General features: G+C 59.4%; 1 protein-coding gene across 1 annotated transcript; it reads right to left on the reverse strand.

Annotated features, from left to right (window-relative positions):
* Nucleotides 1–23,786: 23,786 nt before the first annotated feature.
* Nucleotides 23,787–51,287, reverse strand: EXOC3L2 (exocyst complex component 3 like 2). The gene is given in 13 exon segments (XM_043501697.1): nucleotides 23,787–24,908; nucleotides 29,856–29,977; nucleotides 30,632–30,787; nucleotides 31,303–31,425; nucleotides 32,551–32,686; nucleotides 33,141–33,251; nucleotides 34,448–34,548; nucleotides 35,497–35,607; nucleotides 36,002–36,116; nucleotides 36,418–36,959; nucleotides 36,961–37,052; nucleotides 39,978–40,666; nucleotides 51,173–51,287. Coding segments are annotated over 12 exon segments (2,583 nt in total). The 5' UTR covers nucleotides 40,648–40,666; nucleotides 51,173–51,287; the 3' UTR covers nucleotides 23,787–24,604.
* Between the last annotated feature and the right edge of the window lie 9,661 nt (nucleotides 51,288–60,948).

Raw genomic sequence — 60,948 nt, forward strand, 5'->3', positions numbered from 1 at the left:
GCACTGATGTCAGTGGCTGCGCAAGGAGATCAGCAGCAGGGAACAGGGCCCCCCTGCAGTCACATCATACCCTAGAACAGCAGGATCTTCCCCGGTGCCACGTGCCCTGCCTTACACAGCACGCCACCCAGGGGGAAACTCCGCCTGCAGCAGCGGGCCACATCCGCAGCGGAGGGAATCAGCAGAGCTCTATCACCTGCAGTAGCCTGGAAAATATCCCCTCTCCCCTCCCCCCCAACACACAAGCACACACACACACACACACTGAGATGTTCCCATGTGAGGCTCATGCTGGCCCATACAAGGGAACTAGTCACTGAACTGAACTCTCCTGGTTGCCTAGCACACATGATCACAATCCAGTTTCATTGGCCATGTGCAAACAGAATAACGTCCCAACCAGGGATGCAGAAACTTGATGCTGCCCAAGGGCCAACTTTGCAAAAGCTGAGATACAAGCAGCATGGGAGTAAAAATGTAAACTTTAAGATCTGAATAATCATTGGGAGGTTGTTTTAGATGCCCCAACAGTACACAGTTCCACAACTATGAAAGAAGACTTCTTTGGTTAAAAAATCAAGAGGAGGGGTGGAAGCAACAACAACAAAAATACAAACACAATGTATCACAAGTGGAAAGTGGGGAAGCTGAAAGCACTGAGTTCAAATGAGCAGTAAGGATATGCAGACAACTGATAAGGGAAGCTATAGGTATCTATGGATATGCCCAGTGGGGCTAGCAATGGGATAGGTCCAGTACTAGCAAGAGTGGAAAAACTATCAATCATGATGCAGAAAAGGCAGAAGTGTTCAATAAACATTTCAGTTCTGTATTTGTAAGGAAGTTGAATGATGTATCCCCATCTTACAGTGACAAGGAGACAGGAGGATGTTAACCAGCAGCTATTAAATTTGTTAAATTTAAAGTGAAACATGTTTAAATCAGCAGGACCAGATAACTTGCATCCAAGAGTATTAAAAGAATTGGCTGAGGTGCTCTATGAACTGTTAGTATTGATTTCTAACAAAGTTTGGAATTTTGGGGAAGTTCCAGAGATCCAGAAAAAAGCCATGGTTGTGCCAGTATTTAAAAAATGTAAATGGGATGTTCAGGGTAACTATAGGCTGGTTAATATGACATTGATCCTGCCTAAAATCATGGGAACACTGGTACAGGAGTGCGTTTTAATACAGACCATGACAGTAGCACCATTATAGGTAAGATTGAAACTAGTTTACTGTTTAACAGCTCTTTGTCTAAGTGCACTAAAAGTTGGCAACCGTACTGGGGCTCTAAGCCAGAGAGTTCGTGGGCAGCCTGACATTAGAGTTAGTGAGTGGCTGAAGGTGGCATGCTATGGCCAGTGAACCTGCCCAGCACACTGGCACTGTGTGAATCCTGCCCTTCACAGCTCTCTGAGGATCTGTGTTGTGCACACTAGTTGCTCTCTGCCGCTCTTCTGCAGGGGCTCATTCTAGAAGTTTTGGTCTGAGAGCAAAGTGCCTGGGTTAAGAGACGACATTTCAAAATGCTCTCCAGCATCCCCCAGATTTTGCATTACACGTTTGGCCAAGGCAAACAGCATTAATTAGAGGGGGTATGAAAGATTCTAGGAAGCAGAAGCCTTCAGGGGCTGTAATTATGCCGTGTGCTCCTTCCTCATTTCCTGAACAACGGGACTGAATATGATCAAAGAAAACCAAGTAGCTGCGATTCATCAAAGTTGGCATGATCACAGGGGTTGCCGAGCAACAGGAAATGCACCCAGAATAGAGAGCCCTATTGTAACGACTGACGCAAGGTCAACGTTGACTAATGTGGCACCCGGTACTGTCCTCAGCCCAAATATAGAAACCATCCAAAATCCACTCAGCACACAAAGGGCCAGCTTCCTCCAGGACAAAATTGACTTCCTCCAGAAATGCTGCGACATTAGCTATCTCCCACAGAACACCAGCCTCGCCACCATGGGTGTCACCTCCTGACACACCAACATCCCTCACAGTGACGGCATCGCTGACTACTCAAATATCTACGAGACACTGGACAGCCCTCAGCTGCCCACCCCAAACACATCACCAACCTCATCCCTTTCATCCTCACCCAGAACAGTTATTATTCAACAACCAACCCTTTGTCCAAACCATGGGAACAGCCATGGGCACTAGGATAGTTCCCCAATATGCCAACCTCTTCAGGGGGACCCATGGAGAAGAATTTCTGGACAAATGCTCCACAAAAGTCAATTATATACCTGCGATACATCCATGATATTTTCATCCTCTGGACAGACAACCTAAACTCCCTCATAGGTTTCCACCACAACTTCAGCAGCCACCACCCCATCCCCGTCCTTTAAACTCTCTCTAGAATGCTCCCACACCAGCATCAACCCTCCTAAACACCACAATCCGCTTCAGCAATGGAGCCCTACAGCCAACTATACACAGGAAACCCACGGATCCCCACACGTACCTTCACAGATCCTGTAACAACTCCAAACACCAAGAAATCTGTTAGCTACAGCCAGGCTTTCAGATACCACAGAATATGCTGCGAAGAGAGTCCAGGATACACACCTTAACACACCTAAAACCACCTTCATCAAACAAGGACACTCCACCAGGGAAGTAATCACACCATGGAGAAGGCAGAAATAAATCCTGCTCTGACAGTACACCCCTAGTTTTCACCCACACTGGCACCCATATGGGGTATCATTAAATAATTACAACCTATACTCGATGGGGACCCCACCCTGAAAGAAATCTTCCCCGTACCCCCTCTTCTGGCCTTCAGACAACCCCCCCAGCCTCTCCAAGCTCATCATCAGGAGCAAGCTCCCCACAGAGCAGGACCCGCCAACTCAAAACAGTGCCAGACCCTGCCAGAACATCAGATGCAAAACCTGCAGCCATATTTCCACCGCTACAAAGATCCCCACAACACACCTTTCCAGATCCATGGATCCTACACACGTCTATCACAACAAGTGCACTAAACACCCCAACAGTTACTATGCGGGTGAAACCAGACGGTCACTGCGCTCTCGAATGAACTCACACAGGAAAATGATAAAAGTCAAAAACACCCTTGGCTGTAGGTGAACGCTTTTCACCAAATGATCACTCCATAGCTGACATAGTCCTCATCCTCCTGCACAACACCGCCAGAAGACGAGCCTGGGACCTCAAATTCATAACTTTGCTACACATTAAAAATCGTGGTCTCAATAAAGACCTGGATTTATGGCTTATTAAAACAACCTGTAACCCACTAACCCCCTTTTTGTCCTCTGACTGCAGAGGCACTAACATAACAGGCCACTTCCCCTTGAAATGGGCTAACCACTTACGCTGAAGGCTAAGATTTTGTCAGGGGTGTTTTTAGTACAAGTCAGGGACAGGTCACGGCAATAATGAAAAATGAAAAATTCACAGGTGCCCGTGACCTGTCCCTGACTTGTACTAAAAATACCCACATCAAAATGGGGAGCCTGAGCAGCTGTGGGCAGGCTGGCAGCTCCAGGGGCCTCTCTGCTGGTGGGTCCGAGCTGTGGGGGTTCCCCCTGTCACGGCAGGGAATGGCGGGAGTCCCCTGTGCTACCCGCGTGGCGGGGAGCGGCAGGGATCTTCCTTGCCACTGGGGTGGCCGGGAGCGGTAGGAGTCTGTCTTGCTGCCCATGGCAACCAGGAGCTCTGGGGGTCCCTGCTGCCCATGGCGGCTGGGAGCTGACGGGGGCTTCCACTGCCTCGGACCCTGCAGCTCATGGCTGGCGCTGGCTGAAGTCATGGAGGTCTTTGGAAGTCACGGGTTCCATGACTTCCGTGACTACATCACGGCCTTGTTTAAGCTAAACAATCTGTTCCACCGTGTATGCTGCTCTTTGCGGCTCCAGAGCTTGTCTCTCCTGCTGACAGATGTTGGTCCCATAAAAGATATTCCCTCCCCCACCTTGGCTCCGAGCCTGAACAGCAACATACATTTTTCACGACAAATAAACACGGACTAATGTGCAGCTTTCGGCACTAATTCGTGCAATTGCCGCAAACCGGGGGCTCATGCTTCAGGCCCCCCTCGAAGTGCTGGGAAAGAGGGGGTGTCATGGACTCACAGGTCGTGCCCACTCTCAGCCCTGTAAGGTCCCTGGGGGGGAACCCCCTTCAATGCAACAGCCCTTCTCGCGGGTCCACTCTCTCTCGGGGTTAAGCCCCTCCATTTCCTGGAACTGCACCTCTCTGAGCCTTAGCATGCCTGTCTCTCGCCGTGGGCCCCCTCAGGGAGTCCACTTGCTTTGAACCTCCAGGGCCTCCACTCCCAGAGGGAATAATGCCCCCCTGATCTCTAGACCGGAGTGACTCTCAGCCAGCGTAAAACAGGAGGGTTTATTGAGCATCTGAACCCAGCACAGGAAACTCTCGGGCCCTCAGGCCTGGCCTCCCTCCGCACAGCACATCCAAGTCCCTCCTGCATCCAGGTGGACTCTGCCTGCTCTCTCCCTCCAGTCCCGAGCCCCCCTGCTTCCCAGCTATGCGTCTGATATCACCTGCCCACAGCCCCGCCTTTGTCCATTGTCTTCTCTCCAGGTAAACAGGGTCACCTGAGCCTCCTCTCCTCTCAGCCTCTGCTCTCAGATGTTCTTAGAATCATAGAAGATCAGGGTTGGAAGGGACCTCAGGAGGCATCTAGTCCAAGCCCCTGCTCAAAGCAGGACCAACCCCAACTAAATCATCCCAGCCAGGGCTTAGTCAAGCCTGACCTTAAAAACCTCTAAGGAAGGAGATTCCCACCACCTCCCTAGCTAACCCATTCCACTGCTTCACCACCCTCCCAGTGAAAAAGTTTTTCCTAATATCCAACTTAAATGTCCCCCACTGCAACCTGAGACCATTGCTCCTTGTTCTGTCATCTGCCACCACTGAGAACATTCTAGATCCATCCTCTTTGGAACCCCCTTCAGGTAGTTGAAAGCAGCTATCAATCCCGCCCTCACTCCTCTCTTCTGCAGACTAAACAATCCCAGTTCCCTCAGCCTCTCTTCATAAGTCATGTGCTCCAGCCTGCTCTGGCTGGAACCAGCTGGTCAGGTCACCAGGGTCCTCTCTTTGCAGCCCATTGTCCTCCCACTGGCCAGAACTGGCTATGGCGTCCAAGCTGGGCCTCCCTGTCACCAGGTCACCGGTCGCTGGGGTCTCCATTCTTCAGGCCATTGGCTGGGGTCCCAAGTTCCGTCGCTGGTCCTCTGGAACAACAAACTCCCTCTCCCATCACCTCGTCAAACCAGTAACACCCAGGGAAATTGCATCCCACCCACCTCAGCATGCAAATCATTGAAAAAACCAAAAAACCACTTCATCCCAAGGGGTCCAGAGGAAATGTTAGACTTTTCAAAACAGACAGACCAATCCTGGTGCCGGGCGACTGGCGGAGCAGGTGGTGGAATGGCACTGGGAGGTTCCCAGGAAGCCCCAATCATCCTCCGCTCTCAACCGCCACCTCCTCTGAAAACCAAGGAAATGCAGGGCCTAAAATCTTTATTAATGCCGCGTTCGGGTCATCCAGCTCCGCCTTGGGCCCTGCCAGGGCACTGAACACAGTTAGAGCCCAGCAAAAAGCCGGGAAGAAAGAGCTAAGATTTGCAGCCACACTGCTCTGGTACCTAAGCTCTGCCCCCTACCGCAGATAGATGTCACAGCCCTCTGCCCTTCCCATGGGGCCCAGCTCAGGTAAAGGCCTTGTTTCAGGTGGGTTCAGGGAGTAACAGTCAGCTCCACCCAGCCTGGGCTCGACCATGCCAGCTGCTCTGCGTGGCTCTGCTAGATATTCCCCACCCCCGTGGGAGCATAACCTGGAAGATGGCGTGGATTGCACCCTCAGCAAGTTTGCAGCTGACACTAAACTGGAAGGAGTGGTAGATGCGCTGGAGGGTAGGGATAGGATACAGTGGGACCTAGACAAATTAGAGGATTGGGCCAAAAAAAATCCGATGAGGTTCAACAAGGACAAGTGCAGAGTCCTGCACTTAGGATAGAAGAAACCCATGCACCGCTACAGACTAGGGATCGAGTGGCAAGGCAGCCGTTCTGCTGAAAAGGACCTAGGGGTTACAGTGGACAAGAAACTGGGTATGAGTCAACAGTGTGCCTTTGTTGCCAAGAAGGCTAACGGCATTTTGGGCTGTATAAGTAGGAGCATTGCCAGCAGATCGAGGGACGTGATCTTTCCCCTCTATTCGGCATTGGTGAGGCCTCATCTGGAGTACTGTGTCCAGTTTTGGGCCCCACACTACAAGAAGGATGTGGAAAAATTGGAAAGAGTCCAGCGGAGGGCAACAAAAATGATTAGGGGGCTGGAGCATGTGACTTATGAGAAGAGGCTGAGGAAACTGGGCTTATTTAGTCTGCAGAAGAGAAGAATGAGGGGGGATTTGATAGCAGCCTGCAACTGCCTGAAAGGGGGTTCCAAAGAGGATGGATCTAGACTGTTCTCGGTGGTAGCAGATGACAGAACAAGGAGCAATGGTCTCAAGTTGCAGTGGGGGAGGTCTAGGTTGGATATTGAGACACTATTTCAGTAGGAGGGTGGTGAGGCACTGGAATGGGTTACCGAGGGAGGTGGTGGAATCTCCATCCTTAGAGGTTTTTAAGGTCAGGCTTGATAAAGCCCTGGCTGGGGTGATCTAGTTGGGGATTGGTCCTGCTTTGAGCAGGAGGTTGGACTAGATGCCTCCTGAGGTCCCTTCCAACCCTGATATTCTATGATTCTATGAACATCACCTGCCTGGCCCTGGCAAGGCTCCCAGCCAGGCTGGCAGTAAAGCTCCATGCCTAGAACAGCTCATTGTGCTTCTCTCCCTACACATCCCGCGGAGCTCAGCCCAGAGAGACTGGGAGCACGGGGGGGCGGGGGGAGGGCGGGGGGCTGGAGCCACCAACAGGAGGCGATCCTAGGACAGAGAGGCATTAATGCCATTGTGCCAGGCACGGGCAAGGCCTGTGCTGGGAGCCTGTGCACAGGTCTGGTCACCCATGCTCAGGAAAGACGCATCCAGCCCAGCCCAGGTGCTGAGGCGAGCTAGCAGGCTGCTCAGGGGAAGGCAGGGCCTGCCTTCCGAGAAGGGACCGCAAGGTTGATAGCCCGGCAAAAGGAAGGCTGAGAGGGGATGTGATGGCTCCCTGTAAATACAGCAGCTGGGGGGCTAAGCAGTGGGGAGGGAGGAGAGCTACCAGTGCTGGGGGTCCGAGTGGGGGAGGGGATGGGCCTGGGTTCCGGGCTCGGGAGCCAAGGTCCGGGAATGGGGGCCAGGCGCAGGAGGGGGTTTGAAGCCTGTGGGAGACATCCAGGAGGGGACGCCTGGCCCCAGCTGGGCTCCCTGCTTAGACCAGAACCAGCCTCAGCTTCCCAGATCAGCCCCACGCGAGCCCCTCACTCCTTCCTCCCAGGGCACAAGCCCTTGTCTGCCCCGGACAGAGCTCAGCCTCTCCAGCAATGCCAGGGTGTGGTGGTCGGGGGGGCTTTCCCAGCCTGGCCCCAATCACCAAATCCTGGAGCCAGGGACCCAATCCAGGCAGGGGCCATGGGGCAAGCCCAGCGCAGAGCATCTAGTGGGGTGGGGGCCCTGCCCCTGCCCCCAGAGCTCAGTGCTGAGGGTCTCACTCTCCAGCTGCCTGTCCTGCTCCCTCCCTCCAGCCATCTGTCCTCATTCCACCATGCATCCATCCGTCTGTCCCGCTCCATCCATCTGCCTGCCCATCTCTCTCGCTCTCTGGCCACGGGTGTTTTGAGGTTCTCTGTGACAGGCCGCTGGCCAGGTGGCTGGTCCCCCAGTTGCCACAGTGACCGTGTCTCTGCTGTTGCTAGGACAACGAAGGCTCATCCCCGTCTTTGCTGCTCAGGGCCCCCTGTGTGCCTGCAGCAATGCATCCGGTGTTGCCCATTTGGGAGCCTGGCCCTGGGGCCAGAGGCAGGGGCAGTGCCCGGTGAGATGGCCACACATCGGCTGGGCAGCCCATGGCCCATTCTCACTCTGGGGCCCACTCTGAGGGGCCCTTCCCTGATACTGGCCATGGCTGCCAAAGGGAACACTAAACCCGCAGGGTTAGAACGGAGGTAGGGGACAAAGATTCCGGCATTTCAAGGACCAGGGACTCCCTGGCTGAGACCCCAGGATGTCAGCCTGAGACTGGGTTGCATGACTCTCGCTTGGGGGTCTGAGCACCTAGTGTCACAGAGTCCCCGAGCGATGCTCTGGAACTGCTCCCTACGAAGTCAGGCAGGACTCTGGGGGAAGTCTCCTTTCTGTGAGCAGACTGTCTGCAGGACACACAGCTCACCCGGCTTCCACCTTCCTGGGTCTGACCTCGGAGCATTCAGCATCCTCTGCTCCTCCATGCACTTCCCACAGCGAGTCCACCCAGGCGGGGTCCTATGGGGGCCAGAGGGTCCTGCCCCCCAACTCCGCAGTCAGACATGACTCTCAGCCAGCCAGTAAAACAGAGGTTTATTAGACGACAGGAACATGGTCTAACACAGAGCTTGTAGGTGCAGAGAGCAGGACCCCTCAGCCGGGTCCATTTTGGGGGCAGTGAGCCAGACAACCACGTCTGCACTTCACTCCATCTCCCCAGCCAGCCCCAAACTGACTCACCCTCCAGCCCCTCCTCCTCTGGGCTTTGTCCCTTTCCCGGGCCAGGAGGGCACCTGATTCCTTTGTTCTCCAACCCTTTAGCTCTCCCCTTGCCTGGAAACAGGGTGTTGGCCAACCTGTGTCCAGACCATTGCACACACCTGCCCTCTAGGGCTCTGCAATGATCATATACCCTTATCCCACCTAGAGATTTAAGAACTGCATAGGGGAAACTGAGGCAACCCCACACTATTCAGAGGAAACATTAAGAACAGTCCCGCTTTGTCACATCTCTCCCCGCTTTGAGACCGAACTGAGCGGGGTCACTTTAGCCGGTGACCTGGGGAAGTTCGAAGCCACCAACGTTCCCATGGATGCCCCAGCATCTCTCCCATTCCTCGATGGGAGTTACACCAGGCCCTTCCAGTTTTACGCCCCTCCAGTTTCATGCCCTCCCTTCGGTTGGGGGTGGTCGATAGCACTCACATGCCGCATATGGGAAGTTTATGCGGCCTGTGCCCTTTTGCCACCCAAAACCCCCTGGGGTCAAACTGGGATCGGGTCTTCTCCTAGCACTCCAGTCTGGAGGGCTACAATTTGGGCTCTCTTGGTTAAGAGCCCCCATCTTGACCTGGGCCACATACTGTTCACTTACAGAACTAGCATGGAGACATCCCTTTCTCAACCACCTTGTCTCCCCAACAAGCTGGCCAAACACAGCCACTTAGTTATAGGACTGTTTAACTTTCTTAACAGCTTTCACTTCATCTGAGACCTTCTCAAAGCTATCCACACTGGATCTTTCAACAGGAAAGTCAGTGGATCCATTCACAACAGAAAATTTCTGCCTGTTAGGAACTGAAACTTTCTTGATTAAATCACTTTCACACCCTTCAGCTGCAGTAAACTGCTTGCAAAGACTCCATGAGGATTCCTTTCCCCAGGGGTTTTTCTATGCAACAATTCACCCTTCACAGAAATTCTGCCCTTACCCTCTTCACCTAGGGCTTGCTCTAGAGGAACACTTTCCTGAGCAACAACAGACTCTTTCTGGGTCTCACTTACATCCAGAATCACCTCTGGCCCATCAGGCGGATTCCTACACAATCCCCTTTCAGGCAAACTGACAGACTCCCTAGATAAAAGGTTAGAAGCCTTCCCCTTCCCTTTGCCACACACAAGTTCAGGAATCTTTTCCTTCTTCCTACAGGTTTCCACACCCTCAGTAGGTAACACAATCAAATCACCTTTATGCTCTCCTTGTGCCCTGGCTAGGATCTCACTCTAGGATTAGATAGAGTTACCCTTTCCCAACAACACACTAGCAACAGGCAAAATACAAGCACCAGAATTGTCTGGTCTCTGGGATTTTACATAGACACTAACTGGATGCGACCTAGTTACAGGGCCATTCTCCCCAGGAGACACAAACTTAGGACCATTCCCTTCCTGGGCTTTAGCTGAAACCAGAACCAACTCTGAGACAACTGCACTATTCTCACCATCACAGGCTGAAAGGCCCCTTCTGTCCGCTCCACTGACAAAGAAGAGCTGGAGACACTTTCTCCTTTCCCAGACACACAGCTTGGGGTCTCATTCCCCTGCTCCCAGCACACAAGGCTGTTCACAGACAACTGCTTGGAGACGGGGTAGCTCCCTCCACAGGCGAGTCAATACCCCTGACAGACACTGGCACATTTCCTTCACTGTCACAATTCTCCACCCAGCTAACAGGTAAGGTGCAGGGACACTCATCTTCCACTCTCCTCGCCTTCCCACCCTGCTGACTAGACACATCAGCTCACAAGGCTGCCTAGGCTCATCCAGACTTTCCTTACCAAGCACCTTGCCACTCCCAACAGGTACCCTGCCCTGCCTGTGTCTCCCCCAACTCAGCTGGGATCTCAGCTCCCACTGTGCTCAGCGCTGCCCTTGCTGTCCAGTGGGGGTAGGCAGTGAGCTCGCTGCTTTCCTCACTGCATCAGAGCCAGCAGGAGCCCCCTTTCCGGTGTGCAAGGGGGTGGGGAGCATCTCTCTGTCCCACCCAGCCTCAGGGGTCTGGTTACTGGCAGGCAGGTAGCCTGAGTCTAGCAGTTCCTCCCCGCTGCCAGCCAGGTCATCTACATTTTCACTGACCATTTCCCTCTCCGCCATTGGTTCCCTGGATTCAAATTCAAACCCTTGGCCGTTACAGGAGCAGGGCCTGGATCCTGTCCCAAAGAGACACAGTCACCCCACAACAGGGTCTCACAGCTGATATCCTAGAGAACCCCAACGACCAGCCAGCTCCACCCCTCCTGGGTCTGCACAGGGATCTGGGACATAGGCAGGGCGAGGGGCTTCATCCCTGGGACCCTCACCCAGCTCACACAGCCCCCCAGCATCTGAGGCTGCACCACCAGGGGCCTGACAACAGTTCTCTCTGTCCCAGAATCTCACACCCCAGGAATGTCTCCCCATTGACCATCACCTTCCGCTCCCACTGGAGGTCCGAGGGGTCTGATCCCAGGAAACTCCACACAGACATATAGGTTGGGACCAGGAGTGGGAGCCTGTCCAACTCCCCACCCATCTGGCTGACAGTGGGGAGGGGGGTCAGGTTACAGGCTCTCAGGTATCCCATCCGCAGGGAGTGAAACTCCCCTGCCACATTCCCAGGTCAACACTCCCCCCTCCCTGCTGCGTCACATCTCTCCCCCCTTCAAGACTGAACTGAGCGGGGTCACTCTAACCAGTGACCTAGGGAAGTTCAGGGCCCCCTCTCCGGGACAACGCATCCGCTATCATGTTGGTGGCGTCTATGGCCCTGGGACCCAGCAAGGGAGCTAGACACTGGGGCTTTTCTGCAGGGTCCTCCTGGTTCAAATCACCAGCCTGCTCAAAGGCAGTGAGATGGGCATCCACATTCCCCCCCCCCCTAACCAGGGGCAGCAATTTAGTCTCGAGGTTCCCTGCGGAGCTGGCATCCCGGGGTCTATCCCCGCTCACCCCTGGGAGGTCCCCTATGCCTCTCCGCTCCACCATCGCCAGTTCACACTGCTGCTGTTTCTGCAGCTCTTTCTCGGGCTCTCGCTGTCTCTCACATTCCTCTTGCTCTCTCAGACTCAGCTCCAATCCCGTCCGTCTCCGATCCCCGGATGGGGAACCCGATCGTGAAGACCCCCGTCTGGTCGGGGACAGGAGTCTTGGGGATGCCTGGCTACTACTCCAGCTGCTCCCAGATCCTGCTATAGGCCCATTTGGGTCAGGAATCTGTTCCTTAGAGCGATCATCCTCCTCCAGTTGCACGATTAACTGTGGTTTGATGAACTTTCCAATGCTCCACCCTCTCTTTTTGCACAGGGTTACAATGTCCTTCTTGAGGAGATGGTGACAGGCCCTCACTCCGCTGATCCCAAGTTGTTGTGGACTCACAGGCCTGTGTGCTCTCAGCTCCCCACAGTCTCCAGGGAGAACCCCTGGTGTGCCAGCCCTTCTCGAGGTCACCACCTCTCTCCCAGGGTCGAGCTGCAGACTCCTCTGCTCCTGGGACCGCTCGCTGCAATCCCCAGGGGGACCCCATTACTGCACAATCCTTCTCTCTCCCAGGGCCAAGCTGAAGGCTCCTCCACCCCTGAGACTGCTCACCGCAGTCCCCAGGGGGACCCCATTACTGCACAGTCCTTCTTGCTGGTCACACACTCTCAAGGGTTAACCGCCCCCCGAAACCGCTCCTCTTTGAGCCTTCAGCAGCTCTGGTCCTTGTCAATTCCCCTTCGTTTTACTGCTCCCCAGTCACTTACTGCAGGAAGCGCCATCCACAGGGTGCAGTACATCCCACCTCTGCCACCAGTTATCATGGAGTCCCCGGGCGATGCTCTGGAACTGCTCCCTATGAAGCCAGGCAGGACTATGGGGAAGTCTCCTTTCTGTGAGCAGACTGTCTGCAGGACACACAGCTCACCCGGCTTCCACCTTCCTGGGTCTGACCTCGGAGCATCCAGCATCCTCTGACCCTCCGTGCGCTTCCCACAGCGAGTCCGCCCAGGCAGGGTCCTGGGGGGCCAGAGGGTCCTGCCCCCCAACTCCGCAGTCAGACATGACTCTCAGCCAGCCAGTAAAACAGAAGGTTTATTAGATGACAGGAACATGGTCTAAAACAGAGCTTGTAGGTACAGAGAACAGGACCCCTCAGCCAGGTTCATTTTGGGGGGCAGTGAGCCAGACAACCACATCTGCACTTCACTCCATGTCCCCAGCCAGCCCCAAACTGAAAATCTCTCCAGCCCCTCCTCCTCTGGGCTTTGTCCCTTTCCCAGGCCAGGAGGTCACCTGAGTCCCTTGTTCTCCAACCTTTTAGCTAAAAGAAAAGGAGTACTTGTGGCACCTTAGAGACTAACAAATTTATTTGAGCATAAGCTTTCGTGAGCTACAGCTCACTTCATCAGATGCATCCGATGAAGTGAGCTGTAGCTCACGAAAGCTTATGCTCAAATAAATTTGTTAGTCTCTAAGGTGCCACGAGTACTCCTTTTCTTTTGCGAATACAGACTAACACGGCTGCTACTCTGAAACCCTTTAGCTCTCACCTTGCAGGGGGGAAGGGCCCAGGCCATGAGTTGCCAGCAAACAGGGTCTTGGCCCTTCTCTGTGTCCAGACCTCTGTACACACCTGCCCTCTAGGGCTCTGCAAGGATCACGCCCCCTTATCCCACCACCTAGATACTTAAGAACTGCCTAGGGGAAACTGAGGCACCCGCACACTATTCAGAGGAAACATTAAGAACAGTCCCGCTTCATCACACCGAGGTCGGGAGGGAGAGGCAGAGTTCGGGGGAGCCCAGGGCTGAGCTAGCAGGGGGTTCGGGTCGGGAGTGAGGGGCACCTGCACAGCTTGGGGGAAACCCAGGGCTGGGTTAGCAGAGAGTTGCATGTCGGGAGTGAGGGCATGCGGCAGAGGTTGGGGGGTTCCATAACTGGGTTTAGCTCAGGGCTGTGGGTCAGGAGTGAGGGGCACCTTCAGAGCTGGGTGGGGATTCCTTGTACCCCTTTTGCTAACACACCCTGTACCCCGACATGGCCGGTGCCCACTCTGCCACGTCAGACTCACATCCGGTGATGGGCTTCCTGTCTGTCTCTCTTGTTTTCCTGCTTGCCGCTTGCCCTGTCTCCTCGTCCTGCCCGACGTCGATAGGAGACAGGCCTGTGTCTGATTCACCCGAGCACGGCAGAACCCTGGGGATGCACACGGGGCGCTGCCCTGGCAGGTTAAAAATAACACCTGGCAGGGGAAGGGCGACCTCATGGCTCAGCAGCGGGCTGGGGCGGGAATCCTGGCTCTGCTGCCCAGGCCCTGGGTGACCTTGGGCAGATCCCTGCGTCTTTCAGGGCCTCACATCCCAGCATGATGGGGCCATGACTTAAGTCACTGTGTGTTTGTGCAGAACTCAGTGTGACGGGGCCCTGACTGACCTGTGTGTCTGTGCAGCGCCCGGCACAATAGGGCCCTGACCTCAGTGTGACAAAGTGGGGGATTTTTGTGGTTTTTTTCAATAGTTTGCATGCCGAGCAGGTGGGACTCAGTTTCCCTGGGTGTTACTGGTTTAGCGAGATGATGGGAGAGGGAATTTGTTGGTACAGAGGGCCAGCGAGGGAACCTGGGACTCCAGCCAATGGCTGGGAGAATGGAGACCCCAGTGACCAGGTGGCCTGGCACAGACCACAGCCGGTTCCGGCCAGTGGAAGGACAATGGGTTGCAGAGAGAGGACCCCGGTGTCCTGACCAGCCAGTTCCAGCCAGTGGGGAACAGCTGAGAGGAGAGGAGGCTCAGGTGACCCTGTTTACCTAGACAGAAGACAAAAGACAGAGGTGAGGCTTGGGGCTGGAGAGAGAGAACAGGCAGAGCCCACCTGGATGCAGGAGACACTTAGATGTCCTGTGCTCAGGGATGCCAGGCCTGAGGGCCCTGTGAGTGTCCTATGATGTGTTCAGACACTTGACAAACCCTCTTGGTTTACGCTGGCTGAGAGTCACTCCGGTCTAGAGAACGGGGGGCATTATTCCCTCTGGGCCTGGGGGACCAGTCTGAGGAACAGGCTCCAGATCCTAGGGGGGCTCCGGGATGCCCGGAGAGCTGACTCGACTCCCTGGAGGAGCTGCAGAGGACTGGAGCTGAAAGTGAAGGAGCTGGAGCTGGAGGAGCGGAGGCTGGCAGATGGTGCAGAACATCGAAAACAAAAGTTGGAATTGGAGGAGCAGCGGGCCAAGAGGGCCTGCCAGGGGGTAAGTGAGGAAGGGCCCCGAGACGCCAGTTCTGAGGGGAATCTAGACACCAAACTGCTGCCCCAGTTTAAGGAGGGGGGATATTGATGCCTATCTCACAGCCTTTGTGAAATGAACCAGATTGGCCCTGCAGACAGGCTTTGCTGTCTGACCCCCCTGCTGGTTCCCAGGGCCATAGAGGCATTCAGCCAAAGGGATGGTATTGAAATGGGGGAATATGACCTGTTCAAACAGGCTTTGCTGCTGAAGTTTGAACGGAGGCGAACAGGAAACAATTCTGGGGTATATGCAAGACCTCAGGTCTCAATTACAAGGAGGTCACCAACCTGCTGGGGAAATATCTCCACAAGTGGGGGAAGGACACAGAGACCACTACCTCGAGGACATGTATAACCTGGTGGGGTTGGAGCAGCTGTATGACATCTGCCCTCCAGACCTTAAGATATGGTCAGTGGACTGGAAGCCTAAAGATCTGCACCAGTGCACTGGATGAGTTTGTGGACAACGGATGGGAGGGGTAAGGAGGGACGCAAAGAGGTCGGGGTGCACGATCATCTGCCTACTGAAGTGCTAATGGGTAATGACTTGGAGGACTGGCGGATGGCACTCAGAGCGCCGTGGTCCTTACCCGGAGCCAGAGTCAGTGGGGGACGCGGGACCTCCTGAAGAGGGGAACCAAAGCACCGAGGATAGAGGCTTGACCTGGCTGGGCCAGAGCCTCCGTCCCAAGGTGGGGAAACTGAGGCACTGCCAACCAGGGCTGTATCCTCAAATCCAGCAGCTGAATTCCAGATGGAGCTGCAGGAGGATCCCTCCTTGGAGAAGCTGAGAGCCCTTGCTGGCCACAGCAGTGCAGGATCCCAGGGGGAGGACCACCAGGAGAGATTCTTGTGGGAGAAGGGATTCCTGTACCGGGAATGGGCTGCTTCGGGGCAAACTGAACCTTGGAAGGCCAGGAGGCAGTTGGTCCCTCAGAGGTACCGCCACAGACTATTGTATTTGGCCCATGATATCCCCCTTTCAGGGCATCCGGCACCAGGCAGAGGCTGCTGCAGAACTTTTACTGTCCCAGGGTCTTTGACGCTGTCCAACAATATTGCAAGTCCTGTGACTCCTGCCAGAGGGTGGGGAAGGCGCGGGATAAGTGTAAAGCAGCTCTGAGATCTATGTCCATCATAGAGGAGCCTTTCCAGAAGGTGGCTATGGACATAGTGGGGCCCCTCAGCAGGTCGACCTGGTCAGGGAAGAAATACATCCTGGTGGTAATTTCGCTACGCGCTACCCCGAGGCGGTGGCCTTGTCCTCTATCGAGGCAGACACCGTGGCAGATGCGGTGCTGACCATTTTCAGCAGAGTGGGGTTCCCCAAGGAGGTCCTTACAGACCAGGGGTCCATCTTCATGTTGGCCCCTCTCCAGTGCTTGTGGAAGACGTGTGGGGTCCGGCACATCTGGGCCTCGGTATATCATCTTCAGTCCAACGGGCTGGCAGAGAGGTTCAATGGCACCCTAAAGATGATGCTGAAAACATTTATGGACCAGCACCCGCAGGACTGGGATAAGTATTTACCCACCTGCTGTTCGCATACAGGGAAGTGCCCCAGGAATCTACAGGGTTTTCCCCATTCGAAAAATGCTGTGTCGGAGGAGAGTAAGGGGACCCCTGGACTTGATGAGGGACGAATGGGGGAGAAGACCTCTCCCGATGGAGAGTCAGTGGTGGAGTATGTACTGACCTTTGAGAAAAGCTCGCGGAGCTCATGGGCTTGGCCAGGGGAAACCCTAGTCAGGGCACAGAGGAAGCAGAAGGTCTGGTACAACCGCTCAGCACGTCCCCGCTCTTATGCGACCGGAGACCAGGTGATGCTTTTCATCCCTGTGAGGAAGAACAAGAACAAGCGATCGGCCCAGCAGAGCCGGATGCTTTTGTCACTGTCTGTTTGTCCAGACGCTGCCTGCCATGGGGAGCATCCCCTGCGCAGAACAGGGATGAGTGCTGCCCGAATGAGCCCTCAGCACTGCGGCCCTGGGGGCACTGCTGGGACATGGCCTCCATGAAGAGGACTGCGCTGTCCCCATGGGGTCGCCTCTCACCCCACGGTGGGCTGTGCAGTGGCACAGGACCGCACAGGGGTCGCTGCAGGTACTGACGGGGGACTTGGCGGGGGGTGCCAAGGCTGTGGGAGAAGCTTGTTCCCTGGATGTTGCTGCTAAATGGTCAGTAAGGAAATAGTTAACGATGCTGATGCTGGGGTTGTTGTTAGGTTCCAGAGTTAACACCCACTCCCTCCCACACAGAACAATCGGCTCAGGCTCTCTGCAGGCTCAGGAAGTGTGGCTGGGTCATTCTCAGGGCCTGGTTGGAAGTTTCCCCCAAGAGCACAAGAGCTGGAAGCTCACACTCAGGCACAGACCTGCAGGGCACCAGGGACCCAGGGCACAAGAGCTCCAGCCAAAGCATCATTGAGACACAAAGAACGACAGGCACATTTGGGGCATCAGCAACATTTGTGGGGGGTGCAGTAGAGGTAGGCTAGAAATATCAGGGGGCTGCTGGTTGGGACTGAGGGGCACTGGCAGAGCTGGGGGGTGCCCACGTGTGGCATGGGGAGGGGGTCTCTCTCTCAAACTGCATTCCCTGTGGCTGGAGTCCCCGGGGAGGGGAGGGGGGAGCCTGGGGAAGGGGTGTTCAGAGTGGGAAAGGGAGTTGGAGGGAGGGGTCACAACAGCCCTCAGTCCCCCCAAAGGAGCCCGGCTCACCAAGTACCCTCATACTGCACAGCTCCACTGGGGACTCATTGCAGCCTCACCTCGAGCAACACCCAGCGCGCCATGCCCCACAGTGCCCCCCCGCCCACAGCCAGTACCCCCTACCTCGTGCCCCACAGCATCCACTGCCCCTGCCCCATGCCCCCTGGCCCCAGCCCCCACTGCCCTGTGCCTCACAGTGTCCCCTGCCCCCAGCCAGTACCCCCCTACCCCACAGCGCCCCCTGCCCTGTGCCCCACAGCATCCCCTGTCCCCAGCCACTGCCCCATACCCCACAGTGTCCCCCGCCCCCAGCCACCCCCTGGCACCAGCCAGTACCCCCCTGCCCCGTGCCCCACAGCGCCCCTGCTGGCAGAGGCCAGGGCTGGCGGAGCCGGGCCGGGCTGGGCCCCTCCCATGCCGCCGAGTTGTTTGGGAGGAAACGCGGCCGGAGCAGCGCTTTTCCTGCGCTGCCCCGAGGACAAACATCCCCTGACCGGGGGTGGGGCGCGGGAAGGCTACGCGTTTCCGCTCCGCGCACGGGGACCCCCGTGACCCCGCTCCAGCCCCAGGCCCCAGGGGAGCTGCCCCGCTGGGCCGCACAGGGGGCAGGTATTTATAGCGCCCGCAGCCCGCTCCTTCCGCCCGGGGCGGCCCGCGGCTGATGATCGCCTCGCCGCCCGCCGCCCCTTCGGACCGAGACTCCCGGCCCCTCCCCGACCCTGACCCTGGCCCTGGCCCTGCACAGCGGGGCAGGATGTGCAGCGAGCCCAGGGCCAACGCTTCATTGCGGGGGGGACCATCTGGCCCAGTGCGGGAGGGTAGTTCTGGAGGGATGGTCTGGCCCAGTGGAGGGGCGGTTCTGGAGGGACGGTTTGGGCCGTTGTGGGGGGGTAGTTCTGGAGGGATGGTCTGGCCCAGTGGAGGGGGGTTTCTGGAGAGACGGTCTGGGCCGTTGCGGGGGGGGGTGTAGTTCTAGAGGGATGGTCTGGACCATTGCAGGGAGGCGGTTCTGAAGGGACAGTCTGGCCCAGTGGAGGGGCGGTCCTGGAGGGACAGTCTGGGCCGTTGCGGGGGGGTAGTTCTGGAGGGATGGTCTGGCCCAGTGGAGGGGCGGTTCTGGAGGGACGGTCTGGGCCGTTGCGGGGGGGGGTAGTTCTAGAGGGATGGTCTGGGCCATTGCAGGGAGGCGGTTCTGACGGGACAGTCTGGCCCAGTGGAGGGGCGGTTCTGGAGGGACGGTCTGGGCCGTTGCGGGTGGGGTGTAGTTTCTGGAGGGATGGTCTGCCCCAGTGGAGGGGCGGTCCTGGAGGGACAGTCTGGGCCGTTGCGGGGGGTAGTTCTGGAGGGATGGTCTGGCCCAGTGGAGGGGCGGTTCTGGAGGGACGGTCTGGGCCGTTGCGGGGGGGGGTAGTTCTAGAGGGATGGTCTGGGCCATTGCAGGGAGGCGGTTCTGACGGGACAGTCTGGCCCAGTGGAGGGGCGGTTCTGGAGGGACGGTCTGGCCGTTGCGGGGGGGGTGTAGTTTCTGGAGGGATGGTCTGCCCCAGTGGAGGGGCGGTCCTGGAGGGACAGTCTGGGCCGTTGCGGGGGGGTAGTTCTGGAGGGATGGTCTGCCCCAGTGGAGGGGCGGTTCTGGAGGGACAGTCTGGGCCGTTGCGGGGGGGTAGTTCTGGAGGGATGGTCTGGCCCAGTGGAGGGGCGGTTCTGGAGGGACGGTCTGGGCCGTTGCGGGGGGGTAGTTCTGGAGGGATGGTCTGGCCCAGTGGAGGGGCGGGTTCTGGAGGGACGGTCTGGGCCGTTGCGGGGAGGGGTAGTTCTGGAGGGATGGTCTAGCCCAGTGGAGGGGCGTTCTGGAGGGACGGTCTGGGCCGTTGCGGGGGGTAGTTCTGGAGGGATGGTCTGGCCCAGTGGAGGGGCGTTCTGGAGGGACGGTCTGGGCCGTTGCGGGGGGGGGTAGTTCTGGAGGGGATGGTCTAGCCCAGTGGAGGGCGGTTCTGGAGAGACGGTCTGGGCCGTTGTGGGGGGGAGGTAATTCTGGAGAGACAGTCTGGGCCATTGCGGGGGGGGTGTAGTTCTGGAGGGATGGTCTGGCCCAGTGGAGGGGCGGTTCTGGAGGGACGGTCTGGGCCGTCATTGGCAGACCCCAAACGCATTTTGCTCCATGGCGCCTGATCTGCCCAGCCACGTGTGACAGTTCAGGAACCAAGGGACGGTCTGATCCGCACGGGGGGAGGGGTTCAGGGAGGCCTCTGGGGCTGGGGTGAACACCGCACTGGGTGTGGTGGAGCCGGGGGGCCCAGCTGAGGCGCAGGTCACCAGCTACAGCCCCCCCTCCCTGGGGCCCACGCCGGGGCAGCCTGGGCACCGGGGGCCTGGAAGGGTTGGGGGCTCAGTGATGTCTCCCTGCACCTTCCTGGCTGGGGGGGCTCTGGGTCGGGTACTGCCAGCCCTGCTCACAAGTGACGATTTGGGGCCCTTCTCCAGATCGTTTATTAGGTGTCAGAGTCAAATGGGGGAGATAAACCCCAGAGAACCGAACAGGCCAGCCATGCCTGTGGACGGTCCCTGCCAGGCAGGTGTCATCTCCTGCAAAGGTCCCCACGCCGCGGGGGGGACTCCGACAGATCCAGCTCACTGGGCTGGTAGCTCTGGGTTCCCGGGCTGCGGGATTAGACTGGTGAGGCATTGAGCTCAAGGCTCACAGCTGTACCCACGTTTCCGCCAGGAGATCCCAGAGTAGCCGCTGTGCCCATGGGAGGAGCAAAGCCTTCACGGCTTGCGCCCCACTCCCGTGAAGAGGAGGGGGCAGCTGGATTCCTCCCACCAGCAGAGGTTGCAACTCAGCAAAAGGGGGGAAGGAGTAAAGTGCCTGAACAAGGAGGTGCCTGGCCTGGCCCAGCCCCAAAGGCCAGCCAGAGCTTGCTAGTTATAGCAGCATCTGCCTTTGCAGCCATAGGGTGGGGCCGGTCCCTGCTTTAACCCGTCCGTCGCGCTCGGTTCCTTTCTCTAGTTAACACACTTCAGCTAGGCTATGACAGCGGGGGCTTGGGGGTGAGCGCTCAGGGGCCCGGGACTGTCCCTTTGGAACGGGGAGGCCCCTGAGTGCCGCTGCGATCCTCGGTGTACGGGGGCCAGCCAAGGGGCCTGGCTCTGATGCCGTCTCTCCGTTGGCTGTTATAGGGCCTGCCTGGGGAGTTCGCACTTCATAAACCGTTGGTGCAAAGGAAGCGTGGAGCTTACAGCCAGCGTGAGGCTAATGCCCAGCCGGCCTGAGGCTGGCATCCGCGCACCTGAGCTGATGCCACGCAGCCCCCTGGGCACACCTCTGGGCATGTGTGGGGGCTCGGGCTCTGTGGGGCTCAGCCCTGGGCTGGGTTCTAGGAAATACAGTACAGGGTCAGGGCCCCCGACCTGCCACTGGCAGCTGGTGGGAGGGGACCAGGCCAGGAGGAGGTGGGGGGGGACCTGGATGGGAGAACCTGGCTGGGAGCAGCGGGGGGGAGAGGACGCTGGCCCGGAGCAGAGTGTATGTGTGTGGGGGGGACCTGCCTGGGAGCAGGGAGACGGGGGGGCGCTAGCCAGGAGCAGTGTGTGTGTGCACTGGGGGACCTGGACAGGAGCAATGTGTGTTGGTTGGGGGGACGACCTGGCCAGAAGCAGTGTGTGTGGGGGGGGAGCAGGAACCTGGCCGGAAGCAGAGTGTGTGTCGGGGGGAGGAACCTGGCCAGGAGCAATGTGTGTGTGTGTTGGGGACCTGGCCAGGAGCAGAGTGTGTGTCGGGGGGAGGAACCTGGCCAGGAGCAATGTGTGTGTGTGTTGGGGGACCTGGCCGGGAGCGGCCGGGGTCGGGGTTGGGGGGGGGAGGAAAGACCTGGCCAGGAGCAGAGTGGGGGGGGGAGACCTGGCTGGGAGCAGTGTGTGTGTGTGTGTGTGTGTGTGGAGGGGGAACCTGGCCGGGAGCAGGGGGAGGAACCTGGCCAGGAGCAATGTGTGTGTGTTGGGGGACCTGGCCGGGAGAGGCCGGGGTCGGGGGGGGGGGGGGGGAGGAAAGACCTGGCCAGGAGCAGAGTGGGGGGGGGGACCTGGCTGGGAGCAGTGTGTGTGTGTGTGTGTGTGTTTGTGGAGGGGGAACCTGGCCTGCTCCCTTGCTATTCTTCTGCCATCAGCACAGTTTACATCTGTTAAGATAAATGGCCTCCTGTCCTCGCCCTGGGCTCAGGGCTCCATGGGCTCGGGGCAGCCTGGGGCTGGCGGCTGGGATGGATGTTTGTGTTTCTGGCCGGATCTCAGCAGCTGATCTCTGGCAGACCAGCGCCACCCCCCTCCCCCCCCCCCCCCGCGGTGAACTGGTGCCAGGGCACAAGGGCAGAGGGCAGCTAGCGGCCTGGACAGGGACACACCTGGTTTGGGAGGCCAGGGGGCTGCCTTATGGGATTGAGGGGCACTGTGTGGGGGAGCCCAGGGCTGGGCTAGCAGCAGACTGCAGGTCGGGAGTAAGCAACATGGCAGAGCTGGGGGAGGGGAGGCTGGGAGCAGCAGGGGGCTGTGGGTCAAGATTGAGGGGCACCAGCAGAGCTGGGGGAGGGGAGGCTGGGAGCAGCAGGGGGCTGTGGGTTAGGATTGAGGGGCACAGGCAGAGCTGGGGGCAGGGGCTGGGAGCAGAAGGGGGCTGTGGGTCACGATTGGGGGGCACCAGCAGAGCTGGGGGTGCTGGGGGCAATAGGGGGCTATGGGTTGGGATTGAGAGGCACCAGCAGAGCTGGGGGGGGCTGGGGGTCAGGATTGAGGGGCGCCGGCAGAGCTGGGGCGCTGGGAGAAGCAGGGGGCTATGGGTCGGGATTGAGGGGAACCAGCAGAGCTGGGGGCAGCAGGGGGCTGTGGGTCGGGATTGAGGGGCACTGGCAGAGCTGGGGGGGGCTGGGGGCAGCAGGGGACTGGGGGTCAGGATTGAGGGGCACCGACAGAACTGGGGGGCTAGGAGCAGCAGGGGGCTGTGAGTCAGGATTGAGGGGCACCAGCAGAGCTAGGGATTGCTGGGGGCAGCAGGGGGCTGTGGGTCGGGATTGAGGGGCACCGACAGAACTGGGGGGCTCAGAAGAGGCCATGGGGTTGGTCTGAGCTCCTGGCAGTGGGGCGATGGGAGGGGCCTGGGGGGTGACTGAGAATGACAAGCCCTGGCCTGCCACCCCTCCCCCACACCTGAACCTCAGGGGCCCCCTCTCCTGGGTCCTGCCCCCTGCGGCCCCCGCTCCTGCCTCGGGCTCCCCATGCCTGGGCCTGCTCTAGGACCCCACTGCTGCCCCCTCCCTCTGGGATTCCCCAGAGCCCTGCCCCCCCTTTGACTCTGGCAAAGGCCAGGTGGTAAAAGTACTGTTGTCCCCTTCCCCACCCCCACCCCAGATTGGCCCCAGCCCCCCAGGTCCTGCCGCCGGCCCCCCCAGGCAGGGCTGGCAGCAGTGGCCTGATGACTTTCCCGGCTTCACTCCCCTCACACGCAGGAATTTCCTTCCTCCAAGCCCCCTGCCGGCTTCCCTGGAGTGAGCCGGGGTAAGGGGTGGGAGGGCTGGGGCTGGGGGGGCCCTGCAGGGTGGGGGAGGGGGCGCCTTGTCCCAGATTCCTCCTTGGTGGAGGGGGGGCAGATCCATGTTGCCCCCGGGCAGTGGGAAGAGCCGAGCCCCTTGTCCTGCTGCCGCGGTGTACATCGGTGCGGCCAGGGACGGGTTGTTCCTGGAAAACACAGCCAGCTTGGCCAGGATGCGCCGCATGGTGGAGGGGTTCCGGCGGGGCAGGGCTGGGACAAAGGGTCACACAGTGCGTGTGAGCCGGGGCCGGGCAGGGACCGTGTGGGGGAGACAAACCCATTTGTGCCAGGCGCTGCCCCAGGCACCGCCAGGAAATCCGCTGCCCTGGCACCAGCCCCGGCTCCGTGTCCCTCGGGGCCAACTTTTGTGCCCGTTCCTGGGCTGGAGAATAAGCCGCCCCGAAGCGACAACAGCCCGAGAGATGAGGCAAAGGGGTCAGTGCTTGGGAAGTGGGGAGGGAAAGAGCCCCTCCCTCCCCACTCAGCCCAGCCTCCCACCCTGCACCCCTTAGGGAGCCCGGCTGGGCAAGGCCCCAGTCGGTGCAGATGGACCCACACACCTGAGAGCGGCCTTTAAATTAACGTTTATTCCTTATCATACAGTTACAGACTGAACCCGAACCCCAGGCGAGCCAGACCGCATGACTGGGCAGCTTGGGGTGGGGGGGGAAGCTGTGTACAGGGCCCCCCTGGTGAAATGAGCCCCTTCCTGCCTTGGGCCTCTGCTGGAGTGCATGGGGGTGGGCACCACAACTGGCTCCAGCACTCAGGGCTCTGGCATAGACCCAGTTGCAACTGCTGCCCAGCTCTCAGGGGGTCAGTGGTGGCTGGCTGGCTCATCTGGGGGGCTGGCAAGTCACAGCCAGGAGGAGCCTGGGGAGTATGGCGTTACCCTGCTGGTGGGCACTGGGAGGAGGGGCAGCCGAAGGGGAGCAGGGCAGCTTGAGGATCAGTGGGCTGCCAGCCCCAGGGGAAGGTGGCCAAGGGGCACAAAGGGTCAAACACCTCGCCTAGCATGTCCTGCCCACAGGCCTGGCCTTGCCCCACCAGCTGCAGCGCCATGCGCGGGGCCCGGGTGCATCTCTGGGGAGGGCTGCCATAAATGAACATCCCAAACCCCCTGCTCAGGGCAGTGCTGGGCACCAGGCTGGCACCAGTGTGAGTTCAGGACCGAAGCGCTGGGGCCTGAGGGGGGCTCACAGGCAGCAGGGCTGGATGCCTGTGTCCCGTCCTCACCCACCAGGCTGCTGGGACCGAGGCGCAGTGTCTTTGGGTGCAGGCTGGGTGGCATGGCCTTGGGCCAGCAGGATGCAGGGACCTGCCCGCTGGCTCAAGGCTCCTGGCCTGGTGTGGCTCGGGGGCTGGGTTCTGCTGGAGGGGCTCAGCTCACACCGGGATCTCTGCCTCGTGCTCACTGGTCTGTGGCTGGCACGCGTCAGGCTCAGGGCCCAGACACCCCCAGCGCAGCCGGCCCAGACAGGGGAGGTGTACGGGCGGCAGGCGTGGCAGGGCCCTGGTGAAGCAGCACACCTCACGGGTGGCGGGGATGTCTGAGAAGAAGGCCCGCTCCCGGCCCAGTGGAGCCTCGCCCTCGCTCAGCTCCAGGTCCTTCACCACAGCCAAGATCTCCTGGCGCTGCGCCTGGCCCCGCAGGCCCCGCACGTCCAGCAGGGCCACCACATGCTTCCTCCTGCAGAGACAAGGAGAGGGTGAGGGGTGCTGCTCAGAACAGCCCCCCATGGTACTGGGCACGTGCCCACAGGGCAGAGCCACACCACTGCCGGGGCCATTGCCATGCCCACCCATGCCACTGGGCACATGCCCACAGGGCAGAGCCATGCCCCTGGGGCCATGGCCATGCCCACCCATGCCACTGGGCACACGGCTACAGGGGCAAAGCTGTGCCCAGAGCCTGCAGCCAGGGCACCGCCCAGAGAGCCGGAGATGGGAGAAGCCAGGCCACCTCCTTGCAGAAACCTGGGAACAAGCTCTTCATGCAGCCCAGAGAGGGGGCAACTCCTCAGATTGGCCTCGAGGGGGCGCAATCCCTCCCTAGCCCAGCCAAGGTCACAGGGAAGGACCCAATGTGAGTGGGGCTGGGGATGCAGCTGCCTCCTGCCATGGGGCAATGAAGGGAGCACCCCGCCCTTGGCAGCTGTGCCCTACCTGGGCAGAGGCACTTACTGAGGGGAGCCGCAGAGCAAGTGCGGGGGGGCATTCACCATAAATAAGTGGATTCACCCCCCCTGGCAGTGTCAGCCTGGTGCCCACTGGGAGCTGCCCCATCAGCAGCCCCTGGCGGTCAGGCTGGTGCCCAGCGGGACCCCCCCTCAGCACACCCCAGCCTAGAGCCCGCCGGGTCCCTTCCATCAGCACCCCCTGACGGTCAGCATGGTGCCTGGCAGGCCCCGCCATCAACTCCCCCTAGCGGTTCCAGCCCAATGCCTGCCAGGACACACACACATGCTGTGTGAGGGCGGCTGGCCGCACTGCGGGGCAGGAGTTTATTTAAAGCTTCTGCCGGCATTTTCAGGATGTTGGCTGAGCGCCCATGTAATCAGCACAGCCCCGGCCCCCCCTCCAGGCACACGTTGCTCCCGGGCAGCTCCTGCAGGGAGGGGGGTGTGCGGGGGGCCAGCCTGGTGCTTCTGCTGGTGCCCGGCCCAGAGTTGGTTCTGGGAAACGGCACCGCTGGTGTCAGCTCTGGGCCCCACAACTGCTCCGGGGCCCTGCTGTGAGCTGGCAGCTGTCCCAGAGCATGGCCCGGCTGCCAGCTCCAGGCGGGAAGATGCGCCCGGCACAATTGCAACACTTCCTTCCTTGGAGGCTCCTGCCACGGCGCTGAGCCTGGGGGCCGGGACCTGTGAATCCCACTGCTGGGAAAATGCAGCCTGCTGATGGGGGGCTGGCTTAGGGGGATCTTTCCAGAGGCAGGTGTCTCAGATCCATTCCCAAGGCCACGCCAGGCCCTGTCCCAACAGGGGCAGAGCAGTCCAGCCCCTGGCAATGCCAGGCCAAGGGGTGGGTGGGTTGGTTGTGTGGTGCTGGGAGGGGATGTGGTGGAGGGGGGGTTATACATGTCTGACACCCCCTTGCCCCCCACCGAAGGTCTCCTGCGGAGCAGCCTTCCACCCCTAGCCCCTTTCCACAAGTCTCCACTTCCCTGGTGGCCACAACCACAAATTGCTCCATGGTGGCAGCCAGGGGAAGTCACTCCTGGGCCCCTTCCTGTCTGAGCCGCTTGTTTTTCTCCTCCAGCCCGGTCTTCAGCCACCCCTGCTGGCTGCCCCACCCTGGCCGGCTGCAGGAAACGGCTTGCAGCCACACTTAGCAGGCGATCCGTCGCCTCCCAGCCCTGCGCCCGGATGCCATCAGCGGAAGATGGAAAGAGGAGCTGCGCCAGGAGCGTGATAACCCCCCTTCACCCCAAGAGTGACGCAGGTGGCCATGGCAGAGCCCAGCACTGGGCAGTGCCACGGACGTGGGCATTTCCATCTCCCCCCGTCCTGGGAAGCGGGTTGTGACTCCGGGTTCAGGAAAGCACTGCTGGGAGCATGGAGGAAGGGGAGGCGTCTGTGACGTTATTGACATAAGCTGGTACCATGTAGATCATTGTTGCAACCAAAGTCCTGTAGTGGCACCAAATCTTGTATAAAGGGGGGCAAATGAGGTGTCTAAGACAAGGTTATGGTTTGCTGGTTATGATTATGCTGTCTATATATGTGTATTATTTTTGTAGTTAAAGTTATGAATATTGGCTTTATACTGTCTGTATTCAAATTTGTGCTATGCTTCTGGGTGACACCCCAGACAAGTTGGTGTCAGCTCTGCCTAGCCTGCTTGATGGCCCATTAAGGACCATCAGCAATACAATCGACCCATCTAGAGAAGGCAGACACACCTTGGGACTCAGCAAGGTATGCAGGGACCTGCCTATGGACAGAACTCAGAGGTTTTTCCAGGCCACGTGATGGACAGCTTGTCTTTGGAATAAAGAAGGAAAGACCACATGGCAAGAGACTATAAAAAGCTGCTGCAGCTCCTCCATCTTGTCTTCAGTCCTGCTTCATCCCTCTGGAGGGACTTTGCTACACTGAAGCTTTGAACCAAGGACTGAAAGACCCATCCCAGCTGTGGATGCACTCCAGATTTGAACCTGCAGTTTATTCGATCACTGCTGCAAGCCTGAACCAAGAACTTTGCCATGACTGTATGTCATTGATTCCATTTAACCAATTCTAGCTCTCATCTATATCTTTTTCCTTTTAGGAATAAACCTTTTTTAGATTCTAAAGGATTGGCAACAGCGTGATTTGTGGGTAAGATCTGATTTGTATATTGACCTGGGTCTGGGGCTTGGTCCTTAGGGATCAAGAGAACCTTTTTTCTTTTACTAGGGTATTGGTTTTCATAACCATTCATCCTCATAATGAATGGGACCGGTGGAGATACTGGGAAACTGGAGTGTCTAAGGGAATTGCTTGTGTGACTTGTGGTTAGCCAATCGGGTAAAACCAAAGTCCTCTCTGGCTGGTTTGGTTTGCCTTGGTGTGCATAGAAACCCCAGCCTTGGGCTGTAACTGCCCTGCTTGAAGCAATTTGTCCTGAATTGGCACTCTCAGTTGGGTCCCGCCAGAACCAGCATCGTTACAGTGTCCCACACCCAATGGCCTGCTTAGCTCAATCAACCTTCTAATTCTGGCCGCAGTGCCAGGGGCCAAGCTGCGGGGGATGGGGGGGGGCGTCCTGGCAGCAGCTGGGAGCAGCCCGTGAGCTGACAAGGATGGGCTGCGAGTGCCGTTGCCCCGCATCAGGGCCTGGCTCCCAGCTGGCGAGCGTGCTGCAGCTGGGACTGTCCCTGGTTATGCACCCATGCGGCGCCTGTCAGGCTGGGGCCCCGTGCAGGTCCATGCTGTCCCTATATGCCAGACAGGGTCTCACCCCCACCCCAGCAGAGCACTCCAAGGCCAATTCACTGGTATCCTGCTCCTTGGCACCACGGTATGCCACATAGGGGCATCCCCTAGCCTTCCCTACATGGTGGGAGCAGCGACCGAGGGCAGCAGGCAGGGAGCACGGCAGGGATGGGGGGGGAAGCAGAGGGAGACCAGCTGGGGGCCCTGGGAAGCACATTGCCAAAGGCCTGGCCTGTCTGAGGCTGGTGCCAGGGGGAGGGCTGGCTGAGCAGGGCATGGGCACATCAGCACCACCTGCACCCACCAGGAAGCCAGTGTGTGTCACTGGTGACCCCTGCTAGAGAGGGCATGTGTGTCAGGGTCAAACACAACAGTCACCGCAGAATGGGGACTGGAATCCGACCCCTGTGGGGCCAAGCAGCTGGGGGATCCCTGCGGGGGGCTGCCAGCATTCAGCTCTGCTGGCGCATGGGAAGCAGCTGGGGGGGGGTTGCCCCAGAGGGCATCTCCCAGGTGGGCATATGGAGCATTCGCCCTTGTCCCAAGCAGCAGTGCTGGCAAAACCATTTGCCCTTTTCAAGTTCATGCTTGCGTCCGCCTTGGAGCCATCTGATCCTGGTCAATCTTCTGGCTCAGCCGGGGTGACCTGTGGTACTCTCTGCCACAGGAGGCGTGCAGGCACACGCTAGGCCCGGCCTTCCCAAGAGCTGGCTGATTTCAGGGCCAGGAGCTAACCCCCAGCAGGGGAGGGGGAAGGACCATGGACCTGCATCGCACCCCTGGCCAGGTGCATTGTGGGAGCTCACTGTCCCTAAGCGCACCATATACTGGATTCGCACACTGCTCTGAGCTCGCCAGCTGTCTGGCAGAGCATGGCCCAGTGCCCCCTACAGGAGAGGTCCCGGGGGGGGGGGCACGGGATCTGTGCGGACCCAGGGAAGCTGGGAGCCACCAGTGCTGCCTCAGGGCAAAGTGCATTCAAGTGATAGGTGGCCCCTCTCCAGTGGCAGCGCTCGTCTGCCTCCCCCGGGGCTTTGCCTGGGGCCACGCGGCGGCCACTGCTCAAGTCAGCCCGGGTCCCTCCTGTGACAAGCTCTGAGCACTGGGACGTTTGTTCTTCTTTTATGGACCCAAACGGCAGCCACGGCCCTGTGCCACGGAGCTCAGGGCTCTGCCTGGCCCTCAGCCCAGCCCTCAGCCCGCCTGGCTCTGTGATGCTCAGCCGGGGCACAAGGAGCGAGAGGGGGAGCGGAGAGGGCAGCACAGCTGTAACCCCAGAAGGGTCTCCCCAGCACTGCAGTGCAGCCAGGGCAGCTGTTTAACATGCCCCAGGGGTAGGGCAGGAATGCGGGGGGTGGGATTCATTAGCTGAGCTGCAGTTCAGCCGAGACCTTTAACAGCCTCAAGAGCGCAGGGGCACCCAGATCTCCCATCCGACCACCCACTGCACCCCTGCTGACGTGGGGAGGCCAGACAGCAGCACGGCCCCCAATGCCCTGGGAGCAGGAGTCCAGCGGAGGGCCAAGGTGCTGGCTCCCTCACTGACTCTTCAAGGGATGGACCTGTTCCCCCCAGCCCCACAGCAGCCCCCCGTGGGCCGAGGATGGAGCGACACTGGGGGGATCCCCCAGAGGGAGGATTTGGGGGACCCTGCCAGGGGAGGTGCAGGTTGGAGGCTGTGCACAGGTCCCATGGTGCCCCCTGCGGTGCCCCCCACTCACCGGACATCAGGGAAGTCCCGCACCAGCACCCCCACCTCCATCTGGATGGAGGGCGTGTCCTCAAGCCGCAGGATCTCGGCCAGGTGAGGCACCGCTGCATTCAGCCAAGATGAGGTTGACTTCTGTGGGGAGGGGCCAGTCAGGACAGGACAGGGCAGGGCAGGGGCTAAGGAGATTCCCCCCCATCCCCCACCCGGCCATGCCACCAGTGAGACTGAGGGGACAAACCAGCTGGAGCTCAGCCCCCACCCCGAGAACTCAAGGAGAACCCCCAGCACCCAGGGCAGCACGTCCCAGCAGGCAGGGCTGGAGGCTGGTGCTAATCCTGGCTCCGTTACCGCCCCGCTGGGGGAACCTAGGCCCATCACTGCCATGCACCGTGCTTCAGTTTCCTCTTCCACCCCACATCTGTTCACACAGGGGGCAGGGCTCCATGTCCCGATCTCAGCACAGCCCTGACACATGGCAACAGGACGTGCAGGGCACCCCTGCTCCACCTTCACTCTTTTACCCTAAGCCCGGCCCAGCTGGCTCTCCCAGGCTCTCCCCTCCACCAGGAGGGCCACACCCGCCCTTCCCGCTGTGCCCGGCGCTGCCCAGGAACCCCCCTCTGAGCAGCCTGCAACTCAGACCCTCTCCCCTCTCCCAATCCACTGCCCCAGTTTAGCAATCTTGGAGATTCAGTCCCATGGGGGGTCCTCAGAGGGCAGCCCACCCTGCCCCACTGCGCAGCTACAGCGCGGCCCCTCACACCTCCCAGCCTCCTCCCAGCTCACCAGCTGGCCGAAGAGCTCCTGCAGCTGGCGGCCTTCGTCCTCCAGCCGGGCCGCCACCTTGCCTCTCATCTTGTTCGAGCTGCAGACGAGCCGGACCTGCAGCAGGGGCCGGACATACTCGACCAGCACCCGCCGGTGCACCTCATTCACCAGCGCCTGTGGGGCACACGGCAGGCTCAGCCATGCAGCCTGTAGGGGAGGGGCGGACTCCCCCCAGCTAGCCCACCGCGGTGGGGGGAGCCCCCAGGGATGCTGTCACATACTGCGCTGTGGCTATTCCCTGCCCTCAGGGCCCACGGGGGGCAGATCAGGGGTGTGGCCAGAGCGCACTGCGCTGTGGCTATTCCCTGCCCCCCAGTGCCTTCAGATGCAGAATCTCAGGGAGAAACCTCCCCTGGACGTTGTCCCACTGGTGCAGGTCCCAGGGCGTCCAGCTCAGCAACTGGGAGGTCCCTGAGAGGAGGTGCCAGCACCATGGCAGGGGGTCGGGGCTGGGTCCAGGGCCATGGCAGAGGGGCGTGGCCTGGAGAGGCACCAGGGTTGTGGTGGGGGGCTGGATAGAGGGGCAGAGCCTGATGAGGGGCAACAGGGCCGTGAAAGCAATGGCTGCTCTCCCTTCTGCCCAGGCTCTGTCCCGGGTGGCTGCACCCCACACCCTCAGCAGCACCCACCTTGTACGGCTCCGGCTGCATCGTCCGCAGCTTCTGGGCATAGTCCGTGAGCAGCGTGACGATGGCGTCAAAGCTCTCCGAGCTAGTCAGCCACTTCCTCTTCATCAGCTTGTGGAAGTAGGGCTGAAAGGAGAGGCCAGCCTCAGCGCCAGGGCAGAGGGCAGAGCCGGGCACCCCCAGGGGGCACATGGGGACCAGGCCAAGCCCCCTCCCGTCTGCTGCTGCAGGCGAGCCAGGAGTGGGCCAGATCTCAGCAGCGCCCCCTCTGACGGGCTGGGCAGTGCCTTGGCCAGGCTGCTGGCCTCACCCCGCTCACAGCTCCCCTCTGTTTGGATCCACAGGGCTGGGCAGTGCGGGGCAAAGGGGGACAAGCTCCCAGGTCTCCGTGCAGGAAAGGGGCAAGTTGCCATGATCCCCCGCAGCGCATGGCCCTCTGCCCCCTTCCTATGCTGGAAGCACTCACATCAGCTGGGGTGAATGGGGGTCTCTGCCACCTCACCCTGCCCCCCAGCTAGGAACGTAACAGCGGCCAGGCTGGGTCAGACCAATGGCCCCACCAGCCCAGTATCCTGTCTCTGACCATTGCTAGAGCCAGGTGCTTCAGAGGGAACGAACAGAGCAAGGCAATTATCGAGTGATCCACCCCCAGGGTGTCGTCCAGTCCCTGCTTCTGGCAGGGAGAGGATAGGGACACCCAGAGCATGGGGCTGGGTCCCTGCCCTCTTGGCTAATAACCACCGATGGACCGGTCCTCCAGGAGCTTTTTTAAACCCAGCTATAGTTTTGGCCCTCACAACATCCCCTGGCAGTGAGTTCCATAGGTTCACTCCGTTGTGTGAAGACTTCCTTCCTTCTGTTTGTTGCTAGCTATTAATTTCCTGGTTCTTGTGTGATGTGAAGTGGTAAATAATATTTCCCTAGTCACTTTCTCCAGACTAGGCATGATTTTATAGACCTCCGTCGTATCCTCCTTAGTCATCTCTTTTCCAAACTGAGCAGTCCCTGTCTTTCTAATCTCTGCACCCGCTGAAGCTGTTCCACCCTCTTCTCTGCACCTTTCCCAATTCTAACCTCTCGGATTTGAGCTGGGGCGACCAGCCCTGCGCACAGTCTGCCAGGTGTGGGCATATATGGACTGATAGAGGGGCAGTATATTGACTCTCTCATTATCTATCTGACAGACCCACCTTGCCCCCACAGACAGACCCAAGCCAGGTCCCGCAATGCCCCGACCTGCCCCCCACATACCCGGAGCTCCTCGAAGAGCTGTTGGGCCAGGACACGGTTGCAGAGCTGGGTCACCTTGTCCAGGGCGGCGTTGGCCTGGCGCCGGGGGGCATCGCTCTCCGGGTGGCCAAACTGCACCAGTTTCTCCACGTACTCCCTGGAGGAACGGTGCCTGTCAGCAAGCCGGCCCACAATGCACTGCAGCAATGCCCCCTCCAGGCGTGGGCCCCAGGCCCCAAAATCCAACCCTGCCCCTGGCAGGGGCCCAGGGGACAGATCTTGCCATGTTCTTCACCCAGGGGACCTTGGATATGGCTGAGGGGCATAAGGGATCTCAGGGGAGTCCAGCAGGGGTCCTTGGGGGCTTGACTAGGGAGGGAACCCAGGGGGGAGCCTGGGGAGGGCATGGCACAGCCATGGAGGGTACCCAGCAGGAGGCGGGGGAGGAGACTTGGCCACAAGGGACCCAATGGGGGGGTTTGTAGGCAGGCACAGCCACATCAAGGAACGCAGGGTGCCTGCTACAGGCTCCGTAGGCCCCTGGACCTGGGTGGGGGAATGGGCTGGCTCACCCCAGGCCTGGGCAGACAAAAGGTATGGGGGCCCCTCACCTGAAGGGGGGGCAGCAGTTGACGAGCATGATGGTCCTGCCCACATAGCTGTCGGTTGGGGGGCCGCTCTCGCCTGGCCTCTGGTGGAACTGCTCCACCTTGCTCTGAAAGCTGCAAAAGGGGAGAGATGACCCATGCTGAAGGGGTGTCCTGAGGCTCCGGGGGGATCCCCACCCCCCCATACCAGGGACAGCCCTGGCAGGGGGGAGAGATCCCCACCCCTCCCTGCCCAGGAAGGGCATCCTTGTACCGCCAGGCACACGTCCCACAGTGACCCTCTCTGACGGACCCCGCACCCTCCACCCCGCTCAGCTGCCACCTTCCAGACCCCTTCCTCCCCCAGACCAAACCCCACCCAGCATGGGGAGGGGAGAGAAACCTGAGCCAAGGGCTGTAACCCACAGGGCTGGCTTGGCCTTCCTTGTCTTCAGCCATAAGGCAGGAAATCTGGAGGCCTGGGAGATGCCAGCCTGAGCAGGCAACCTGAGCACAGCTCCGGCCAGCGGGGTTGGCCTGACGGCTGCCCCGAGGTTTGGGGAACATGGCGGAGGAGCCTGCTCGGTGGGAGATGCCACCGCAGGGACAGGGGAGTAACGACCGCCCATCGGCCGAGCAAGGCGTGACAGGGCTGAGCTGAACGGGCCTGGACAGGGATGAATCTGTTACCCTGCAGGAGAAGGGCACCTCCCTCCTACGCCGGGGAAACGGCTGGATTTGGGCACTAGCCTGACTATCACTAACAGGGAAATCACCATGCGGAGCAGGGTCTTCAGCGATTAGCTGGGCATCCCCCATCTGACCCTGCAACCCGCTGGGCCCATCAGAGCCATTGGCACGCCCAAGACAGGGCCGGCTGCTGCCTCTCACGGCCAGGGCCCCCAGGAAGCGCTTTGTCCCAGGGCAACACCCCAGCTAGTGCTGCGGGCTGGGCCAGGGGCTCTGAGGGGGTCACATGGCTTGGAGCCCTCCTGGCTTCTTCGCCGAGTCCAGTGAAAGTCCCCCAGGCTTTGCTGTGTGCTCAGCGTGAGCGCCCTGGTCCCGCACCCCAGGCTCTCGCCAAGAGACTGAGCTCCTGGGTTTGAGCCCGGCAGAGCCTGATGCTGGGGCCAGAACCTAGGGACTCTCTGACCGATTGGCAAGTAACACAATATTATTAACAGGGCTGATCTCTCCACACAGCCCATGGGTCTCCCAGCCCCCTCCCAGCATGGCTGGGAGGAGAAGCCCCCCCATCTGCTGTCCCGCCCATGAGTCCTGCATGCACCCCAAAGCAGGCCCCCAGTGTAGCCTCTCCCCCTCCCCTGTACCTCTGCAGGAACTCGGCCAGACCAGCCAGGCAGCAGAGCACTATCTGCTCCCCGAACTCCGGTGTGATCTGGGGGGCTCTGTCCACATGAGCCTTCAGTACCTGCAAGGAGAGAAGCAGGCCACTGAGCTGCTGGGGGAGCGGGGAGCCTCCTCCCCCCCTGCTGCCAGGCGCACGGACTGGCCCCAAACCTCTAGCAGGCACCACTGACTCACCCCAACCGCAACAAAGGGGAGACCCCAGCAGGCCCTGGCTGAGCCCCAGGCACCATCAGCTGCACCCAGCACCGCCTGGGGAGGGGCTGCGAGCTGCCAGCCCAGGGCAGGTCCAGCCAGGCCCCAGGTACCCAGCACAGCCCAGGCCTGGCTCAGCAGCTGTCTGCTCCCATGGGGCACGGTGCTCAGGGGGCTGACCAGTGGGCAGCCGGGAGGTGGTGCTGGCTGCCTGGCAGAGGGGAGCCCCGCACGGGGCCCACTGCAGAGCTTGCGGGGGCTGAGGCCTGACTCTCTGGCCCAGGGGACCTGCCCCGGGGGCAATGGGGTTGAAGCTGCCATCTGCTGTTGGCAGCTTTCCCCTGTGGCCCCTAGAGCCTGACTGCATGGGCAGTGAGGAGGGTATGTGTGTGGCAGGGAAGGCCGAGGAGAAGGGGGCCAGGGAGGCCCAGAGGCCAGGCACAAGGGGGTCCAGGAACCAGGTTCGATGGGGAATGAGCATGGGGGGCTCTGGGGGCCAGGCACGGTGGGGAAGGGGTGTGGAGGGCTAGAGGGCCAGACACATCATGGGGTGCGGGAGGATGTTGGGGGGGGTCCAGGCATGGTGGGAAAGGGGCGTGGAGGCCCCGAGGGCCAGGCACGGCGGGGGGGCAGGGCTCGGGGGCCAGGCATGGCGGGAGGGGGAGTGGGAGTCCAGGGGGCCAGGCATGGAGGGGAAGGGGCCCAGGGGTCAGGCACAGCAGGAGGGGGAGTGGGGGGCCCAGGGGCCAGGCATGGAGGGGAAGGAGCGTGCCCAGGTGGAGCCGGGTAGTGGCGAGCGGCCCTGCCCTGGACGCACCGAGATCACCCGGCTGGACAGCTCCAGCTGGCCGTGGTCCCGTCCAGGCTCCTGTGCCCAGCGCTGCTCCTCCTCCCGCAGCTCCCGGCTCATGTCCGCTGCGATCTTGATCTAGGTGGGAATAGAAGCTATCACAGGTGGGGGGGAGCTCCGTGGGGGGGTGCAGGGGCTGCCCCAGCACCACCCGCCCTATTGCCAGGCATCTAGCCGACCGGCTCCCAGCCAGGCCCTGCAGCTCAGCTGGACTGTAAACTCCTCCCCCCACGACCTGCTCATTAGTGGACTGACACCCCCAACTCCCTGGATTATGGGGGGGGGAAATCACCCACTCCCAGCTCAGAGGCACCCCGGGGAACGGAAGGGGGTGGGTAGATGCCATGAGGAGAGGGTGGGGCAGGTGCGGGGAGGCACCAGAGGGGAGGAGAAGGCCCTGGGGCTGCTGCGGGGAGGCAGAGCGGGGGGGCGGGGTGTGCCTTGGGGGGTGGGCACCAGGCTCCACCGTTACCTTCACTGCTGTGGCGCAGGCCTTCTCCAAGCAGCGCTGGGTCTCGGGGGGCAGCAGGGGCTCTTGCTCGTGGGCGCTGAGCAGCGGGGCAATGTCCAGCCGCCCCAGCACCTCTCTGGGGGCAGAGACAGCCATGAGGGCAGGGCCCCCCACCCCCCCGCAGCCTCCCTGCATGGCCCCCTTCCCAGTGACAGCTCAAAGGGCGCCAGGGCCAGGTACCGGCCCCACTCCTCCCCCACGCCCCCCCAGTGCCAGGTACCGGACCCGCCCCTCATCCCTGCCCTCCCAGTGCCAGAAACCGGCCCGCCCCTCCTCCCCACCCTCCAGTGCCAGGTACCGGCCCACCCCATGCCAGGTACTGACCCCAGAGCCGTCCCATCCCCCCCCCGCCCCGGGAGCCAGCCCCACCCCCTCACCTGGGGTAGGTGTTGCTGTGCCAGTCCAGGAGGAAGTAGAGCTCGGCGATGGACAGGCTCCTCTTGGCAATGCTGCCCAGCAGCTGGGCCAGCCCCTCATGGTAGCTGCGGGCGTAGATGTCCAGCGCCTGGTACTCGGGGGGATACGCTGGCAGCAGGTGGCTCCTGACGGCGCTCAGGTCCTCCACCAGGCAGCGGGTCAGGCGCTCCACGTGCCCCGCCAGGGGGCCGCCACTGTCCTCGGCGCACTGGCCCAGCCGCTCGCCCACCGCCCGCTTCACCGCCTCGGCCCACCTGCGGCGCATGGCCCGGGGCCGGGGCCCCGTGCCGCCCCCCTGCGCCTCCAGACACCGCCGGTCCGTGGCCTCCTCTTGCTCGATCACCTGCACCACCAGCTCCAGGGACGCGTAGGTGCCCCGGGCCGCCAGGGCCTCGGTCAGCATGGCCCACAGCTGCTGCAGCAGGGCCTCGTACAGCAGCGCCACGTCCTTGGCCTTGCGGCTGCCAGCCTTGGCCCCCTCCCCAGCCTCGCCGCTCGGGGGGGCCCTCCCGCCCGCACTCCGCCTCCAGCTCGATGATGTGCTTGTCCGCTGCCAGCAGGTCCCGCTGCTGGATCAGGTTCAGGATCTCCAGCACTGCGGGAAGCGGAGCAGAGAGGTCAGCACGGACCCCGGGGGAAGGGGAGCCCCGGGCTGGCACGCTGCGGGTCGAAAGCGAGGGGCACCGGCAGAGCCGGCGGAAAGCCCAGAGCTGGGGCTGGCGGGGTTGGGAGTGAGGGACACCAGCAGAGCTGTGGGGGGGACACACAGAAGAGGTGTGGGTCAGGAGCGCTACCCCCACACACACGCCAGCTCTGGCCATCTGCCCAGAGCAAACTCCGTCCGGCGGGGGAAGCGGAGCCAGGAGGCAGAACCCCAGCTTGGCTCTACATTGGCCCCAGACCTTCTGGAGAACCTGGACCCTGGGTGGGAGCCAGACGTGCTCCTTGCTGCCCCCCTCCCCCTGCCAGGGCTGCCCCCTCTGCCCTCGAGGTCAGCTGAAGAGCCAGCAACCTCAGTCCAGTGGGGCAGGTAGAACAGGCAGGAAGGGCAGGCCCTGTGCCCAGCTGGCAGGACACTCTGTCCCCCATATGGGTCCCTGCCCCACACGCTGACTGGGAACTGCCCACCTCTGTGTCCCATGGGCCCAGTGGGGCAGGACACTCCATCTGCCGGAGCCCGCTGGCTGCTGAATCAGTGTCCAGGAAGGCCGGCAGAGAAACAATAAATTAAAAAACAGCTTGGCTGGGCTGGGCTGGGCTGGGCACGACCACAAACATGGCCATGAGCCACCCCGCGCCGAGCACCAACCCAGCCAGGGGCCGGCCACTGTGCCCTCATGGTGTCCAGCCACCTGGCCCTGGGGCAGAGCACCCACACAGTATTGGTGGGAGGCACCACCGACAGCATGGCCCCTGGCTGGGGTGAGGGACACAGCACATGGCCCAACACCTGGGGGGCACAGCTCTGCCCAGCCTTTGGGACCCACAGCCAGCCCAGGTAGGCTGGTGACATGGGGTGCTGGGCCTGCCGGGGGAGCAGACAGCACCCTCCCTTCTCCTCCCCTGCCAGGGAGGGACGCTCGGCCAGCCGCAGAGCACAGGGATGGGAGAGTCTTTATCTGGGCATGGGGGGGTGTAGGGGGTGCTCTCGGGTGACCTCTGACTCCCTTCTGTGACCCCCCACCTGCCCTTGCCCTGCAGCAAGACCCTCCGAGCAGGGAAAGGGACACCGAGCACCATGCAGCCCTGGCAAAGCAGAATACCAGGATCATCTCCTGCTTCCCCCCAGTCTGCCTGCTCCGGGAACATGTCCGATTCACTGACACCCCACCGGGCTAGCTCCTGTGCCCGCCAAACCTCGCCCCCAGCGGGACAAATCCTCCCATGGGGCAGCATACGCTGAGCTCTGCGGGATGCCCGCCCCGTGGGCACAGCAGGACTTCACTCCACGCCCCTCCCGGCACCGTGCCAGGGGAAGCTCTGCTGGCATTCGGACAGAAACATCCCATGCCCAGCCCTGCAGAGGGCAGCTGGGAACGTGGCCCAGGGAGACCGAGAGGCGCAGATGACAGGGGGCCAAACGGGCCACAGCATGGGCACCAAGGGCAGGGTTCCTAGACCCATCTCAGATTATCCATAGCATCTGACTCTGAATTTTCCAAGGGTTTTTGGAGGGGGAGCCTCAGAACGGTTCCCCCAGGCCCCCACCCAGGGCACCCATGGGTAGAGACCTAACCCCCTGCATCTGTATCGGTCCCTACCCCTCCCTCCTCAGCATATGGTCCCAGCACCTCCGACCCGGGTGTGACCTCCCAGCACCAGGGTCTCATGGCCACAGGGTCCCCCCAGGGACCGCAACCAGGAACCAGCTGGCTTTAAATCAGAGACATGCGGGGGGCGATTTGCACCTCAAAGGATCCTTAATTGGTGGGTGTTTGCTCTCCATCCACTGGGTTTGGTGCCCTAGGGTGGGACAATGGGGCCTCTCTGGGGCCGGGGGCAGACAGGGTGGCTCCATGGGCTGATAAGGGCTCTGCTCAGAACTGGCTGTTCCAGCCCTTGTGCCCTGTTATCTTCCAGTTCCCCACTGGGCCTCACTCCCCACAACCCTGGGAGTGGGGCTGGGCTCCTCCCAGGCAGAGCCCCAGGTCAGGCACCAGCCAGGGCATTGCTGGGCCCATCCCATGTACCTGTGTCCTGTGTCACTCACAGTACCTCTGTGGTTTTAGTGGCTTTGCCAAGGACCATTAGCCACAGCACGGCTGCCCCGTCTGGGAACCCCACTCCCAAGTACGGGACTTAACCCATGCAGAGCGATGCCCTACAGCGAGCCGGGCTGTGGGAAGAGCCCACTGTGCAGATGGGGAAACCGAGGCAGAGAGGCAAATGGACATACACAAGGCCACAAGAGCCAGGGATAGAAGCCATGCCCGTGTTTCATTGCTCCCAACCCCCTGCTCTAACCACTAGACTCCCTCCCAGAGCCAGGACTAGAACCTACACACATCTCGGCTGGGAGCATGTCACGGCTGGCACCAGGGTCCCACTCTGCGCACAGGATGCCCTGCGACGGGCCCTCACCACGGCAGCTCCTCTCAGCACTGGGACCAGCCGAGAAGTGGGACCGACCTGTCACCCCTGGGCAGGGCGCGTTGCTGGGGGAGGGAGAACGGGGACAGAAAGAAGCAAGGCTGGGGGGGCGGGAGAGGCTCCGGAGGGGGTTCCCCCGTGGGCTGAGGCTCCTGGGAGGGGTAGCTGCAGGGGCTCATGGGCTGGTGACCCGGGGGGAGTGCCTGCGAGAAGTGGGGGGGCAGACAGGGGGCAGATCTATGGCTCCCCCGCACAGCTCCTCACAGTCCAGGGGAGGGGGCGCCCCGGCGACATGACTCGGCCCATCAGTGGCTCCGTTGGGCAGGCTGCCTCCCCGGGATGTATGCGGGCACACGCTCCCCCACATCCCCCCTCGTGGCAGGGCAGGGGCAGGGCCCCCCAGCTGCAGCTCCCCACCCCACGGGCTCACCTGACAGAGGCTCCTGGGCCTTGGCGACGGTCTCCACCTCCTGGGCGGCGAGCGCCGGCTCCGGAGCCTCGGGGGGGCTGGGCTTGTCCACCAGCGAGGCCCGGTGCGCCCGGCCCCCCAGGCCCAGCTTGAGGAAGGTCATGCGCTTCCCGGCGTCGGGGGCGCCCTCGCGCTCGGCCGGGCAGCTCTCCGGCCCGCCCGGGCTGTCCTTGCGCCACCCGTTCAAGCGCTGCAGGAGGCTGAAGTCCTCGGAGCTGCGCCGCGCCTTCCGTTTCTCCGGGGCCCCGGGGCCCGGCTCCCCCTCCAGCAGGCGGCCCAGGAAGGAGCGCCGGTCAGGCCCCTTGTCCCCAGCAGGAGCCTTCTCCTTGCCCGCCCCCTTCTTGCCTTTGCCCAGCCGGAAGGGGGAGAGGCCCACCAGCCTCTCTAGCGTTGCCCGGCGCCGGTCCAGGCTGCCATTGAAGAGGTGGCGTTCAAAGCCACCGCCCTGCTCCTCTGCCTCCTCCAGGAAGGGGTTCTGGTCCCCCGGGACGGCGTCCCCCGAGTTCTCCTCCAAGTCCTCCTCGAAGGGGTTGGTGCTGCTCTCCTGGGCCAGGATCAGCTCCCCGGTGCCACCCGGTGCCCTGCTGGCCTTGGCCATCTTCAGTTTGTAAGGGTTCTTAAGGACCGGCATGGCCGCCGCTGCCCGGGACCTGGCAACACAGGAGACAGGGTCAGGCCCTGAGTGCGGGACACGGGGACCCCGGTGCCACGGGAGGAGAAGCAGCTGGGGACACGGAACAGCCAACCGCTGCCTAGCAACATATAGTGCCATGGCATGCCCTGTCCCCTGTATCGCACATACCCTGTACCCCATTCCATGCCCTGTATTCCATTGCACACCCTGTATCCCATATCATAGAATCAGAGAAGATAAGGGTTAGAAGGGACCTCAGGAGGTATCTAGTCCAACCCCCTGCTCGAAGCAGGACCAACTCCAACTAAATCATCCCAGCCAGGGCTTTGTCAAGCCTGACCTTAAAAACCTCTAAGGATGGAGATTCCACCACTTCCCTAGGTAACCCATTCCAGTGCTTCACCACCCTCCTAGTGAAATAGTGTCTCAATATCCAACCTAGACCTTCCCCCACTGCAACTTGAGACCATTGCTCCTTGTTCTGAGAACAGCCGAGCAAGCTCCATCCTCTTTGGAAACCCCCTTCAGGTAGTTGAAGGCTGCTATCAGATACCCCCTCACTTCTCTTCTGCAGACTAAACAAGCCCAGTTCACTCAGCCTCTCCTTGTAAGTCATGTGCTTCAGCCCCCTGATCATTTTTGTTGCCCTCCACTTGACTCTCTCCAACTTGTCCACATCCCTTCTGTAGTGGAGGGCCCAAAACTGGACGCAGTACTCCAGATGTGGCCTCACCAGTGCTGAATACAGGAGAATTATCACTTCCCTCAATCTGCTGGCAACGCTCCTACTAATGCAGCCCAATATGCCATTAGCCTTCTTGGCAACAAGGGCACACTGCTGACTCATATCCAGCTTCTCATCCACTGTAATCCCCAGGTCCTTTTCTGCAGAACTGCCGCTTAGCCAATCGGTCCCCAGCCTGTAGCGGTGCTTGGGATTCTTCCTTCCTAAGTGCAGGACTCTGTACTTGTCCTTGTTGAACCTCAGCAGAGTTCTTTTGCACCAATCCTCCAATTTGTCTAGGTCACTCTGGACCCTATCCCTATCCTCCAGCATATCCACCTCTCCCCCCAGCTTAGTGTCATCTGCGAACTTGCTGAGAAAGCAATCCATCCCATCATCCATATAATTAATGAAGATGTTGAACAACACCGGCCCCAGGACCGACCCCGGGACATTCCACTTGATACCAGCTGCCAACTAGACATGGAGCCATTGATCACTACCTGTTGAGCCTGACAATCTAGCCAGCTTTCTATCCACCTTTAGTCCATTCATCCAGCCCATACTTCTTTAACTTGCTGGCAAGAATACTGGTGGAGACCGTATCAAAAGCTTTGCCATAGTCAAGATATATCACGACCACCACTTTTCCCATATCCAGAGCCAGTTATCTCATCATAGAAGGCATGACTTGCCCTTAGTGAATCCACGTTGACTGTTCCTGATCACCTTCCTCTCCTCCAAGTGCTTCAAAATGGATTCCTTGAGAACATGCTCCATGATTTTTCTGGTGGCTGATTCTCCTTCTTCCCTTTTTTAAAGATGGGCACTATATTTGCCTTTTTCCAATCGTCCGGGACCTCCCCCGATCGCCAGGTGTTTTCAAAGATAATGGCCAATGGCTCTGCAATCACATCAGCCAACTCCCTCAGCACCCTCGGATGCAGCGCATCCGGCCCCATGGACTTGTGCACATCCAGCTTTTCTAAATAGTCCTTAACCTGTTCTTTCACCACTGAGGGCTCCTCCCCATACTGTGCTGCCCACTGTAGCTGTCTGGGAGCTGACCTTGTCTGTGAAGATGGAGGCAAAAAAAAAGCATTGAGTAAGAGCATAAGAATGGCCATACTGGGTCAGACCAAAGGTCCATCTAGCCCAGCACCCTGTCTTCCGACAATGGCCAATGCCACGTGCCCCTGAGGGAATGAACAGAACAGTTAATCATCAAGCGATACATCCCATCACCCATTCCCAGCTTCTGGCAAACAGAGGCTCGGGACACCATCCCTGCCGATCCTGGCTAATAGCCATTGATGGACCTATCCTCCATGAATTTATCTAGTTCTTTTTTTATCCCTATTATAGTCTTGGCCTTCACAATATCCTCTGGCAAGGAGTTCCACAAGTTGACTGTCCGTTATGTGAAAAAATATTTCCTTTTGTTTGTTTTAAAACCTGCTGCCTATTAATTTCATTTGGTGGCCCCTAGTTCTTGTGTTATGGGACAGAGTAAACAACACTTCTTTATTTACTTTCTCTACACCAATCATGATTTTATAGACCTCTATCATATCCCCCCTTAGTTGTTTCTTTTCCAAACTGAGAAGTCCCAGTCTTATTAATCTCTCCTTATATGGCAGCTCTTCCATACCCCTAATCATTTTTGTTGCTCTTTTCTGAACCTTTTCCAATTCTAATATATCTTTTGTGAGATGGGGCAACCACATCTGTATGCAGTATTCAAGATGTGGGTGTACCATGGATTTATATAGAGGCAATATGATATTTTCTGTCTTATTATCTATCCCTTTCTTAAAGATTCCCAACATTCTGTTGGCTTTTTTGACTGCCGCTGCACATTGAGTGGATGTTTTCAGAGAACTATCCATAATGACGGAACATCTAAATCCACTATATCCACTGGATCCTCCTTGTCCACATGCTTGTTGACCCCCTCAAAGAATTCTAGGAGATTGGTGAGGCATGATGTACTTTTATAAAAACCATGTTGACTATTCCCCAACAAATTATATTCATCCGTGTCGGACAATTTTGTTCTTTACTATAGTTTCAACCATTTTGCCCGGTACTGAAGTCAGGCTTACCGGCCTGTAATTGCTGGGGTTACCTCTGATGCCCTTTTAAAAAATTGATGTCACATTAACTATCCTCCAGTCATTAGGTACAGAAGCTGATTTAAACGATAGGTTACAGATGACAGTTAGTAGTCCTGCAATTTCACATTTGAGTTCCTTCAGAACTCTTGGATGATACCATCTGGCCCTGGTGACTTATTACTGTTCAGTTTATCAATTTGTTCCAAAACCTCCTCTATTGACACCTCAATCTGGGACAGTTCCTCAGATTTGTTACCTAAAAAGAATGGCTTAGGTTTGGGAATCTCCCTCACATTCTCAGCCATAAAGACCGATGCAAAGAATTCATTTAGTTTCTCTGCAATGGCTTTATCGTCCTTGAGTGCTCCTTTAGCATCTCGATCGTCCAGTGGCCCCACTGGTTGTTTAGCAGGCTTCCTGCTTCTGATGTAGTTTCAGAAAGTAATAGCAACATTTTTTTAGTCTTTGGCTAGCTGTTCTTCAAATTCTTTTTTGGCATTCCTAATTTTTTATATATATATATATATACACACACACACACACACACACTTTTAAGTACTTCAGCTTTTTCCACATCATGTGTCACAAGGTTGCCTCCCTCATTCAGTAAGGGTCCCACACTTCCCCTAACCTTCTTCTTGTTGCCAACATACCTGTAGAAACCCTTCTTGTTACCCTTCACTTCCCTTGCTAGCTGCAACTCCAGTTGTGCTTTGGCCTTCCTGATTTCACTCCTGCATGCTCGAGCAATATTTTTATACTCCTCCCTAGTCATCTGTCCAAGTTTCCACTTCTTGTAAGCTTCCTTTTTGTGTTTAAGCTCACTGAAGATTTCTCTGTTAAGCCAAGCTGGTCGCCGGCCATATTTGCTATTCTTTCTGCATTTCAGAATAGTTTGTTCCTGCGCCCACAATAAGGCTTCTTTAAAATACAGCCAGCTCCCCTGGACTCCTTTCCCCCTCATATTAGCCTGTACGTACCTTGTACCCCATCGCACGCACTGTACCCGGAATCACACATGCCTTGTACCCTGTACTCCATCACACATCCTTTACCCTGTATCGCACATGCCCTGTACCCCATTGCACACCCAGTACCACACATGCCCTGTACCCTGTATCGCACACTCTCTGTACTCCCTATCATGCAGCATACCCTCAACCCACACCATATGCCCCATCACATACCGTGTACCCCCATCCCACACCCACCATACCGTGTACCCCATATGATCCCCTGTGCACACCCATCCCATGTGCCCCCACCCCATGCCATGCCTCACTCCTGTCCCACTCCAGGCAGCCCCCCCACCAATACACCCTGCTGTGCACAGTACCTACACAAATTCAGGACCACTTCCTTCCTGGACTTCAGTTGTATCCAGAATCAACTCTGGGTCAACTGATACATTTTCAACCATCATAGGCTGACAGGCTTTTTCTGTCCGTTCTACAAACAGAAAAGAGCTGGAGAAACATTCCCCTTTGACAGCCACACAGCTTGGGATCTCATTTCCCTTGTCCCAGCACACAGGGCTGTTCACAGACAACCGCTTGGAGATTGGGGTAGCTCCCTCCATAGGCAAGTCATTACCCCTGACAGGCACAGGAACGTCTCCTTCACGGTCACAACTCTCCATATTGGTAACAGGTAAGGTGTAGGGATGCACATGTTCCACTAACCTCACCTTCCCAAACCGCTGACTAGACAAAGCCACCAGCTCAGGAGGTTGCCTAGGCTCATCTAAACTCTCTTTGTCGTCCCCTCCCTTAACAGATGAGCTGCTGTTTTCACAACTAGTGTCTTATTACATGGAGCTACATTAAGCACATCACTTTTACCTGGGCCAGGCTTACTTTCCCAAGCTTTGCTAGCCAACAGTTTTCAGAGTAGCAGCTGTGTTAGTCTGTATTCGCAAAAAGAAAAGGAGTATTTGTGGCACATTAGAAACTAACTAAATTATTTGCTAATTTTATGATCAAATAAATTAGTTAGTCTCTAAGGTGCCACAAGTACTCCTTTTCTTCTAGCCAACAGTGTATCACTCACCAAGACTGTCCCCCTACCTTCCTCAGTTTGGGCTTTAACCTGATCACCAGCTTTAATTTGCTCTAGAGAAACATTTCCCTGAGCCTTATCTAATGCCAGATTCACTTCTGAGATACCAGACAGACACTCTGGAATGTTTTCCACATATGCACTGCTTCTTTGCACAAACAGCCATCTTCCTCAGACAAAACATTTCGAGAAACCCTCTGTAGGCAAGTCCTTGACCATAGTGTAGACAAGTTCAGGATTATTTCTTTCTTGTGACTGATTTAAGTCAACTTGACTGCACAAAGCTTTAATATCATCCCCAATCAAAAGATCCTTAGGCAATAGCTTCCTTACACCAGCTATAACTTCATGTTTAACGCCATTCCATTCAAGCTGGATTCTGGCTAAAGGCACACTTACAGCAAACTCATAGAGGATTACACTATTCACACTCTTATTTGGTAAATAATCCTCCTCTTTGACAAGATCTGCTTTAACAAGAGTGATGTTAGAAGCTGTAATTTGCCCTAAACAGCTTTTACCATTGACTTTTACATTCTCTGCCTTCACCTGAGCTCACAGTAAAAGCATTTACATAAAAGGTGGCAGTGTTGGGGTAAATTGGGTTACACACAGATAACTGCTTAGAGTCAAACAACGTACCAGCATTGTTACAACCTGGATAGATTCTATCCCCATCTCTGTTGTTGAGAGGAGCTGGCTTTCCAGGATGATAGTCAGTTCCTGTTGTTCCTTTATTCTTTTGATTTGGAGCTTAAGTCTGTCCACTTCTGCCTTAGCTTCTAGTTCCTGCAGTCGAATATATGCCATTCTTTGTTCATGTTCAAAACACCGGCGCTCTCTTTCAGCAGCTTCTCCTTCCATATCAGCTATTTCTTGCTTTTGTTCACGTTCTAGCTGCTGGTTTCTCACTGCAAGCGTTTTCGCTGGGTCTGCTTCTTTATCACTGGCAATTAGGGTAACCAGATGTCCCGATTTTACAGGCACAGTCCCGATATTTGGGGCTTTTTCATATATTACCCCCACCCTGTCCCAATTTTTCACACTCGCTATCTGGTCACCCTACTGGCAATTAACCGATTTTTCAATTCCTGCTCTGGGGCCTTTTTTTTTTTTTTTTAAAAGACCACGCTCTCTGTATGCACAATTGGGGGGGGGGGAGCTAGGATTGCCCAGGCAACTGTCAGTCAGGCTTCCCTAAGTTGACTTTGCCTCCTTCACAACCAGAGCTTCTCGTCCATCCAGCCACAGATCCTCTCCCCCGCCACCCCGCCCACGTTACCCCAGAACCTCAGGTGGAGTCACTGATGTCCTTGGCTCCCAACATGAATCACGTCTCAGCAGATCCACCATTGGCACGAGTTCAAATCTGCAAGTGACCCATGTCCCAGGCTGCAGGGGAAGAGGAGAACCCCCCCCCCAGGGCCTCTGCCCATCTGACCTGGGGGGGAAATTTCTTCCTGACCCCACCTCTGGCGCTCAGACCCGCCAGCTGGACAGCTGGGAAAGGATTCCCTGTAGTAGCTCAGAGCCCTCCCTGTCTAGCACCCCATGTCCCGCTATTGGGGATATTAGCTAAGAGCAGACAAAGCTGGGCCACATGCTGTTGCAGGCTGCCTCATGGTCTCCTCCCCCCGCCCGCCCCCCATCAGCCTCCTGGTCCCTTCAGCCGCCATCAGCCTCCTGGTCCCTGCCCCCCACCTGCCTCATGGTTCCCCTCCTCTCACATCCACCTCTTTGTCCCCTCCCCTCAGCCTCATGGTCCCCACCTGTCCCATCAACCTCATGATCCCATCATCCCCCCACACCCCCGTCATCAACCTCATCGTCCTGTTCCACCCCCCACCAGCCTCCTGGTCTCTTCCCAGCATCAGCCTCCTGGTCCCCTCCCTTCCATTTCCGAGGATTGGGTTTGGGTTTGAAAAGACAGAGGTAAAAACAAAATCTTATATGTGCATCTGTCCCCAACCCCCATCTTGTGGGTGGATTCGAACCCTGGCCCTTCAGCACCATCACCCAGACTGCAGGCACTGGCATGTCAGGACTAGCTGTTATCTCTGAGGGGAGAAGTGCCGAGTACACAGGTGGGCCAGGGCACCCAACCCAGCTGTCTCTCTTCCCCACCCCCAGGGAGGGGGCTCTTGCCCTGTGTGGTGCTCCCAGGGGAGATGAGACGCTGGCAGAGGTGTAAGCCTGGGCCCAGGGGTTCCCAGTGCAGTGTTCGGTGGTGGTGTGAGCCCAGCCTGGGAACTGCCCACATTTCAGGAGCCCCCACCCCGTAGTTCAGGCCTGGGCCACGAGGGAAATATTTGCGGCACGTGTGAATTTAAAGTGACCCACTCAGACAGTGCCATCCCTGAGGACGCTCTTCGCACCCATCCAGCTCTTGTCAACAGTTGGTTTCAACATGCTTCCCAAAGTAGGTCGATGTCATTATCCCCAGGTGGGGAAACTGAGGCACTGAAGGGCAAAGTGACTTGCCCTGGGTAACACAGCAGGCCAGTGGCAGAGCCAGGAACAGGAATGAGTCTATCGATGAGGCTACGCAGAGGACACCGTCTCAGTGTATCCCTGCTCCACATGCAGTGTCTGTCCCAGTGCAACCACATGGGTTCAGGGCTGATTTTTACGAACTTAGTCGTGCGCCGCAACACTGGGACAAAGGGAAAACTCCCTCCCCATCCAGCATGGCAACAACTCTGCCAGGCCCAGCACATTATCCCAGTATAACTGCCCTCATCCTCACAGGGCTGGATGGCCTTCACTACACTGGGATGAGTTTCCGGTGTAGACAAGCCCTGAGCTCATGTCCCTGGGGAACGGGGTTGAGCTAAACCAAACTCAGGCGCTCCTACTTCAGTGTCAGTGTGCAGGGGGGGGCGGGGGGGACTCCGCAAGGGCCATTCTGGGTCATTTCCCTGGCTAGGCAGGGCCTAGTTACACCTGTAGAACTGGTCAGACTCTCCCATGTAGACAAGGATCAGCCACATGGGAAGGGAATTTCTGGGAGACAAAGCAAAGGCCCAAGGGGTCCGTTCAGCTGAACAGCAAAGATCTGCTGCAAACACTGGAGGGGGGAGAGCAGGTCACAAGAATTCTTTGTACTGGAGTGACAGGTTTCAGAGTAGCAGCCTTGTTAGTCTGTATTCACAAAAAGAAAAGGAGGACTTGTGGCACCTTAGAGACTAACAAATTTATTTGAGCATAAGCTTTCATGAGCTACAGCCCACTTCATTGAATGCATGTAGCTCACGAAAGCTTATGCTCAAATAAATTTGTTAGTCTCTAAGGTGCCACAAGTCCTCCTGTTCTTTTTGTACTGGAGTGCGAGAGACAAACTAAAAATACTGACACAGCGCCCCCAAACACACATCTCTCTGCACCCCCAGCCCCCTTTCCACACTCTCCTTCTGCACACACACACCCACAGCCCCACACCTCCAGTCTGCAGAGGTACACAGGCTGGACTCAGATTGGGAGCTAGAGCTGCCCCACCAGGAAGGTGGATTCCTTCCAACCCCTTTCACAGATGCTCATCACCACCAGACCCAGCTGCAGCCTCCCCATGCACCTCAAATGCACAACTGGGATGCTGAGCCCCCCATCCCACCCCCAAGGTCTGGGTGAACTTTCAGACAACAGCGGTTCTAATAATCCTAGTATGGGGCTTCTCAACCCTCGATCTCCAAGTTCCTCGCCCAGGCAGGAGCACCCCCCTTTTGCCCAGGGCCTGATGGAGGCCCAGAGCGGGAGTTGCTTGCCCAGGGTTGGGGGGCTGGGCAAGACCCAGTGGCAAAGAGAACTGGATTCCGTGTGGGCTGATCCCCCCCTCACCCCCAGTTCTGCCAGGGCTGTTGGTGAGAGACAGATGGGATGCCAGTCATGCCCAGGGCGGTGCCTGGCGAGCTCAGCCTGCTGGGGGAGGCCGACAAGCACTGGACGAAAGGGCCGGGGAACGCTGGGGGGAGCTAAGCTCTGCCTCTGCTTCCAAGGGAGAAATGCCCCCCTTCCCTACTCTATAGGCAGCCAAGACAAAAGCGAAACTGCCGCTCCCTGGGAGCAGAGCAAACACCCCGGGGGCCCCAGCCACCCAGGGGACAAAGGGCTTCTGCGAGCAGGTGCCCATCTGTACTGAAGCCAGCAGATTGACGCCCGAGCGCCAGGCCTGAGCACAGGACTTTGCCCTGCTCTGCCCGCAGGCTCTGCTATGGCCTTGGGCACCTACCTCTGCCCAGGGCTTAGAGCAGAGCCCAGCCCTGCGGGGAAGAAGTGGAGGGAGGAGGCTTCTCTGGGCACTGACTGCGCCAGAATCCAGCACAAGCTAATTTATGGTGTTGCCAACTGGCACAGCCTGGCCACAAGCCAAGCTACAGCCCAGCTGGCCATGGCTCTGCGTCAGCCCAGCCACGCTCCTGGCCCTCGCCTTCTGAAGCCACTTGCCCCGGGAAGAATCCTGGCCAGGCAGGAGAGCGGGCACTGGTGTACGTGGCCGTGCGAGGGGAAGGCACCAATGGACCCGACTCCTTGTGCTTGGCACTGGCCTGCTAAGCCCTACACCAGCCACGCACGGGGGGGGGGGGGGGCACACATGGAGATAAAACTGCATCCAGCTAATCTCGGGCTTCCCACCCCCAAACCCCTCCGCCCGGGAGCTGGTCCCATCAGGGTCAGCAACACACCTCTGAACACAGGAGGAGACACCTGGTGCTTCCCACAGCTCAGCCCCCTACGCCCCTGGGGCAGCCAAACCAGCCCAGAGCCCCTGAACCCCCCCCCAGCCTCCCAGCCAGCACACAGACCCCCTGAACTCCCTCCTGCACCCCCCCAGCCAGCACACAGCCCTTCTCAACCCAGATCAAAACAGAGCCCCCCACAGCTCCAGGCCAGCACAGAGCCCCCTCCATCCTCCTCTCCCCCTGTCCTGCACACAGCCCCCCTGAGCCCCCCCGCACCCCCAGGCCAGCACATCACCTCCCTGCAGCCCCCCCGAACCCCCCTCCCGCTCCCCCCAGGCCAGCACGCAGCCCCCCCGAACCCCCCTCCCGCACCCCCAGGCCAGCACACAGCCCCCCCGAACCCCCCTCCCGCATCCCCCAGGCCAGCACACAGCCCCCCCGAACCCCCCTCCCGCACCCCCAGGCCAGCACGCAGCCCCCCCCAAACTCCCCTCCCGCATCCCCCAGCCCAGCACGCAGCCCCCCGAACCCCCCTCCCCCACCCCCAGGCCAGCACGCAGCCCCCCGAACCCCCCTCCCGCACCCCCAGGCCAGCACACAGCCCCCCCGAACCCCTCTCCCGCCCCCCTCCAGCCAGCACACAACCCCCGAACCCCTCTCAACCCCGACCAAAACAGAGCCCACACACACAGGTCCAGGCCGGCACAGAGCCCCCCTGATCCCCCCCAGGCCGGCACAGAGCCCCCGCCGCCAGCGCCCCCTGGGGAGCCCCGAGCCCCTGACACCCGTGACCCCAGGCTGCAGCAGCGGCACGGGGTGGGGGGCTCCCGGGCACCCCGAGCGGCTACAACCCTCCCGGCCCGGCCCCTCGGGAGCCCAGCCCGGGTGTGGCCCTGCGACGGTCCCCGCTGCCCCAATCCTCGCCCCGAGCAGTGGGGCGCCGGTACCTGGGTCTGCATCGCGCGTCCGGCTCGGCAGGTGGCCACCCGGCGCCGCCAGTCGCCACCGTCCCTTTGACCGCTGGGGCTGGGCGAGCAGCTCCGGGAACTCCTGGGCAGCGAGCCGGCCCCGCCCTCCCTTGGGGCAGGACAGGGGCGAGGAGCAGCCAGCGCTGAGCCGCCTGGGGTTATGGGGCAGGGAGCTGTGGGCACTGAGCCTGGGCTATGGGGCAGGATGGGGTGGGAAGTAGCCCTCACTAAGCCATCTGGGTTATGGGGCAGGACAGGAGTAGAGAGCAGCCAGCACTGAGCCATCTGGGTTATGGGGCAGGTAGCAGCCCAGACTGAGGGGCAGGATGGGTGCGGAGCTGCCCGCACTGAGCCATGTCGGGCTATGGGGCAGGATGGGTGAGGAGCTACCTGAGTTATGGGGCTCTCGCATAATGGTGTGAGCATCCACACAAACACACACATATGCATGGACACAGTTGTGTGCTCATGTGGACATGCTTAGGGCACAAGCACAAACATGCCACACGCTCATGTGCACATCTGCACCCAGACACACACCTGCACCCAGACACCCACCCCTGGTCAGGGGCCAGCTGCAGCTGCTGCGAGTCCCTGGGCGCTCCCAATCCCCTACCCCTCAGCCAAGCTGTCTCCAGCCGCTCTCACCTCCCCTTTGTGTGGGTGTTTGTTGGTGGGGGGCGGGGAGTGTAGGGCCCATTGCTGGTACCTGAGCCCCACAAATGGGAATGCCCTACATGCCCTGGAGAGGAGAAGCCTCACTGGCCCCAGCACAGCCCCCAGCCGGGCCAGACTCAGCGGCCCCCAGATCCAAAGGGGCTCTCAATTTGGGGTGCAGGTGACTGGGACCTTGGCTGATTTCCAGTGGGGCCGCGCTGCAGGGTCATCTCCCCATGTTCGGGTGCCCACATCCGGAGAGTGTCCCAGGGGCAGGCTGGACGAGTCCTGAATTCCTCACAGGGGAGGGTCGGAGCCAGAGTCGGAGCCCTGGGTGTGCACACAGGCGTGATAAGATCTGCAGAACCTTGGTGTCCTTTCTGTTTTAGCACAAGGCGCCATCTCTTGGGAACGCTTGGCTCCAAGAACCCCAGATTGGGACCACTCCCCTCTCAGAGCTGGAGCTCCCAGCCCCCCACTCTAACCACCAGACTCCACGCCGCTCTCAGAGCTGGAGATAAGGCCCAGCAGTCCTAGCCCCCCGCCCCCCTGCTCTAACCACCAGACCCACTGCCCTCTCAGAGCTGGGGCCAGAACCCAGGAGTCCTGGCTCTGAGCCCTCCTCCTTTAACCAATTGCCCCCACTTCCCGAAGCCAAGAAAGGAACCCAGTTGTCCTGATTCCAGGTCTCTGCCCGCTCTAACCACTAGACCCCACTCCCCTGCCAGAACTGGGTAGGGACCCCCCTGCACCCATAAATCACTGCCATCAAGTCAGTCAGTGGATTTTAGAGCACTTAGAAAACCCAGCTGGTGAACAGCGAGGAGCCTAGGGAAGGACGAGCCCTTCCCAGCCCCTTCTTGCCCATCCCTGGAGCTAAGGCTGTGTCTACACTGCCACTTTCGGAGCTAAAACTTTAGTCATTCGGGGGTGTGAAAAAGCACCCCCCCACCCCACAACAAATGTTTTAGCGCTGAAAAGCGCCAGCATGGACAGCGCTTTATGGCAATACAGCGACCCACCGCCCCCATTCGGGGTGATTATTTTTGATCACCAGGAGAGCTCGCCCCCAGCAATGGAGCGTGACGACACTGCCCACGTCACAGCGCTGCCAATGTAGGCAGCATAGGCACCGAAGCAGGCCCCATGTCTGCGCCCTGCAATTGGGGCAGGCAGCGCTCCAGGCTCTGCTTCCCGCCAGGGCCTGCCGGGGCTCCCAGCCAAGCCTGTGGGGCAGGAACTCTCCTTGTTCGGACTCACCCAGAAGCCAGCAAAGCTCTCCGGGGAAACACCAAGTGTGTGTGGGAGGGGGACACGGAGCAAACCCGTTTTCCAGCACACACCCAGGGATTGAACAGTGAAAACTCTGCCATGTTTCCCCTTGTTTGTGTCTAACAGGTGCTATTGCAGCCCCCCCCCACACACACACACACCCCACAGCCCTGGGGGGCTCAACACCTCGGGGTGCCCCATGGAGGCCTCTAGACAAAGGGGGAGCAAGGCCGCCCCTCTGCAGCTCCCTGCCTGGCTCAGATGCCAGCTGTGCCCAGGCCAGCAATGAGCAGAGCACCTGTTGTGCCCGGTGCCACGCAGGTCCTGAGGCTGGGAGCCCTGCCCAGAGGCTGCCCCCAGCAGCAGGACAGGAGCCCTGCTGGCATGGCACTGGGACCCTGGGGGGGGCAGGGAGCCCGTGAGTCACATCCCCAAGCTCCGGAGGCGCCGGCTGAGACCAGGAAATGACCCCCAGGCCGGAGGGCTGCAGACGGCAGGAAACGGGGCTGGCTCCCTCTGCGCTGAGCTGGCAGCCCGGGCAGGAGTGGGGGAGGTGGCAGCGGACCGCAGCACACAGGGCTCAGGAGCAGGTCAGAGCTCATGTCCGCAGGAGGAAGGACTGGGGTCTCACAGTTCAAGAAAGAGCTGGGGAGCCAGGACTCCTGGGTTCTACCCTCGGCTCTGGGAGGGAAGTGGGGTCGAGTGGTCAGAGCAGGGGCATGGGAGCCAGGACTCCTGGGTTCTCTCCTTGGCTCTGGGAGGGAAGTGGGGTCGAGTGGTCAGAGCAGGGGCATGGGAGCCAGGACTCCTGGGTTCTATCTCAAGCTCTGGGAGAGGAGTGGGGTCTAGTGTATGCCTACGCTGCAAAAATAACCTCGCAGCAATGAGTCCTAGCGCCCAGGTCAATTGACTCAGGCTACGGGGCTAAAAATAGCCATATAGACTCTGAGCCCCATCCACCTCCCTGGGATTTAGACTGCACTGCCGTGCTTCTCCTCATAGTCTGAGCCCGGCGAGCCGGGGTCTGTAGAGTGGGGTCTGAGACTCACGGCTGCAACGTTTGCTCTTTGCCACTTAGACCTACCCTGGTGGGCTAGAGCAGGGGACAGGGACAGGACTCCTGGGTCTCCCCCACCCCCCGCAATTTGCCTTGCTTTGCAATCTGCAGTGACCCTCTGCCTGCCCCTCTGCATCAGGGACAGGAGTTAATTCTCCTGACCTGCTCCCTCGGGGCACCCTGGCGTCTCTGCTGAAACATGCCCGGCAGAGCTTGCGTTGTTGGACCTGCTGGGTGGCTGAGAGCCCCTGGCTGGGGGCCAAGGGGGCGTTCCTTGCCCTAGAGCCTGCAAGGAGCCCAGCTGTCTCACTTCTTACTGCCATACCAGCTGGCAGCTTCCTGTGCGAGTCTGGGCCACCCCGCACCGCTGGGGCAGAGGTACCAGCTCCTGCTATCAGGCTGGCAGGCGAGTGGATGCCCCTTTCCAGCCATACAGGAGACGAGGGAGACCCCTGCCCTGCAGAGCTGACAATGGGAGGCGGGGGCAGGGCACAGGGTATGGGAGTGGCTCTGGGGACAGTGACAGGGGCAGATTAGACACGGGCCAGGACTGGGGAGGCCCCTTGGGGGAGGGACTGTCTGAAGTGTGTTTGTACAGCACCTAGCACCAGGGGGGTGGGGGCTGATTTGTAGCTCCTGGGTGATACGGCATCACAGATCGTAATACAAATGTGCTCCCCGCACCCCATCCCCAATCCCGCCGTCACCCTTGCATCCCTCCCTGGCAGGAGCGGCTGCTCTGGGCTGACAGACGGGAGGAGCTAAGGCCAGCACAGAAGCAGGGCCTGCAGGATGGCTCCCGGCCAAGCCCAGGGACAGAGACCTTGCAGGGCACCCAGGGAGAGGGGGGCAGACAGTGCATTTGGACGGGGTTAGATCCATACAGTAATTACCAGCAGCCAAAGCCAATGTCCCTGGAAGCACTGCTCCCAAGGCAGGGCGAGCGAGGGTTCCCTTCTACACAGCATGGGAGCAAAAGTCCAAAGGTCCAGGGATCAAACTCCAGCAGAGTCTGGCCAAGTTGCATGGTGAGGAAAATTGACTGGGGTCTAGTGGTTAGAGCAGGGGGGCCAGGAGCCTATCCCTGGCTTTGGGCGGGGAGTGGGGTCTAGTGGTTAGAGTGGGGAGCAAGGACTCCTGGGTTCTATTCTTGGCTCTGCGGCAGAGAAAACGTCTGTAGACTTTTCTCCCTCTTTGACAAAGGGGCGCTGGCGCTGGCTGGCCTCCTAGGGCCATGAGATTGGCAGGTGCCAGGTTTCCTGCCTCTGCCCTGCTGTGGGGGCCTGGGTGAGTCCCTGAGCCTCAGGCTCCCCGGGGTCAAACTGTACTTTGGTGCTGGATGGGGATGGGCAAAGTTGGGGGAGAGAAGCGGGAAGGGGAGCAGAGAGAGATAAAAGAGAGGGGTAGTTGGTGGGGGGGCAAGAGCCAGAGGGATGGGGGGGCTGGGTGACAGATGGGAGGAGGGAGAAGAGGGATGTGGGGGTGGGGCAGCCATGGGGAAGGGGGGATGTGGGGTGGGCAAAGGGGGCTGGGCAGGCACAGAGGGACATGGCCCAGTCTAGCAGAAACATGGACAGGGGAGGGCCCGTTTTCCCTTCCCAGGGTCCCAGTCCCACTGGGCCCCTCCCTAAGGGGTGCAGCACCAAGACAAGGCCAGTAGATCCAGCCTGGCTGGGGAGCCAGCCCCACCCCGCAGGGACTGGCCTGAGATCAGGGACCTCACGCCACAGGGCTGGCTGCTGCCGGGCTTGTGCCCATCTGCCTCGTCAGGGGAGCCCTGCTTGGACCACACCAGGACCAGGCTGCGTTGGGCTTCCCAGGAAGTGAAGGCAGCAGCTGGGCAGAGACTTGGCTCATTCCCATTCGCCTGGCACCAACAACTCCAACCAGCTGGACACGTACCCAGCACCGGCTCCGTTTCCCCCTGCCGACAGGGCACATACCCAGCACCTGCTCCAGCTCCCCGTGCCGACAGGGCACATACCCAGCACTGGCTCCGGCTCCCCCTGCCGACAGGGCACGTACCCAGCATTGGTTCCGGCTCCCCTTGCCGACAGGGCACGTACCCAGCACCGGCTCCGGCTCCCCCTGCCGACAGGGCACGTACCCAGCATTGGCTCCGGCTCCCATTGCCGACAGGGCACGTACCCAGCACCGGCTCCGGCTCCCCCTGCCGACAGGGCACATCCCAGCATTGACTCCAGTTCCCCCTGCCGGCAGGGCACATACCCAGCACTGGCTCTGCACCCTGCTGCAGCCCCGGCAATGGCTCAATGACCCTGACATACCACACAGCCTGCCCCAGCCCTGTGGCTCCCTGCTGCGAAGCTCACGGACACACAGAATCCTGGGGGAGAAATGGGGTCTAGTGGTTAGAGCAGGGAGTTAAGCTGAAGGACTCCAGGGTTCTGATTCTTGGCTTAGTCCCTGACCTGCTGTGAGACACTGGGCAGCTCTCCTCCCCTCCCTGTGCCTCAGTTTCCTCCCTCCAGTGGGACTGGTCCTGCCCGGCATCTGGGAATATTGGTGAAGTGCTTTGGGCCTCTTGGCTGGCTGGAGTGAGAGCCGGGCAGGGGCAGCAGGTGTGGGGGAATGGGGATGGAGGCTCATGGGAGCGGGAGCCCCGCACACCCCCCTTACCGTGCTCTGAAGGTGACTCTGGGGCTCACTCCATCTCCTGCCTGCCGGGACACAGCCGCACTGGCCAGTGGCTCCGTAGTGAGCTGGACGCCTGGAGGAGATGGAGGGTGTTGGAGCAGGGGGGCTGGTTTCCTGAGAGGAAGCCCTTCCCTGTGGCCCTGGCTGGAAGCCTCCCACGCCGCAGCAGGGTAATCACCGGTTTTTCTGGGCTGGGGAGACTGCACCGGTATCTGTCTGGAGAGCAGCTGTCCCCCCGCATGCCCCAGGGAAGCATCAGCACAGGGTTAGCTCTAGGGGGCACTGCTGGGGGGCTGGCATCAATGTGGAACTGCAGATCTGGAGAGAGGCCAGTCAGGCTCCCAGGGGCCTGGTCCCAAGTGCAGCCACCGGCACCAGCTCAGGCTGGACCCAAAGAGTTGCCGTCGGGCTTGGGGTGCATCGCTCCTGGGTGCCAGAGAACGGGGCCCAAAGGAGCTGCCTTGGGCACCAGGGGAGGGCTGGAGCAACCCAAGGGCATTCTCTATGGTGCTTCCAGACACAGACCTGTAGCTCCCCCAGGTTCTCCGGCTCCCCTCACCACAGCCACCTCTCCAGCTCCATCCTGAGATCAGTTCAAGCCTGTGCCCCCTGCTCCCGCTGGGAGGCTGGTCCGGACCCGCGCCCTCTGTGGGGTGATAAACATCGATCCCTGGCCTGCTGTGCTGGTGCCAACACTGTCTTTGCGCTTCACTAGCTCTGCACCCACCCTGGCGTTCACCCCTGCTCCGGGCAGTCGGCACTGCCAGCCAAAGAGCCCAGCTGTGCCCATCTCCTGCTCTCCAATATTAATTATTGTCATGACCGAGTGCCGAGGAGCCCGGCCCAGGACCCTGCTGTGTTCGGTGCTGTACAAACCCAGGACCAAGGCGTGCATGGTGCCTGAACAGCCCAGCAGCCCGTCCCAGGACCTGCACCGAGTGGCCAAATGGGCACACGGGGTCCAGAGGGGCGTGACCACTGCCCTGTGCAATGTCAGCAGAGGGAAGGGCAACCTGGGTGGGAAGAGGGCACCCAGCAAAGGCCCCAGTGTGGGACAGAGATGGGCTCTCCCTAGCTGCAGGTAGCAAGGTCCCCTGGCCAGGTTTCCCACCTGCACTCCCGCACACACCATGCGAACCCCCAGCGCCCCAGCCAGTGTCCAGCATATTCGTGGTACATGAGTTAACTCCCTGCGCAGAGCCCGTGAAGCCCCTGGTGCCCCTCCCCAGGCTGGCACTGCCCCGGTCCTCTGAGCTCCACCCCACTGGGATAAAGGGCAGGTGCCCATCTGTCAAGGCTGATTCCCCACTGCGGCACTTTGAGTGCAGAAGGTGGGGGCCCACAAGGATTAAAAAAAAATTAATATTGGCCCCTCCAGGCTGGTATCAAACTTCCACGGTTACAGCTTCTCTCTGACCTTGGATGGGGAGATGCTGCCACCACCCAAGTGCAAAAAAAACCCTTTTTAGAGAACCCAGAAAGGCGCATTGGGAATTCCTTCCTATGGGATGCCCTCAAGCCCTTTCACACACCGGGAAGGGCTGAGAATGGAAAACAAAGGAAATCAGCTGTTGCCACCAGCTAATTAAACAACATGTGCACAACCTCTTAGGACACAAAAAACTCAGTCCTGTTCTTAAAAAAAGGTAAATTTTATTAAAAACAAAAGAAAGAAAATACATCGGGAAACTTAGGCTTTTTTAATTCTTAAAAAAACAATTACAAAAATTAAGCATCAAGATTGCTCTCTTGAGGTCCAGCTTAAAGGTTACAAGCAAAACAAAAGCACCTAAGGTTAGCACAGAGCAGTCCACACGCCATAAGGAAGTAAAAGAGAGAAACCTGATGGTGTCTTCCTAGACATTCCCTGATCTACTTACTTATTTGAGGTTTCAGATAAGTAGGTTCGAGGTAGGATTTGATGATTTGTCATACCTGGTTTAAAGCTTCTTACATTGCTTCTCTGTGTCTCCTCTCTCCGGAGAACAACAACATACAGACAAAGGGGAAGGTTTTTCCCAATTTTAAAAAGTTCTAGCCTTGCCATTGGCTCTTTTGGTCAGTGCCCACTCCCTTCCTTTTATCTATGGGCTTTTTTAATCCTTTACAGGTAAAGCAAGTAGAGAACAGCTACTAACAAGGATTTTGTAGCTAACTAGCTGGCTGGGTGTCCATAAAAGGGAGCTCCCCCCGCCTTCATTTATCGCACCGTCCTGCACCAGGGGAGCTGCGCCTGTTGGGCCACGTGGGGCTGGCTTCATGTGACTACGGCCCCTTGGCTGCATTGCCAGGCTCACACCCTGAAAGGTGCCCACTGGCTGCTGGCCTCAGATAGCGACTCCGAGCCAGGGCAGCCAGAGCGGCACCAGGGCGAGAGACGGTCAGCCCCCTGAGCCTGGCCAAGCAGGGAACACAGATGTGCCACCTCTCCTAGGCCCAGCCTAGCCTCCACGCTAGAGCATTGGCCCAGCACAGGGCTGTGGTCCGAGGTCTGGGGGCACCACAGTTTGGCTCGGGACACAGACGCCTCAGCCACGAGCTTATCCCAGCTTTGCCAAGGTGGGAGGATTGGGATGGTGGAACTCAGAGCACCTGCTCCAAAACCCCAGGACCCTTGAAGGAGACTCACCATCGCACATCGGGCCTATGACACACAGACCCACCCAGCAGAGTTGGACGTTGTGCTCATGGCACCCCGGGTCAGGCTGAGCCGAGTTTCCCGTTTAAAGCTGAGATGCCAGCTCTTCATTCTGGGTGCCTCATCCCCAACGGGCAGCCCTTCCTGGCTGGGCAGGGAACTCCCAAGGAAACCCGCATCTCCTCGGCTGCAGTGTCATTAACTGACAGGCCTGGGAGAGACCGTCTGCTTTGGTGCCGAGCGTGGGCCCGATCTGGGTGCCTGCACAGTGCTGAGTTTGTCCTGGATTCTGGGTCTCCAGCCCCGGCCCTCAGCCGGTAGGTTTGTGTGAGGCTGGTTTTGCAGTGTACTCTGCAATTGTCTTTGTTGTATTGTGCTAGGCAGCACTTTGGTGAAGGGAGCCAGGCGGGGCACTGGCTTGTAGGGGGTATTTGGTGGAGGCTAGCAGACAGGTATGGGGCTCGGGGGAGACCCAGCCTGTGTCCGCTCACCAGATCCGAGCTGTCCGGCCTCCTTCTCTCTGGTGCCTTGCTAGCGCCTGGGAGTCCAGCTGCCTCAGGGCCAGGGAGCTACAAAGCCTTTGGGCTGGAGGGCCCAACGTGAGCCCAGCCAGTGCCGCAGGGAGTGAAGGCTGGCCCCATCGGTAGCGTGCAGGCATTGGCTGGGATCCCTTTGACTAGTTGGTGAACCCTGTAGGGGCACGCACTGTGCAAGCGGTGTTGCATAGTTGGTGAACATGGTTGCTGCGGATCTGTGTGGCGCCTCCCAGCTATGGCTATGGGCAAGGGCAGAGCCACCGTGGCCACCGCGGGGGGCCTCACGTGGGGATGAGGGTTTCAGCCCATGTGTCTCAGGCCCAGCAGTGAGGCTGGGCCCTTGGGAGCGACCTACCCTGGACCACCCCCAGATTGGGCTGGGCCATGTGAGTTGGGGCTAGGGGCACAGGGAGCTTCAGGGCTGGGTTGGGCTGTGCAGGGGGGGGAACAGGGAGCTCCAGTGGGCTGGGCTGGGCTGTGCAGGGGGGGCACAGGGAGCTCCAGGGCTGGGCCATGCGGGGGGGGGCATGGGGAGCTCCAGGGCTGGGTCTTGCGGGGGTGCTAGGGCACAGGGAGTTCCATAGCTGGGCAATGGGGTGGGAGGCGGGGAGCTCCATGGCTGGGCCATGGGGTAGGGAGCTCCAGGGCTGGTAGGGTTGCCAATATTGGTTGGACTTATTCCTGGAGGTTTCATCACATGACACAATCTTTAATTGAAGATTAATCTTTAATTTCTAGAGACTCCAGGCCAGTCCTGGAGGGTTGACAATCCTAGGGCTGGCCATGCAGGGGGGAAGAGGGGGGCAGGGGGAACAGGGAGCTCCAGGGCTGGGTTGTGGGGGGCGGGGGCGCATGGGAAGCTCCAAGGCTGGGCCATGGAGGAGGTGGAGGAGCTCTGAGGCTGGGTTGTGAGGGGGAGGGAGGGCAGGAAGCTCCA

This window comes from Dermochelys coriacea, chromosome 23, assembly GCF_009764565.3.
Source record: "Dermochelys coriacea isolate rDerCor1 chromosome 23, rDerCor1.pri.v4, whole genome shotgun sequence".
NCBI classification, from domain to species: Eukaryota; Metazoa; Chordata; order Testudines; family Dermochelyidae; genus Dermochelys; species Dermochelys coriacea.